The sequence below is a fragment of the Gastrolobium bilobum genome, unplaced genomic scaffold (assembly GCF_033153095.1).
Source record: "Gastrolobium bilobum isolate Gb01-03AN ecotype WA unplaced genomic scaffold, APGP_CSIRO_Gbil_v1 utg54545, whole genome shotgun sequence".
NCBI lineage: Eukaryota > Viridiplantae > Streptophyta > Magnoliopsida > Fabales > Fabaceae > Gastrolobium > Gastrolobium bilobum.
The window spans coordinates 24,972-95,214 of record NW_026899767.1 but is presented as its reverse complement, the minus strand read 5'-3'; the positions used below and the strand labels follow the sequence as shown (position 1 = coordinate 95,214).

General features: G+C 35.0%; 5 protein-coding genes across 7 annotated transcripts in view; 3 read left to right on the top strand and 2 right to left on the bottom strand.

Annotated features, from left to right (window-relative positions):
* Nucleotides 1-11,233: 11,233 nt before the first annotated feature.
* LOC133293280 (uncharacterized) lies at nt 11,234-12,300 on the top strand. Its single transcript, XM_061491818.1, has 2 exons — nt 11,234-11,333; nt 11,495-12,300. The coding sequence occupies exons 1-2, from the start codon at nt 11,234-11,236 to the stop codon at nt 12,298-12,300; spliced, it is 906 nt and encodes a 301-aa protein (XP_061347802.1).
* A 21,773-nt stretch (nt 12,301-34,073) lies between these two features.
* LOC133293281 (protein PIN-LIKES 3-like) lies at nt 34,074-38,170 on the top strand. The gene is made up of 10 exons (XM_061491819.1): nt 34,074-34,208; nt 34,385-34,464; nt 34,557-34,681; nt 35,420-35,541; nt 35,649-35,891; nt 36,710-36,802; nt 37,176-37,276; nt 37,377-37,426; nt 37,730-37,915; nt 38,046-38,170. The coding sequence occupies exons 1-10, from the start codon at nt 34,074-34,076 to the stop codon at nt 38,168-38,170; spliced, it is 1,260 nt and encodes a 419-aa protein (XP_061347803.1).
* A 2,809-nt stretch (nt 38,171-40,979) lies between these two features.
* Nucleotides 40,980-42,472, top strand: LOC133293282 (uncharacterized). Its single transcript, XM_061491820.1, has 4 exons — nt 40,980-41,013; nt 41,145-41,262; nt 42,050-42,110; nt 42,185-42,472. Exons 1-4 carry the CDS (start codon nt 40,980-40,982, stop codon nt 42,470-42,472), a joined length of 501 nt encoding a protein of 166 aa, XP_061347804.1.
* A 189-nt stretch (nt 42,473-42,661) lies between these two features.
* Nucleotides 42,662-53,033, bottom strand: LOC133293277 (uncharacterized). 2 transcript variants are annotated; one of them, XM_061491812.1, is made up of 6 exons: nt 52,846-53,033; nt 51,845-52,253; nt 50,663-50,970; nt 50,519-50,575; nt 44,886-45,220; nt 42,662-43,166 (listed from the first exon to the last, which is right to left on the bottom strand). In XM_061491812.1, the coding sequence occupies exons 2-6, from the start codon at nt 52,234-52,236 to the stop codon at nt 42,906-42,908; spliced, it is 1,353 nt and encodes a 450-aa protein (XP_061347796.1). In that variant the 5' UTR covers nt 52,237-52,253; nt 52,846-53,033; the 3' UTR covers nt 42,662-42,905. The 2 variants fall into 2 exon arrangements, with proteins under 2 accessions (XP_061347796.1, XP_061347797.1); XM_061491813.1 differs by having other exon boundaries at nt 51,845-52,169.
* A 13,859-nt stretch (nt 53,034-66,892) lies between these two features.
* The window catches only part of LOC133293279 (peptidyl-prolyl cis-trans isomerase FKBP20-2, chloroplastic), a 5,512-nt gene continuing 2,161 nt past the window's right edge, over nt 66,893-70,243 (bottom strand). Inside the window, exons 5-7 of one of the 2 annotated variants that reach the window (XM_061491816.1) lie at nt 69,285-69,393; nt 69,052-69,128; nt 66,893-67,358 (exon numbers count right to left, since the gene is read on the bottom strand). In XM_061491816.1, coding sequence (XP_061347800.1) covers nt 67,239-67,358; nt 69,052-69,128; nt 69,285-69,393 — 306 coding nt within the window. In that variant the 3' untranslated portion in view covers nt 66,893-67,238. Of the gene's footprint in view, nt 67,359-68,082; nt 68,226-69,051; nt 69,129-69,284; nt 69,394-70,243 lie in introns of those variants that run through there. The other variant, XM_061491817.1, reaches the window with a different exon arrangement.

The window sequence follows — 70,243 nt, the reverse complement described above, 5'->3', positions numbered from 1 at the left end:
TCCTGAAGTTTCTGACTCGGTGGTGCATAAGCAGCCGGAAAAAGATTCTGTTCTGGCAAAGGAGGAACCGTTTGGGAATTGGATGCTAGTGCAGCGTAACCGTCGATCAAGGAGCATAGCACAACCAAAGGAGGAATCAAGGAGCATAGCACAATCAAAGGAGGAATCAAGGAGCATAGCACAATCAAAGGAGGAATCATTACCATCGGGTAGGAGACAAGTTGGCGTTGTTAATAATGCAGCGTTACGTAATAAGGCAGTTTCCAATTCTCATCCTAATCACAGACAGGTCATTCAATCAGGTTCAAGATTTCAAGCTATTGCTGAGTTGGCTCAAAAGGATAATAATATCTTAATTATTTCTGATTCTCCAGTGATTGATTCAATCAGCATTGAACTGGTCTGACACGAATTAATCATGGGGAATTAATTGCTCATAATGAAGAACCGTTGGTGAAAAAGAATATTCAAATGGAAACAGTTTCTCCATCTGCTAACCTATCCGCGGGCAAGTCGAGAAAAGAGGTCCAAAGTCAAGGAGTAAAATTCAAAGAGAACCAAAAGAAGAAAGCAACTGCATCATCTGCTAAAGTTCATCAGCTGGTCCAGAATGCTAATATTAGCAAAGGCAGATTAAATGCTTCAAAAGGTGCAGAATCTCAAAAGAATAATTTTAAACTTGATTCTCAGAAGAATATGTCGGAGGATTTCCAAGATAGACAAATTGTCTTGCACCCTTCTTTATCTAAATTCCAGAGGAAGACGTCTCATGTGGTTAATGATCAGCAAGTGACTCTTCCTTCTTCTAGTGGCTTGGATAATGGAGGTAAACATGGAAGACCACCAGATGCTCTTACGTTAATGAGGAATTTTTATCAAACTCACAAGGATTCTATCCCTTTGGATAATTGGGACGTTTTGGGTGCGACTTCGGTCTATACCAATGCTCTTTCTTAGGGCCGGTTTCTGTTCGGATAAATTTAAGATTGTTTTTATGAATATTTTGACCTGGAATTGTAGAGGGGCTGGGAAAAGGAGTTTTCCGCCTCTAATTCGGGATCTTTCTCATAGATACAGTATTAAAGTTATGGCTTTGTTAGAAACTAGATTGAGTGGTGTTATGGCGGATAGAGCTATTCGGCGTCTTGGTTTTTCTGGTCACTTTCATCGTGATGCTGTTGGTTTTTCTGGCGGTATTTGGGTGCTTTGGAATACTGATGAAGTTTCAGTGGATGTTCTTTTTTCTCATCACCAACTTGTCCATACTAAAATTTGTTGGGTAAAAGAAAATAGAGAGGAGTTCATGACTTTTATTTATGCAAGTCCGCGAAGACAGGAACGTATTCAGCTGTGGGAAATTCTGTCTTCTCTGTTTGATCAGTCCATGAGGAATGCAGCTTGGGGGATAGCAGGTGATTTTAACACTTATTTGTATGAGTATGAGAAGCTAGGTGGTAATGGGCATAACTGGAATAGCATGAGGGAATTTCGTGATTGTTTAGATGAATGTAGCTTGTCTGACATTGGCAATCAAGGTCCTATTTTCACTTGGCAAAGAAGAAATCTTCAGGAACGTCTTGATAGGGTTTGCGCTAATGATAATTGGAACTTGGTTTTCCCTAACCGTGTGGCTTTCAACTTGCCTTTCTTTGGCTCAGATCATCGACCAGTGTTATTATGGGAAGTTCAACCTGCTATTTATCCGAGAGGGGAGCGTCCTTTCCGTTTTCTAGCGTCCTGGTTAACAGAGAGCACTTTTCATGAGGTGGTTAATGGATGTTGGTCAAACAATGTAAACTGGATGCATGCTATGGAGACATTTCGGATTAATGCTTCGGAATGGCATAGAAATGTTTATAGGATTGCTCTGAAAAGAAAGAATGATTTGCATGCAAGGATTGGAGGTATTGATAGATGTCTTAGTTATCAGTACAGTCATAGCCTTGAGATGTTGCAAAAGGATCTATGGAGGGAACTAGACAAGATTTATCTTCAAGAGGAAATTACTTGGTTTCAAAGATCGAAATTGAATTGGTTTGCTCTTGGAGATAGGAACTCGCGTTTCTTTCATTCTGTGACGGTTGCCAGACGTAGGAGGAATCGCATAGATACGTTGAAAAACTCTGAGGGAGTTTGGGTTGGTGATCAACAGGTTTTAATGGAAATGGCTGTTTCTTTCTTTGAAAATTTGTACACAAAAGATCCATTACCTAAACCAGCTTTTCCAGTTCGTGGCTTTTTTCCAGTTATTGAAGCGCATGCTTTAGACACGATGAGTATTATGCCAAACAGTAAGGAGATCAGAGATGTAGTCTTCTCTTTTGGTCCATACAAGTCGCCTGGGAAGGATGGGCTTAATGCTCTTTTCTTTCAATCTCAGTGGGATAAGGTGGGTGAGTCAGTTATCTCTTTTGTGAAAGGTGTGTTCCTTCATCCGGATAATATCAAAGAGGTTAACCAAACTTTGATTTGTCTGATTCCTAAGATTGATGTGCCTGAATTACTTAAAGATTTCAGACCTATTAGCCTTTGTAATGTTATTTACAAGACTATAACTAAGATTGTGGCTAATAGGCTGAAATTTCATATGGCTCACTTGTTATGCCTAATCAATGTGGTTTTATTAAGGGTAGACAAGGAGCGGATAATATCATTGTGGCTCAGGAAATCATCCATTCCATGAATAAAAAGAGAGGAGATAAGGGTTGGATGACTGTCAAAGTTGATTTAGAAAAGGCTTATGACAAGATTTCTTGGGAGTTTCTGAAAGACACGCTTGTGGATGTTGGTTTGCCTGAGAATATTATTTCTCTGATCATGTGTTGTGTCTCGTCATGTACAATGAATTTGTTATGGAATGGATCAACTACGACAGAATTTTCTCCTAATCAAGGTCTTCGTCAAGGAGATCCTTTGTCTCCTTATCTTTTCATCCTTTGCATGGAAAGACTTGCTCATTTGATTAATGTAGCAGTTCAAGAGGACGTTTGGAAGCCTATCAGATTGAATAGAAGGGGACCACTGCTTTCCCATCTATTTTTTGCAGATGATCTTCTGCTCTTTACAGAAGCCACAGAAGGGCAAGCTGTTATTATTAATAAGATTCTTGATTGTTTTTGCAGGTGCTCTGGTGAGAAGGTTAGCAAGGAAAAAACAAAAGTCTTCTTCTCCAGAAACGTTAATCATACCCGAGTGTAGAATCTAAGCCAGTTGATAGGCTACTCTCCTACAAATGACTTGGGTAAATACTTGGGTATTCCTCTTCGTCATAGCCGTGTTACAAAGAGTACGTTTGGCTATATCTTAAATCGGATGCAAGCTCGTTTAAATGCCTGGAATCAACGTACTCTTTCATTGGCAGGAAGATCAACTTTGGCTAGGTCAGTTCTTACTGCAATTCCTCAATATCCTATGCAAAATTGTATTATTCCTAGTGGTACGTGTGATCGTATTGAGAGTGTAACTAGGAATTTCATTTGGGGATCAACTTCTGAACGAAGGAAAGCTCACATGGTTTCTTGGGAGACGGTCTGTTTGCCGAAGAATGTAGGGGGCTTAGTTTTCGTAAAATTAAAGAGAATAATATGGCTTTTATCATGAAGCTAGGTCACCGAATCATGACTGATCGTAATTCGTTATGGGTTCGGGTCCTTCGTAGCAAGTATAAGGTGGAGGAAAGGCTCATTCCAAGTATCTCGGCTTCCGCAAATGATTCTGGTTTATGGAAGGCTATTGTTAAGTATTGGCCTCAAACTCTAGAGAATTCTCGTATCATTTTAGGGGATGGGGTTCATACGTCTTTTTGGATGGATTCGTGGGTGCCAGGATGTCCTCAACTTGTTTCTCTGGCCGTTCAACCTATTCCTCCTATTATGATTAATTGGTCTACGTCTCAATTTGTAACTTGTTATGGTAATTGGGACTGGCCTTTATTTCAGCACCTTCTTCCTACTTCAGTATTAGACAAGATTCGTAGTGTGCTTCCTCCTACAGTGGATCCTTCTCCGGACCGTGTTATTTGGGCAGGTAGCCAAGATGGGGTTTTTTCAGTGAAATCAGCTTATAACTATCTCATGGGTACCTCGCATTATCATCAGGATAGGATTTGGAAGGTAATTTGGGCTTGGCCTGGTCCTGAATGTATTAGACAATTCTTATGGCTTCTCTACAGAGGTTCTCTTTTAACTAATGTTCATAGAGTGCATCGTCACATGGCTACAGATGCAGGGTGTCTGAGATGTCATTATAATCTTGAGGATAGTTTACATGCCATTAGAGATTGTCCTGGTGCCAGGGAATTATGGGAGCATTGGGTTCCTTCTGATAACCGTAGTGACTTTTTCTCCATGGATCTTCACCTATGGATTCAGACAAATCTAGGATTAAAAGGTCCGTTTCAAACTGATCGAACTTGGCCTTTGTATTTTGGGGTGATAGCTTGGTGTTTGTGGGGGGAAAGAAATAAGGCGATCTTTGATCAAACTATCACCTCGAAGTATGGTCTCATTAGGCACATTACCTATACTTGTGGTAATATTCAATTGGCTAATGAAACCCTTATTAAGATTGGTCATCAGGAGCTTAGAAGAGAGGAACGTCTTATTCACTGGAATTTTCCCTCTGAGGGTTATGTTAAACTTAATGTGGATGGTTCCAGTATAGACAGTGGGCAAAGGACTGCATGTGGTGGAGTCATAAGGGATGCTGCTGGGAACTGGTTAACTGGTTTTACAAAATTCCTTGGGAGTGGTACTTCTACTTCAGCGGAAATTTGGGGGTTCTTGACAGGTATGGATCTGGCTTGGCATAAGGGATTTATGAGAGTCTTTGTGGAGGGTGACTCCAAGGTGGCTTTGGAATTTATAAGAAAACGGTGTGACGTAAGTCATCCTCTTTCTGCTTTAATCATCCGAGCTCGTAGCATGCTTCAAAGAGACTGGATTATTCAGCTTAGTCATACTTATAGAGAAGGCAATTTTGTTGCTGATTGGCTTGCTACTCATGCACCTCATCAGGATGGACAGCTGATTGTGCTGGATGTCCCTCCAACGGCTTGTTTGGAATTGCTTCGTAATGACTTGAGGGGAGTTAGTCTCCCAAGATTGTGCCCAGTATAGGGCTTTTTTTGATGTTGCTTTAGTTTTCATTGTATTTCCAAAAAAAAGAAGAAAAAAGAAGACACTATGGATTTTTGGAACCTTTTTGTTGTTGCATTAATGCCAATTCAATGTTATTAAACTCGGACCGGTGATCGATCCAGTCGGGGTATCGGATTAGTGGGTCACTGGTTCAATTAATGGGTCACTGGTTCAACCGCATGAATCATGTATTTATATAAATTTATATTTTATATTTAATTATATAATAAATATCTTAAATGGTGCAAGTGATCCAATCCTAACCAATCGAATGTATTATGTATTTATTATTTTTGAAAGATCGTGATTTTGAATCTTATTGTTTTGTAGACTTGGAATCTTGGATATTAATTATAACAAACAGTTTTGTTTTAGTTTTTTAACTCTTCAAGAGTTTTAAGACTAGTTTTAATGTGAAGACTTAAAGTGCAGACTTAAATTTTTCAGTGTTTTATAACTTTGAATGACTTTATTTTGATATAGGTAGCGGTTTATATAGTTAAAATTTTAAATTTTTGAAAAATCAAAAAATGATCCAATCCAAACCGAATAAAAATGGATTGGATTGGATCAGATTTTAAAAACATCTAAACTGAATGTATGATTAAATTATTAAACCGAAAGGATTGGATCAAATGATTTTTTACTTTAAAACCGATCCAATCCAGACTGCGAATACTAGGAGAGGTATAAAACCCTTTTATTATTGATCGCTGTACTACTTAGTAATAATGTTATTTTCTGGCTTTTTCACCCTTTTGCCCCTCATTAAATAATTAATAACCAATTTGCCCCTCCCCCAGAACTATCCACCATCCTGCCCCCATTTAGTCGAGTAAGTTGCACTTTTAATCGACTAAATGGGCAAAACTCAGAAATCATGAAACGCGAATTTTAGTCGACTAAATATTTAATTATTTAATGAGGGACAAAAGGGTCAAAAAGCCGTTATTTTCTTATGGTATTATTGTTTTTGGATGGTCCTAAACCATTTATATTGTTATCTGTCCTTTTCTAAATGAACAATTGGATCATATAATCATCACTAATTTCAATGGAACACACATGACACTATGGGTGTTCATCAACCGATCCAAATCAATTCAAACCGGTAACCGAACCGAAAAACCGATAACCGAATAAACCGAAAATCAAAAAACCGAAAACCAAAAAAAAATTGCAAATTTTAATTGGATGGGATCAGTTTTTGGATGGGTTGATGAAAACCAATCCAATCCAAACACATCCAATATATTAATTTCCCTATACCTACTTGGGTTTTTCCCCAATCATAACCCAAAAATTTCTAAACCCAAGACCCAATGGTATCAACTAAACCAAGAAAAAATCTAGTCACATCTTATCAAATTTTATCTTTGTAGAGCTTCATATCTCATTGCCCGAAAAAAACTATATTATAATTTACTAATGCTTTTGTATTTAAAAAAATATATACATAGCCAATATATACAAAAGATGTTATTTGCATAATAATCATGAAATATATTTTAGTATTTTCAAAAAACCGAAAACCGATTCAATCCAAACCGAAAAAATTGGATCGGATCGGATCGGATTTGAAAAAAAAAATCAAAACCGAATGGATGATTATATGATCAAATCGAAGGGATTGGATCGGATAATTTTTTGTTTCCAAAACCGATCCAATCCAGACCGTGAACGCCCCTACATGACACATCCTATATGACCCAATTCTATAGTATTTCTTCCAAATTTAAAAGCTTGTTTGTAAGCAATAGATTAAATTGAGAAGGGTGGAGAAGAAAGAAATTAGGGAGAAGATTAAGTGAAAATACTTGATAATTTCTTATTCCATACTCACCTCTTTAAATAACTCGTGCAACTGATAAAAATTCCAACTAAAGATATGATAAAATCTAAATAATTTAAATTCTAATTCTAAATAACCTGATGATGAAAATAAAGCTAAGATTCTAATTTAAATGGGTCTTCTAGAAGTTATCTATGATGTAACCCATTATTGATGTTGTAGTCCTTGAAATGGGCTGATATGGGTTTTAAATGGTAAAATCTAAATCTAAATAACCTGATAATGAAAATAAAGCTAAGATTCTAATTTAAATGGGTCTGGTAGAAGTTATCCAAGATGTAACCCATTATTCATGCTGTAGCCCTTGAAATGGGCTGATATGGGTTTTACTCGCTTGGGCCTTGTTATTCTTTGTAAGTAATTGGGCTTAATGTATCGGCTTGCAGCTGCAGATTTCTCAGCATGGTTTCAGGACATGTTTTATATTTTTCAAGTTTATTCAAAATGAAAACAAATTCTTACAAATGATTTACTTGTCAACTCGTCATACCTTTGAACCATTCTCATTTAAATTTTATAATTGTTGAATCGCTTGGCCGATTTTTGTGTATTATGAATCATATTGAATCGTAAAATAATTTAAAGGGTAAAGAATTTCTCCAGTTAATGGAGATAAGTCATCTCCGATGAGCCTAAAACAACGTCGTTTTGGGACAAAAATTATTCTAATATATTGCAGTGTCATATTAGTCTTTATCATTATAATTTCTTAATTTAATAACCTAAAGCACGTCGTTTTGAGTTCACTTGAGATAATTTTATCTCCAGTGACTGGAGAAATTCTTTTCCCTAATTTAAAATATATAATATAATTATGAATAGTATCGAATCTTAAGATACAAAAATATAATAAAACATAATTTAAAAATATATAATATAATTAATATCATATAAATTTAAATTTCAAAAAGGATCCAACAAATAAAATACATAAGTAACTAAAATGCAAATCAGTTATTCTCGTATTCATCAATCACTTTTTTGCTTTTTATTTACATAACGTTCTATTGCTGTAATGTGAATCAATTTTTTTATTGAATTATTTTTTTTATTCTTAAGATTGAAGAGATTTGAAATACTTATTTAAATATTCTCTTTGTTAATATAAATTTTTCATATTGATTTTTGAGTTTAAATCACAGATTAAATCTTTATTTTTTTCAGAGTTGTTCTGTCCTGGAGACAGAGATGTCCAGCCCAATAGACTGGTATGTTGATCTTGGATCTAGTGCCCTCTCCAAGGTATCTATGAAGGAGATACTCTTAGTCAGGCAGATCACTGTGCACAACGAACTAATAACGATTTTTGCCAATAGGGTGTGTGCGCGCACAGTGACAACATAACAGTAAAAGAGATAGCGTAACATGCCTTTAGGGTTTACCTTTTATTTATAGAGGTTACATGTGGGTAATATGATGTGGACCTTCAGTACCTCTGATGAGGGCTCAGGCCTGTCTGCTATGCTGTCGTATTAGGATTAGTATCCTAGTGGGTACTATCCATAATTATACTTGATTTAAATTTTGGATTGCTCCTTATTGGACCTGTCATTCAATGAGCCCCTTATATGGGTCCATAACAATAGTAAAAATTATAAATTTTAATTTAATTTATCTATTGTAAGATACACGATAGTGCGATACTATCCTTCGATACAATATCTTGTCGTTTGATATAATCTCCTTTTCGAAACTAAATTTTAATCATTTTTATTTCGAAGATATTAACACAAGTTGAAAGCTTGTTTTTGATGTTTCCAAGTTCACTTCAACATGTCTTCAAACAAAAAATTATGGGAAATTATACTCTTATGCTACATAAGAGTCTTATCTCATTTTACACTCACATTAAAAGACGTGCCTCTTTTTTCTTTCTTTTTTGTTTTTTTAAAAATTGATGGGTCATACTTAATTTATCTCACAACATGAGATAGCTTCTCTCATACAACATGAGAGAAGTAAAACCCAAAAATTATTACTGTGTATTACGATTCCCTCAAGTAAATGGTATATTGCATAATTCAAGCATTTGAACATGCTGACTTCAAATAATTGATCACTTATTCCCTCATCACATTTCAAACAATGATATTAATTCAAGTAGTAAGCACATTTGAAACTTCACTAATGTTTAAGACGAGGTTAACAAGATCTCAATGTTGGCAAAAAAATTAAAATAATGTATTTAAATTAAATAATTACGCATTTAATGCTGTTTCGTAAAAAATTACACATCTACTACACAATGTGACGCCAATTTTGGGCGTCACGTGTGACGCCCCACCCCAATGGGGCGTCACATGTGACGCCCAAAACTGGCGTCACATGTGTGCTCTATATATTTCCTCACCCCCTCCATTCAATTCACACCTCTTCTCTCACTCTTCATATCTCTCTTCTCCACCAACATTCCTTTATCTTTAATTTAGTATTTGAATTTTAGTTCTAATTCTATTTAAAAATGAGCTCAAATCCTGATTTCGTTCGTGTTGTGTTATATTACAATGGTACGAAGGTAAAAGGTCGACGATGTGTCATATTCGAAGGTGAAAAAAGGCCGACACGTATCTAACGCAACACAACCATTGGCGAACGGCATCAGAGAATTCGGCAGAAGTTAAGTCTTCAAGACAACCAATGTATCACTGAGATCACGACAAGGGTGTGGCAAGGTGATAAATACATTAGTTTGAAAGTGCTTGACGATGAAGACTTGGAGATGACAATGGAAGAATTTTGCAACCAGTCAAGGACAGATTTTCTAGAGTTGTATGTCGACATCGTCGCAACGGAGAATGCTCCCATACCGGTGAGGTCAGTTTATTTAAATTCTCCCTGTCTTCCAGCTTCTCTTGCCGCTCATGCGTCTCCAGTTGGTAACTTTTCTGAGGGAGATGAAAATGATCCGACTTGGGAAATGCACGACGAAGATGACGATGACGACGATGAAAATATGGCAATGGAAGAACATCTTCTGGCACAGGATGCTACTGCTTCAGAAGGAGATGAATCACGTGAGATGGGTGCGTCTGAAATCCTAATATTCCATCAACCAGTCGTCGCGCAAATGCCGCAGTTGAATGACGTTGCGTCTGCTCCGTTTGGTATTCCAAGTGAAGGTAATTATTCTCATTTGTATACTGCGTGAATAAATAACTGATTTAATACCTGAATTAGTAAGTTCGTATTAAAAAATTATAATCCGCAATTGCAGGTGACACAGATGTTATTCCTTTTTGGGAAGGAATTCCGCATTATTCTTACATTGATTGGAGTTATCAGAGCGAACAAGAATCATGTATTGATGGTTCGGTGTCTGGATCGGCTTCAATACAAGGTCTGTGGCAACTGGGTGACATGTTATTTGTCAATCAAGAATTTGCGACAAAAAAAGATGTCCAAAATGGCACTTAAGCACAACCTTATTAGGGAGCATCAAGAAGCCATTGTAATTGAGAGCACGCCTGCAAAGTTGTCCATGAAATGTTGTGCGTACGATCAAGGTTGTCCGTGGCGCGTAAGGGCGATCAAACCGGTGTTTCGTGAAAATTGGAAAATAATGAGATGGGGTGGAAAACACGAATGTGTGAATGAGCACATTTCCCAGGGTCATAGACAGCTCGATGCGGACGTTATTGCAGATCTCGTGATAGGTACCTTTTTGTATTTTAGATGTGTGAATGAACACGAATGTGTAATTAAATTCGTTCGATGTTATCGAGGCACTGATATCCTCTTCAATGCAGGGATGATAAAGTCTGAACCATCTGTGTCAATCTCTTTGGTGCAAGAAAGGATAACTGCTAAATATGGCTTTCAAGTTTCCTACAGAAAGGCGTGGTATGCGAAGCAGAAAGCGATGGCAATTCTGTACGGTGATTGGGAGGAATCGTATGCTTTTTTACCAAGGTGGTGCGAATACATGCTTCGCTTTTCTCCATGTTCATTTTATCATATACAAACTAATGATCTTTATGCCGAGCAGAGCTTAGTTTCTGGAAAAAAGGTTTTTCATCGCATTTTTTGGACGTTTAGACAGTGTTGTGAGGCGTTCAAATTTGCCAAACCCGTCATACAAATTGATGGAACACATTTATATGGAAAGTACAAAGGGAAATTGTTGGTGGCCATAGCCCAAGATGGTAATAATGAATGTTTACCGATCGCATTTGCCATCGTAGAAGGCGAAACTTTGGAAGCATGGGATTATTTTCTCGTTAATATTCGTGCTCATGTGACTACGATGTCAAACATATGTTTGATATCTGATCGGCATCGAAGCATAATATCTGCTGTGGAAAATAACCCTACTTGGCAGCCGCCAAATGCGTATCACGTATTCTGTATTCGTCATATTGCAAGCAACTTCAATCAAAAGTTTCGAAATGAAGATTTGAAGCGGATGTTAAAGAATTTAGGTATACTCATTGACTGAATGCGTAATTATTTCTTTCCATTATGACTGTCAATTTATGTTTAATTCATTCATGTCCAATTTGTGCAGGTTATACTCCAGCAATGGTTGATTTTGAAAGGAATCTTGCGAGTTTTCGTGAAAGTAGTCCTCAAATTGCTGAGTGGATTGATGCGATTCCTAAGGAAAAGTGGTCGCGTGCCTACGATATTGAAGGACAGAGGTACGGTCATATGACAACAAATTTGGCTGAATCTGTCAATAGGGTTTTGAAGGGGGCCAGAAATATGCCTATAACAGCATTGGTTAAGCATACATATAGCATATTGGTTGCATATTTTGTTGAGAGAGGAACAAATGCTCTTGCACAACTTCAATCAGCTCATCGTCACTCCAAAAATGTTGTTGAATTGGTCAAAAAGAACCAGGTAGATGCAACAGGCCACCACGTTCGTGCATACAATGTTGAACATACTGTATTCAAGATTGGCGCAGGTTGGGAGCGTTTATATTCTGTCAACCTCCCACAGAGATACTGCCAGTGTGGAAAGTTTAAGGCCTTTAAGTATTCGTGTAGTCACGCCGTTGCTGCTGCGTTAAGTGTTAGGCAGAGTGCGTTCACTTACGTTGACGACGTCTTCTTGATAACTAACTTGGTCGAGGCTTATTCTTTTCCGTGGGAGCCAATCGGAAACGAGGAAGCAATACCTGAAATTAGTGGTGCAAAGATTATTCCTGATTCTACTATGTTGCGTGCAAAAGGTCGTCCAAAGTCAAGTCGCATCCGCAATGTGATGGATGAAGTTGAGACAAGCCAGAGCCGTATCAGGTGTGGACTTTGCAAGGAACGCGTCCATAATCGTCGGCGATGTCCAAGTCGTGGGAGAAACGACTGATTTGCATATTATGTAATTATTTTGCTGTTGGTTATGTTATTGCATGAATTGTAATGTCCGTTATGTTGGACTTTTTACTTTCCGTTTATGTATGTTTTTTATCTTGTATTATTAATTAGCTGATGCTGTTAGTTACCGTAATATAAATGCGCAAAGAACAATAACCAAAACATAAATAATAACGCATAGTGAATAGTCCAAATAATATAATAATGTAGCGTCCACAAAATAACAACATGCTACACTCATATGACATATACAAAAGAACAAAATAATAACAATATGAAACAGTCCACAACATAGTGAATACTCAAAATGGCAATGAAACTACGACCACGGTGGCCATGGCCTATGTCGTGCATCCCTATCTGGCAGTATACGTCTGTCCCAGACTGGGTCACCCTGATGCTCCTGTGGAGGTGGAGTGTGGAAGTCATCCATCGCCGCACGGATGAAATCATCTGATGGTCCTGCACTGCTGCCCGGCACATCAAAAGGGGTATGTCCCTGACTGTGAGAATCTGTGGCTAGAGTCTCCCCACTGTCATGGCTCTCTGCAACAAGGCCTACAGAGCGATACAACTCCATCGTGTCCTCTGCAGACCAAAAGGGGTAATCGGCATCAAGCCCTATGAATAGGGCTGGAAATCAGGCTGTGAGGATGCCAGATCCACTCCTGCCATAGCCATCGGACTAGCCTGGAAAACTGGCTCCTGCCCGCTCATGTAAGGGTGCTCAGACGCCGCCTGACTAGGACCTGCCGCATACTGCGATCCGTGATGATAAATCGGTTGTGACCCGTAAGTAGGACCAAATGCTGGAGGTCTAAACCATCCCTGAGTCTCGATCACTGGTCTAGGTGCCATAATCAGGACAGGCTCAGCAACAACTCTCTCACGTCTACGTCCTAATCCGCATCCCTCCCGTCTATTACGAGGAACATCCACGATCAACTGAGGATCACGATGTGTCTGCACGGGGGGTGCCTCAGGTCCAGGCTCATCAACTCGTGAACTCTCACGAAACATCCCAATAATCCGGCTATCTCCTCGTGGATATACTGTAGTCCAAATCGAGGAAACTCCTCCGCCGTTGTTGCATGATAAAGCATTTCAAGACCGTCAATCTGCATATTACGAAAAAATGTTAGAAATGTGAAACAAATGTAAAATAAGTACAAAACTCACCATTCGCCCTATCTTTGCTGCCCTCCAAGATAAGTAGCGCTTTCCCCTCTCTCTGTACCACTCCATGTACGCATGATTAGGTGACATCAAACCATATAATGGAGGTGGCAGTACAATTTGCTGAATCCTGGTATTCCATCGATCAATGTGAGCCCTGAGCTTACGTCTCTAGTTCTCTTCAACCTTCCCCCGTAGAGTATGATCATGTATTCCTCTCAATTTTCTAGATTTTTCCGGGATGGGTTGATTAAGACCGAACTGTCGCATGCACCTATCCGGTTGACATGCCTCAACTGTGTGGAAGTAGATAATAGGTGTGGCAGCAAGCCACAGATACTGCTGCTCTGGAGTCACGTCAAGCCACTCATATTCTATATATGGATGCCACACCACCTACAAACAAAATGTGAAACAATATATAGAGTTACAAAAAAAAATAAACCCATAGACAAATAACAACATCGTAAGTATCCAACACCAAACCTCATCTCTACAGAGTGTGTCCAATGTTGCCCGATAATGGGTGACCTCATGAGGTTTAAACTTTTGTACAGCATTAAACCTGTCAATCAGAAACATTATCAACCATACATAATCGTCCAAAGTCAAGAAGTATACAGTTAGTATATACATTATTAACCATACATTATCGAAATCAAATGAAGAAAATAAATCATACCGGCATCCATAATGTGTGCCCGGCTCTGGATGAGGAGGAATGGGTGGAGCAATGGGTGGGAATCGTATCCATGCCCAAATTTGAAGGAGAATATGGCAACCACCCATGTCGCTTCGACGAGCATCTGTCACTTCACACAAATTTCTGAACAAGTGTGTCAAAACTGCAGATCCCCAGCTGAATCGGCCAATGTCCTCAAATCCTCCACCTAGCAACGGGACAAGCCGGCAACCAAAATTGCTACCTCCAGACTTGTCCGCCAGCAACCAAGTCCCCAACATCCGGGCAATGTGGGCTTTTGTGAAGTAGATCTCGGCAGCATGATTCCCCTCATGATCAGTCCACCGGGTATAATGTCAATCCAAGAATGAGATGCGGAGGTCGCCGGAATGATGGAACTCACCAGCCTCTGGAACATGTCCAAAAACAGCAGAACAAGCAGCGTGCCAATCCTCAGAGGTCGATCCGATGACGACAGTACCGTCGGTCGGCAAGCCCAAGATGCCTGCCACATCTTGTAAGGTGATCGTCATCTCACCTTGGGTCATGTGAAAGGTATGTGTCTCTGGTCTCCACCTCTCGACCAGAGCACTAATTAAAAATGTATCTATCTGTGATAAATTACGCAGTTATCACGTGTTAACGAATTTTATTAAATAATTACATAAATACAAAACGACATAAGGATATGTTGCATCCTGGAAACATGTATGAAACCCACCTGTCTGAGGTACTCTTCCACAACCTGTGGAATAGCACCGGTAGGTGGGCCCCCTTGTGGCTTCCTACGCCTAGTCTTAATCTTTCTTACATGCTCAGTATTCCACACTCGCTGTGAAATATGACCTTTCTGCGTCCTCTGACGAAGGACCTCCCACCAGTAGGGTCCAGGTATGATCCACATGTTGGGATCGGTGGGCTCTACATCTGAATCAGATCCCGAAGAAGATGATGACTCAGCCATTATCCTCAACTAACTACAAAGTTATGCACTCCCGCATTAATAACATCATACATACGAAATTTACAAAGTCTCTAACACTATTTATAAATCACTAATTAATATGCTAAACCCTAATACATAATTAAAAATCGGTAATAATAATAACTACGTAATAATAATATTACTATATCATTTCAACATTCATAGCATGACACAAAATTTCAAAGTGACTATCCTAATGTTCCAAGTCTCTAATATACAATCAATCCTAACATGTATTACTAACTAGCACTGTAATTTAAATGTATACATATGAGGTATTATGACCTTACCTACGTTGGCAGAGCTTCACTACGAACCGCGGTTAGAGAGAAGTTAGAGAGAGGTTGGAGAGAGGTTAGAGAGGTAAATGAGTAAGGAGTGAAAAAAGGAAAGTGGGGTATACATAGGTTGCACATGAGACGCCCTCTTTGGGCGTCGCATGTGACGCCCCAGTGGGGCGTTTTCTCTAGGGGAGAGACGCCTCACTGGGGGGGCGTCTCATTGTGCAACAGATATGTAATTTTTAACAAAACAGCATTAAATGCGTAATTATTTTAATTAAGAGTGAATACCCTTTTTAGTCCCTGGAAATATTTGCGAAGCACAATTTACTCCCTCGGTTTAAAAAAGTCACATTTCAGTGTTTCGTTTTTAAAAAAAAGGGACACGTTTATCCTTCTGTTGACGTCGTATTGATAGCTGCCTTGTGTCTAGTTGGATGTTTGGACATGTGACCGTTGTATGAAAGAGTGAGTGACCCAATATAGTCCCTGTCAAATTTAGAACCCTAAATCAGCCTAAGAATAAGAAAAAAACCCCAAAACACATTTTGTTGAAGATTGAATAGAGTGTCAAGTAGAAGGTGTTTACTGGCTATTTTCTGGTGCGTAGAAGAAGATGACTATGTTATCTGGCTTGGGGGATCAAGTTTTCTGGTGCATTTGGGAGTAGAACAACCTGACGGAATTTTGGACGAAGGTGCAAGATGTTGTTTAGCAAGATCTGAGTATGAAGGTGCAGGAAAGAAAGCTATGATGATTGCAATGGTTGTAACAATGAAATGCATTGTACGAAATGTAGTTTTTCTTGAATAAAATTGAATGACTTGTTAACCACTGTGATGAATAATGTTAAGAAGATGCACTTTTGGTCCCTGTATATTGGAACCTAATGATATAAACTAGAACCCAATTTAGTCCCTGGATATTGGACCCTAATGATATAAACTAGAACCTAATTTAGTCCCTGGATTTTTTATCGAGGGCCAATTAGGTCCTTGAAAAAATATATCGGGGCACTTTTTGGTCCCTGACAGTTAAAATTTGGACATGACCTGTTTAGACTAAATTGGACACAAGCTGCAATTCAAAAGCTGTTCATCACAAAGACATAATGCAGCAATTCAAAAATCAGCAAGCTGCAGCAATTCAAAAGCTGCAATTCATACAAGCTGCAATCCAAAAATTGGACATGAACACATTGCATTCAAATTTGTCCAAACAGCAACGACCAAACAGTACCCAGAATTGGACCACCTGCATTGTAGCCAGAATAAAAAAGATTCATACACAAATTAACAAATCAACATACAGATACAGCTTGCAGCAATGGGAAACAACTGATATAAAAAAGGAAGTTGTAGCCAGTTACAATTGCATACCCTTCCATCATAATTAAAGGCTTGTCAAAAAACAGAACCTATGATGGGCACCAGAACCTATGGGGGCACCAAAAAATACAGTCATGAACTTTGTTGCCAATACAATAAAAAAGTGAACCCTTATACAAAAAAACTGTATCCAAGCATGATTCAAGCTGGTCTTGGTGGCCTAAACCCAGGTGTGGCCATGAAAGCCATAAGCCTGCTCCTTGTGCCACTGCTTGTTGCATTGATGGGCTGTATTACTCCAAAACTCAAAAACAATTGCTATTGACATATTCTTAGTATATCATGAAAGGGTCGAGTATACACAATTTCACATTTTATAGCACATAAAACAGAAATACAAAGCCATATAATCATGGCATCTTGTGAATTTTAATCATCACCAAACAGAACTACATTGTCATTACATTTCATTGAAGAAAAAAAACATTTCGATCACTACATTTAATTGTTACAACAACTGCAATCAAAAAATAAATCATCAAAAACCCTACACAAGTAGCAACTAAGACCCTAGCTGCCCTACCAACATGCCTAATTTCCTTGTCCATCCTATCTAACTCCTCCACCATCTTCAGGTATAGCTCATTCAGCTTTCTTTTCTGCACCTTGATATTCAGTTCTTGCTCACTAATCTTCACACCATGGTCATTCAACTTAGCTTGCAGTTGGTCACTGATTATCATGTCCACATGCTTCAGCTTGAAATCCATTTCAGCAACATCCAACTCCACCTTGTTGATTCTTCCATCTTCAAGCTCCAAGCTTTCATTACATACATCATCTACCCATCTAAAAAAATTACAAAAGGGCTTCTTATCCTGCCAAAATTTCAGTCCACCGTAAGCAAATATTCCAAGTTATCAAAACTCAATTTACAAATGTATACCTTGAAATTAGGGCACCCAAAGAATGCCCTATTTGGGTTTCTCTCTGTTTTGGAGGTATGGACGATTGTTTGCCTCCCACATTTGCACCTTCGACCACCAGGTAGTCCCTTTGTTCTACAACCAAAAGACGTACTCCCACTTGATCCCCCAAGCCAGATGACATACTCATCTTCTTCTACGCACCGGAAAATAGCCAGTAAACACCTTCTACTTGACACTCTATTCAATCTTCATCGTGGGGAGCTTTTGGGGTTTTTTTTGTTCATGGCTTAGGCTGATTTAGGGTTCCTAATTTGACAGGGACGAATTTGGGTCACTGACCCTTTCATGCAAGGGTCACCTGTCCAAACATTGGGATAGACACAAGACATCTACCTAAACGACGTCGCTTTCTATCCACGTGGCCAGGACGTTAGTGACTCAGCCACTTAACGTTCCACCTGGCCTCTGTCAACAGGGTCGTCACAATCCATGTAACAGAAGGACAAACGTGTCCATTTTTTTCAAAAATTAGACACTAAAATGTGACTTTTTTAAACCGAGGGACTAAATTGTGCTTCGCAAATATTTTCAGGGACGGAAAAGGGTATTTACTCTTTAATTAATTACATTATTTTAATTTTTTTGCCTCTCAATGTTCACAAAATCAAGCTACAACTCACAAAACATTTGACCAATAAAGAACAAGACAAAATTGGGAACAAAAGGGAAACTATGGCAGCACTTAAGCATTCAAAGCGAATAAAGGTGGTAATTGGCACCCCTGGAATTCGAAAGTGAACCAAGAAGCAGAGGAGAGAAAATAAAAAGGCAATTTAACTTGTTAATTGAGAATTGAGATAGCTTGTAATGATAATAATTAGAGCTGCAACAATTTAATTCAATAATAATAAGAATAATGAATGAAAATTAATTTGATTGTAATAAAGATGAAAACTTGTTTTTCTCTTTTTAAAAATAAATGTTTGAAATACCAATACCACCTTGACTTTGATAGTTTGATGCCATAATACACCCTTCAATTTTTCTTTTTCTTTTTGTAAAATTTATATTCTTTAAACTATTGGGCTGGACTAACAGATTTTGGGTCATGTTAAAATTGGATTCTATCCACTCTTTTTCTTTCTTTTATTTTCAAAATTTTCTTTGTATTTATTTTATTTTATTTTTTTAACAATAGGGACGAAATTGAGTTATCACATGTATGAACGAGCACATATGTGGTTTTGCTTAACTTTTGTATTAAAAAAAATCTTCTCAGCTTCAAGTTTTCCGCTGTAGCCTTTTGATTATAAATTTTTCTCTGTATAAGATTAATATCATTGAAAAAAATTCAAAAATTCGGATATGGTTTCTCTTAGAATCACTTACTCTCTTATTATATTTTTTTTCATCTAGCCTATCTTCTAACACTGTTAAACTATCAATTTTGTCTCTACAAAAAAAATTACTACTAGACTATCTATTATTGTGTTTCTACTAACCTTTTTCAATTTCTTGAGATTCGAGGATGAATATTTTTCTACAATGATGATGCACCAAGATTTGAGTTAGAATGTGCATTTGTGCATTATTTTTTAGTTTTTAGGCTTATTTTTTTTACATTGATAATATTATAATTTTTTATTTTAATTATATTTTAGGATTATTTGACATTATATAAAAGGATGTTTAAAACTTCATTTATTGGTTGTTGAATTTCATAATATTATTATATTTTTTAGAACAAGCATTCTCCTTATTAAGTCCAATTGGTCTGCTTAGTCTATTTTTTGGGTTTTGGCATCACAATTAACAAATTTTTCATGTTAAATTCGGTAGTCATCGTTGCGTAAGTAACCTCAATCCTTTGCAACCAAATTTAGCAATTAGATTAACAAAAAAGAAAAAGTAAAGGTACTTTGTTTGTACTTTTTTTTTTTATTTTCTCTGATATTCAGGGATGCAGGCATTTCAGCAATGACCTTGTTGGTGTTTGGGGCAAATCTTATTAAGGGTAAGTCAATAAAATGAATTTCACAAATTTGACATTAATCTCTTTGGATGAGTTCAACTTAGTAATTACATTTGAATATGAATGTGATGCTTTTTTCATGTTTAAAAGGAATAAGAAAGCAACTTCCACTTATTGTTGGCATTACTTTGGTTAGATTCATTGCCTTGCCAGCAATAGGAATAGGCATTATTAAAGGTGTCATTCATTTTGGCTTGATCCACCCTGATCCACTATATCTGTTTTTTTTTACTGCTTCAATTTGCCCTTCCACCAGGAGTATCCATGACTCCATGAGTAAGTTCATGAAATTTAAAAATGAGTATTTATGGGAAAACCAATATAACTATTGTGACATCCCAAAATAATTTTTTATTATTATTTTTAAGGTTTGAAGATTTTATGATAAGAATTTCACAATGAACAAAAGAATCAAAATTCAGTTGTGCTTGACTCCAATTATTCTCATAAGAGCTCAGGCTCAATTAATGTTGTTTTAAAACATTTCTCTGTATTACTGTGTGGCATCATATATGGAGGGAATTTATTGTCCTTGTTGCTATAAAACTTATTCCTTTTTTGGCTATTAGTTCTTTTACATTCTCCCAAAGTGACATTTTATTTATCTGGAAGTTGGAATTATCAAGTTGATTACAATTGATAATGACAGAATAAATTATTTTCGCATAAACGAAAGGTTAAATAATATATTCACTTTGAAAATTTATCATATGTTCCACCTAACACTTCTTAATTTGTCTACAAATATCTATCCATCGATAGTATACATAAATTTAACTTCATAATTTACAGGTTACAAAAACTTTATTCTTTACCAAACTTGTTTGCATTTCGAATATGGGTTCATATCCATATAACTGTTTTCACTTTCTATTGCCAAAAAAATCTTAATCATTTCTCCCTTAGACTTTAGATGGTAATATACTTATTTTATGACTGTAACAGCTACGATTACTCAATTATTTGGAGCTGGTGAGGGTGAATGCTCAGTTATCATGTTAGCAACTTATTCGTGTGCTACAATTTTGCTTACACTCTCATGCACATTCTTTATTATGTGGCTTGTTCTATAGTTATTTTATATTGCAAGATCTTTTTTTGACATTTCACAGATGCCAAAGTGTCAAATAAAATGATTTTAACATCTAAATTTGTATAGAATTTAGCTAAGTTAGGACTGGTTTAAGTGTGTTATGGGTTCATATTAGAAGCCTATGTTCTAAAAGGCCTAAGAAAGGGTTATCGAAATAGGAAACTAAAGGAGATTAAGGAAAGGATCCTTAATGACTATCAATACTAATATGACAGGTATGAACCTGGACATGAGCCTTCAGAAAAGCCACCTAAGGTTCCAAAATTCTACTATTCACAGGTAAACTTCATAAATAAGAGGTAAAGTCTATAGGTATGGACACATTCTCTCTTATTGTTATGTTGTCACTATGCACACACATCTTCCCTTCAGCAAAGTCATCTCTCTTAGTGCACAATGATCTGTTAAACTCAAAGATATTTCTTTCATAGATGTCCGAAAGAGCTCTTAGATCCAATATAGACATACTAGTCTCTGACTAGACATCTTTGTCCCAAGGATAGAATATTGGCGTCGTATGTGGGAAAGGTAAATTTTCACTCCCACGATCAACTATGGTGAACACAAGATGTAACAGCCACCTCCCACGAATCCTGTTCTAACAGAACAGCCTCCCAATGAACCTAATCATGATGTTGTACGCGTCAACGACACTATCTCGAACACGACCTCTACCTCGACACCAAATCCTCCAGCTCAGCCAGCATCGCGCCAGCCTCCTCCACCACTGCACCAACCACCTCCAACGATAGACGTACACAACCGCATTGCGCAAACCGCACTCAACATGATCCTGCAGCGAATGAAGGAGATGGAAAATCGGAACCAACTCCAAAGCAGTTAGATGCTCGGAGAATTCAAGAACTTGAAGAACGGCTGTTGCAATGGAGAAACCCGGAACAAGAAGTAGGCCAAGTCTAGGGTGAAGGATAGAGAAGAGTAGAAAGAAACCGAGAAGTAGACCACGATAGAAACGCCGGCAATGACACTGAGAACGAAGTCAGGAATGGAAGCGAGATAGATAACATAGGTTGAGATGTGGATAATGAGCGAGGCCGATATGTGAATGACGACCGAGGTAGAGATGATGGCAGAGCCAGAAATATGGATCAAAATCGAGATGAAGGCTGAGATGAAGCTGAACGCAACAGAGATGTAGTGGAGCGCAACCAGAATGCACAAGATCTTGGTTGTGGTGAAGGAGGTGTGTGTAGAAGGAAATAACGCAGAGGGTAATACAACAAGAGCCATTTCTTAGACGAGATCGTGAATGCGTCTTACCTAGAAGAGTTCCACTCGACACGCTTATCGAAATATGACGGGAGTTAGGATCCTTAGGTTCACATTGATGCCTTTGACAAGATATGTATATCAGAGGAATTGATGAGCCAATCATTTCCCAGATATTTGTAACAACTCTGACAAGAGCCATGCAGTCATGTTCTCGACATTACTAGAAAATTCAGTTAGATCATTTGAAGAATTTGGAAACAAGTTCTTGTTGAACTTTACTACTAGTAAAAAGCATCCGAAGTCAGAATTCTCACTAGGCAAGATCAAGCAGCAGTCGGGTGAAATACTTCAAAAGTATTTGGATCATTTCAAAAATAAAGCATTACAGGTCTCGGATTTGCAAGAAAATATGCATGTACATCTGGTAGTAGCCGGGCTAGATGGCTCATCCAGATTAGCAAAATTTATCTACAAGGACAAAGTCAAAATGCTGGAGGAATTTAGAGCCTGGTCAAAGAAGTACCTGGAGTTGGAGCAGGTGGAGTTAGCAAATGCCGCAATTAAAGACACTAAAGGTCGAAGTCCACGAAGAAGGAGCTCGGCCAAAAGAGAAAGAGATCAACCCGAAATCAAGAGGTAATCTGATTTCTGAGGCAAAAGCTCAGACGATCGACCCATGAGGGAAAGATACAAAAAGTATGCCCCCCTGAATGTACCATGATCCCAGATATGTAAGGAAGTGACTTTAACCGATATGAAGAAAGTAGAGTCGTCCAGACCAATATTCAATAGAGGCGGATTAGATAGCTCTAGGTTGTGCATTTCATGATGGACCTAGTCACACTACTGATGAGTTCTGCGATCTCTAGGATGCAATCGATAAATGTATTAGGGAAGAAAAGCTATGTCAGTACCTAATTAAAACCCAAAGTTAGAAGAACAAAAAAAGAAAGTAAAAGGGTAGCAGTAAGAGCCGAAGCCCGTAAAAGACAAAGGAAGAAAGAAAGTAAAGGTAAGAAGGCGGAATCCAATAGTGATGAGTTTTCTGAAGCTGAGTTTGACTGCAACATGATCAGTGGAGCTTTGGAGGAGACACCATAAGTTCCAGGAGAAGATACACGTTGTGACTTCGGCAAGTGTACCGATAGTACAAGTAATAAAGTGTAAGAGTACGAGATCGTTCTCACGAGGATTAGAATTTCAATCACTATTTTCGCTTAAGTTGAACAATCAATTAAAAGATTTGATGAAATTTGAATTCAAAATTAAAACTAGATAACTAAACAAGAAGATAAATTTTGAGTTACTTTCCAATCAAGAAACGTAGTTAGGATTTTTGATTTCCCTCAATCTCCCCTTTATGTTATGAATTAAAACTTTTAATTAAACGTCCTTAACATATCTCCAATCAATTCTCTTAGATTAATTAGGACTAAATCCCTTGATATCCCAATTTATTCCTAAAGAAAATAAGTATTAAGTTCAAGAATCACAAAGATCACATAACCCTTATAACTATCCCTAGAATCATAAGAATTACGATGAATTTACCAAGCACGATTTATGTACCAACATTCCTATCATCATACATTCACCCTAGATCAACCCACAAGATCAAACTTATAGAAGGCATAAAGAAAAGATAAATTCATTCAATATAAAAACGAAATTTGACATTAAAGATTATTTATAACATAAAGATTTGATTGAGTTCCATATAGCCCTAACTACAAAGAAAATTTAGCCTAACATGGTAGAACCAAGAAAACAAGAAAGCTTCCACAAACTACATTGGTGTGATGGCGTGGTGAATCTTCAAGGTTTCCAACGGAATCGTGACTCCGACCTATTACCAGCTTTTAAAAGAATGAAAGACTCGCTTCTTCAATGAAAACTACTTCTTAGCCGTCAAGTGTTATGAGTTTTCTCTAAAAATTAAATTAAATATATGTAGAAACCCTAACTTTGGGTGAAAATACCATACTGGGCCTTAGTTGGGTCATAATCGGGTGTTAAAATGCTCCGGAGAACGTTAAAATGCTCATTGTCAGAGTTGAAAACATAACAAGGGCCTTAGCTAAGTCTCTCTTTTCATATTCTAAGCGTTAAAACACTCATTTTTCACCTACAAAACAACCAAGGATCATGCACATTAGTCAATAATTCAAATTTCATGCTTTTTAGCCAAATAACCCTAAGTTTCCATGCTTTTGACTATACAATATAGATGATTTTAGTCCATAAAAACATCATAAACTATGAGTTTATCAAACAATTCTCAGATTTAGAATATTATTGTCCTTAGAAATCAATTAAAACATGACTATGGGAAAGGAGATAGGCGTGTGCTCAATGAAATCTCAACAAGTTAATCGATCAGTATCATAATCATCGGAGCATTCAGACTCAATGTGTAGAAATAATGATACACCAAGTCAAGCAAGTGTTCATAATCCACAAGTCATAAAATCATAATAAGAATTCTCAAGACAAAGAGTAGGAAGATTACATCAAAATACCCCCTCACTAGGATTTTCAATTCACTCACACTCAAGTGTTTGAGGGTATGTATTTCACTCATGTTCCACTAAATCAACACTACATACGCTTGGTTATATTCTAACTCTCCACAATCTTAATGGTATACACAGTAAATCAAGAGGTCTTTTATAAAGCTGTAACGTAGCCTGGCTAAAAGGAAAGGAAATAAATGGGATTGTAGAGAAATAAGAGACGAAAGAATTTTAAAATAAATCTGTGTGTGTAATAGCGCAGCGAAGGTTATATTATATATAGAACTACTGATTATATACAACCTGAAATACATGATGTGGGACTAAGCCTATACTACTTCTAATATATATACAACACTCCACATCAAGCTGGAGTGTAAATCATAAGCACCAAGCTCGTTACATATATACTCTATTCGATGACCCCTCAAAGACTTCATAAATACATCTGCTAATTGATTATTAAAGGGTACAAAACTAGTATTAATTTCACCAGCAAGGATCTTCTCTCGATTAAACTGACAATTTATCTTGATATGCTTGGTTCTTTCAAGAAACACTGGATTGGAAGAAATATGTAGTGCTGCTTGATGAGGGTTGTCGGTCCTGTGTCTCCAAAATCTAAGCTTTCTAAGAAGTTGCTTAAACCAGATGAGCTCGCAAGTAGTAGTAGCCATGGAGCGATACTCTGCTTCAGCACTTGATCTGGCAACTACATTATACTTCTTACTTTTCTAGGAAATCAAGTTGCCTCCAACGAAGGCACAATATCCAGCAGTAGATCTTCTATCAGTAGGACAACCGGCTTACCCTCCCTTCGTCAAGCCTTTCCTTTCATGGTTGGGGGAAGCATTCACTGATCTGAACTTGGCGGGCATCCTTTCCAGCCTTATTCAAATAGGGGGCGGGTTTTGTTGGTTGACTGCTGAACTCTGAGCTTAGGCTATTCATACTGGTCTCCGGATTGCCTTGGCTCTAAGCTTCAAAACGGAATATTCGAAAAAAAAAAAGATGGAGCAGACTAAGACTAAGGTTGCTTTGCCTTCTAATAGTATTCGACAACTTTAACATGACCTTTATCTTCATATTCAAGGCCTTTTTCTGAAAACACCTTGATATACTTGAGAATATGAAAGACGACATTCCAGTATTCTTGACATGTAGAATTAAGAAACTGACTTACCACACTAACTACAAATGAAATGTCAGGTCGAGTGACTGTGAGGTAGTTTAGTTTTTCAACCAATCTTCTTTACCTTTCAGGATCTCAAAAGGGCTCCCCTAATTTGGTAAAAGCTTGACACTTGGATCCAAATATGTATCAACAGACTTAGAATTTAACAAAGCAGTCTCTTCAAGAATATCCAGAGCATATTTTCTCTGAGATATCACAATTCCATCTTTAGATTAGGCCACATTGATTCCCATGAAATATCAAAGTTTTCCAAGATACTTGATTTGAAAATGATGGCATAAATGTTGCTTCAACTGAGTAATCCCACAATTATCACTACTTGTGATGACAATATCATCAACATACACCACTAAGTAGATAAACCTAGAAGCTGAATGACAATAAAAGAAAGAATGATTAGCCTCACTCTGAGTCATACCAAGTTGTTGAACAACACTGCTAAATCTGCCAAACCAAGCTCGTGGAGATTGCTTGAGACCATATACAAACTTGCGGAGACAACAAACAAGACTCCATTCCCCCAGAGCAACAAACCTAAGAGGTTGCTCCATATAAACTTCCACCACAAGATTACCATGAAGAAAAGCATTCTTAATATCAAGTTGATAGAGAGGCCTGTGGCGGACAGCAGCCATGGCAATAAAGAGGCGAACAAAAGATATATTCACCACAGGGGAAAAAAATATCACCATAATCTAGTCCAAACACTTGAGTGAAATCCTTCGCCACCTAGCAAGTTTTAAGACGATCCACTTTACCATCGGGATCAACCTTAACGGTATAAATCCAACGACAACCAACAACAGATTTTCCTAACGGAAGAAGGACCGGATCCTATCTGCCATTGTGCTGAAGAGCACTCATTTCATCAATCATAGCATGTCTTCATTCGGAATGTGAAAGTGCTTCACCTGTAGTCTTAGGAATAGACACAAAAGACAAAGATAGAAGACATGCAAAACATGATGGAGAAAGACAATGGTAACTAATATTAACTGAATACCTGACCGGAGGGCGGATATCACAGGAACCTTTACCGAGAGCAATGGAAAGGTCACTAGCTGAAGGTGGGACCAAAGTTGTAAGAACCTGCACCGTTAATTAAGGAAATTAATTAATTATGTGAAATTACGAAATAATTTCATAATTGACCCTAATAATTATTATGAGGCTTAAATAATATTGGTAAGTGATTAATAATGCTGAAAGTCGGTTTTCTGATGAAAAGTGCAGATACCGGCTCTGCTACTCGGTATAAATGCGTACCGGTGAAGTATCTCGAAAAATTATGAAAAGTGTGTATATGTCACTAGAATAATATATAGGACTTGTAAAATGAGTTTCAAGTCAAAATGACGAGAACTGATGCCAGAACTAATATTGTTAGCGTGAAAACGCGTACCGAAAAAGTATTGCGAAAAATTAAAATTAAAATATAAAAAAATTTAGAAAAATGGTTAGGTTCAGAATATGAAGTTTGAGATTAAAATAATAAGCGTAGCTATTAACGCTAATACTGCGCGATTAACTTAAGCGTGCCTATAAATACCCATGGGCACATGATCCTAGGTCAGAAAATTATAAACTTGCGTGGGTTTTCTGAGGTTCTTGAGGCAGCCACCCTTCTCTCATCTTCTCTCCTCCATAGAAGCTCCAAGAGAGAACCTTTCCATTTCATTTCTTCACCAAAGTTGCTTGTATGAGTGTGCTCTAGCCATGTGTGGGTAAAAGTCCAGCCATTTCTGAGTTGTGGGATTGTGGTGGGGGGGAAAGCTTCTGACTTTGAGGTTGTGAGGTGTGGGAGCCATCCCCATGCCATTTTGAGCTTCATGGTATTTTCGTAGCTTTGTTGAACCTGAGTTTTGGGTCAGTTTGGAGAGCTCCAAGAGCCTACTTTTCTGTTGAGTTTGAACCTCCATAGGTATACCTTGAACATTCCCTTTTAAATTTCATGAAAATAGCTTGTTTGTGTCATGAAAAGAGATAACTTTGATTAATCAAGTTAAAGGTTGTTAATACATGTATAATAAGTAGTGTTGAACTGCTGTTTTGAGAAAAATTGAACCTTGGACCATTGGAATCCATTGGGTTCTCGAATTATGCAGAAAATTCTGCATTTTCACGTTTTCTGCACAGGTAGCAATCGATTACCTTTGAGTGGTAATCGATTACCATGAAGGGTAATGGATTACCCCTGTATGGTAATCGATTACCTAGTGCAAATGTGACAACAACAACCTAGTTTAGTAAAATTGCGATATCTTGAGCAACAGAGCTCCAAATTGAGTGAGGTTTCGACCTATGTGAAGCTAACACATAGAGCTAAAATTCTGTAAAATTTTATAGTCATTGGATAAGTGTATTGGTCGCAGTGTTAGTTTGAAGTCTCGACTTGGTTGCTGGAAATTCAGTTTGCAACAGTCACTTTGCGAAAAACATAATCGGAGTTATACAACTCCGAGTGAGACATAAAGCATATCGTTGGAAACCTTAAGATGTCTAGTTTAACATAGTAAAATAGTGGAATATTTAGTAAAGAGATGAAATTTCAGTCTTGAAAATGGTAAAGACAGTTTAGTGCTTGTTGCTTCGGAAAAGAGCCCGCAGTAAGCGAAACGAACAAGAAATAATGTTCATTTTAAATCTGAAAAGCTATGATATGTTTATTGATAGTATGAATGTTATGAAAATAGATATGTGACCTTGCTGGACACTATTATTACTTGTGACCCTTTGGACATCGAGTCGTAAGGGAGGGTTTAGCTTGACAAGTAAGCTTTCGTGTCCTCGGTTTAGCCATTGTTTGTTCCACCATGTCCCATGGGGGGATGGTTATATGCATGATGTGTTTTCATGTACTGCTTATTTGAAATGCTATGGAGCTATTAAGTGCAATTGCTTATGATATGTATGTGGTGTTTCGCCTAGACAGGAGGCCATGGGGTGGTGTTGTGGCCGGGTACAACATAGGCTGGTATCGGTGTGGGTAATAGAGGTATTCATGCACTTCTCTGATCAGTAGAATAGTTATAACACACATGACATGATTATCTGCTGCATTGCACTAGTTTTGGAACTCATATTGTCAAACTGCTTTTGAACTTATATTGCACATGTAAGTGAGCTTGGGGAGGAAGATCCTTGAGGACCCCTTATCTTACTGAGATTTCTGTTTAGAGATCTCACCCCACGTTTGGGGCACCATTTTCAAGTTCAGGTAATGCGGGGGTTGAGACCTCTAGCGGTAGGAGGCCAGAGCTTAGCTGATTTATTTGCTGTTATGATTATCTGCTAGATGCTGACATGATATCTTTATGATTATGTTGTTATTGTTGAGACTCTGTAGGGATTGTTGTTATTTGGTGAGCATGGGTATTATCCATGCCACAACGTTTGACTATGTCTTGTTTTAGATTCGAGTTTTAATAATGTATCAGGATATTGTCCGGACTACGTGTTGTAGTTCCGTGACATAGATACTCACTTGTTTATATATGAGGTATTTCAGTTAGCTGTCCTTTGCAATTTACATACAAGCATTGTTTTGGAAAATGAATTAAGTAACCCAACTTGGTAATGATAATGACGTCATAATTGGAAAAGAAAAATATATTCCGCATTTTTATATTAAGCATGGCTTAATACGATGACATGTCAACAAACCGGGCATACACGGGGTGTTACAAAAGCCGAAGGAGGAGATACAGTCAGATGTGAACCCATATAAACATCTGGAGAAACCGAAAGTGGGGAAATAGGTTGCAACTCATTAGGAGAAGAGGTGACTAAAGGAGAGTCAGACACCGGGACCGAGAAAGATGGAAGGTATTCAAAGGAGGCGGCATGGATAGATGAATGAACAGAACCAGAATCCATAGGAGCAATAGTTGAGTTAAAAATGGAACTGATTCGATGAAGGAAACATCTATTGAGATAAAGTATATAAAAGATGGAGAGGATGCAGAAAGATACCTGATGAAGAAAATGAGAAATGAGAAGGCGATAAAGAGCAGAGTTGCAACTCTTAAAATAAATGAATCTTCAGGAATGCAAAAACCCAGAAGCCGAAGAAGAAAACAAGAGAGAGAAGGGATGAAATGCTAGGTAATGTGAAGATGCTGAAGAGAAAAGAGGAAATCAAAAGTTGAACGCGTGAAATGAAAAGGCAGGGACAAATATGTCAAATCAACACTGACAAGACAGTTGAAGCGATATTCAGACATCAGCATTAAATGTGCACAACACACGAAGGCGACACTCTAGGCACATCTTTCCAATTAGATAGCAACACATGTAAATATGAAATCGCCAAAATAAAGTCAAGAAGACGCAACGATTAGACCACATATCCCGGATAATGGGCAACGATACAACTTCAAAGGAAAGAACAAGTATACAAAGTATTGATTTTGGATCATACTCCCAATACCAAACAATGAATCCAAAGCTCGACTACCAACGAGCAAGGATGAATTGCAATAAGGACTTGCCCGTCTTAAATAGCGAAATAGAGAATATGATACATTATTTGAAATACGAAGATCATATCCTTTTATATTTATCTCGGCAACACAGACTCCTATACCATCGAGCTGGGGGACAAATAAATTATTTCTCAAAATCTACACTCAACAATAAAGTCAACAGAGTTGAGATATTAACACTAATAACCAACTACAAATGAAAAAGATGATGTCAAATTATAACTAGTATCAAGCAATAACTACACGGATCCCCAGCGAATTCCGGCTATAGCTTGGATACCAAACTGGGATCATAAAGTTGCAAATATAATGCACCTAGGTAGCCCAAATATCCAGACTACCGGGACAGGGGACACCTGTTATGAACCTGTATAAGAGGCTCATGCTATATAAACTATGAAGTCAAATAATAGGCAATAGAAAGAGAAAATTAATGTGACTAAAGGAAAGTATCAATCTAAGATACTAATCATAATACACAGCAACGAACCTGACCATGGGCTTATTAAAGAGGCACCAAAGGTCAGGAATTCCACTACCTAAAGGTAAATCCTATAAATAAGAGGTAAAACCTACATGTATGAACACTTACTCTATCTTTACTATTATGTTATTATTGTGCATACACACTCCCCCTTTGACTAATGCCATTATTACCAGTGAACAATAATCTGCTACACTCAAAGATATCTAATTTATAGATATCTGATTAAGCATCTAGATCCAAGATTAATTTGCTAATTTTTTGACTAGATATCTTTTTCATTAGTACAGAACAATTTATAAAATGTTTTATTTAATACTTCAGATTTGTTTTTTACAGTTGTATTGTTTAATTTTTAAAAATGAAAAATATTTTATTTGATTACACCTAGAGTCGTTATTTATTATTTTCCTCCATATGTATTGACTCTTTTGCTTCCAACGCATTATTCCAGCTATTAGCTTTTTTACTTTTTGCCTCTGCCAAAAGTTGTTTAATCTGTTCATATTTAATTTTAAATATCTTGAATAAATATTTAATGATGTACTTTTTCATTTTGAGTTAAATTAAATAAATTTATGTACCAAAAAAAAAAAAAATTAAATACATTTTTCAAAAAGCTAATGAAATTTTTTTAAATTAGCTATGAATAGATTCAGGACTTTTCGTGATAGGCAAAAAAGGTCAAAAAGTTTAATACGTGAAATAAAGCATTAGGAGAAAAAGAGTTGTCAATGCTTATCCCGAAAAAATGAAAAATGATGAATAACAGCGTGCAGATGTAACAAAAAAAATTCATTATTACTTTTGAAAATAATACAATACAGTGAAGCTCTGAACTAAATTCATTATTACTTTTGAAAATAATACAATAAAGTGAAGCTCTGAACTAAATTCATTATTACTTTTGAAAATAATACAATACCGTGAAGCTCTGAACTAAATGTTTAAATAAAAGTATATATATATATATATATATATATATATATATATATATATATATGTCCCAGATGAGAAAATTATATGAAAACTTATAAATATAATTAACTTCTTATTTATAATATTAGAAAATAAATTATGAAAAAAAATTGATAGTTTGCTATTTTAAAAAAATGGTTGCTTATAGTTAAAATAATTTCTCTATTTAATATAAAAATTATGTATTGATCATAACATTTAAATATTTTGATACAATATTAAGAATTTTATATCAAAATATAAAAAGATTAATTTATACACATTTTTATAATAATATTAATTAAATAAATAATTTTATGTCATACGATAGTCTTGGAGGTAAAAGTTGGATAAATACTTCTACCAAAAAAAAAAGTTGGATAAATACATTGTGGAAGGATCGATCACACGTTTAACAGTAGTAATTTTAATCTTTATTATATATATTATTAAACGATAACTAACAGATAATAAGAATGATAAACCTAAAATAGTAGTATGTATAATTATCTTGAAAAATATTTCTGCAGTTAATGCAGATAAGTTATCTACATTTACTTCCAAAACGACGTCGTTTTGGCATTGAAATATTAAAAAATTATAATTATAAAGACTATAATAACCTTGAAATAAATTAAAATTATAAAAACATCATGATTTTCGCCACGAAACGACGTCGTATTAGGCTTACTACAGATAACTTATCTGCATTAACTGCAGAAAAAAGCAAACCCATAATTATCCCTATTATTAAATATAATTTGTAGTTTTATTAAAAAAATTGGAAAACTTTTATTTTCAAATATGTATTTATTGGACGAGACAATAGACATTGTGAAGAGGAGAACATTGATTGATATACAATTTAAAATTTTATTGAATAATACCCTTTTTGCTCGTTTCTATAGGAGAATAAACTAAGGAAGTTCATTATCAGATGTTTGACATGCGGTGATATATCAGATGATTGGGTTTCATTTTCCAATATTTGTGTATATGGATGTTCACATATATGCTGATGACATATGGAATAAATATGCTTGAAGAGTTTTGATACAGTTTCATTCTTTTTGCACCATATAGAATACGCTTGAATGTATGTTACATTTTGGCAAATATCAAAATACCCAAATTCACGGTAACTAGGAAACTGTATACTATAACATTAATTTAGGATGATTAACTCGAAATTAGTTTTATATTTGTACAGGCCATTTTCTCCGCCCAGATTGTAGGTACGCCGCAAAGGAATAATTAGAATCTTAACATAAATAAAAAAATTTATATAATATTTTCGAAAGCCCCGTAATGGAATTGAATGTAGCAGCACCAAAAACGGCTTGTTGACACTTGAGCTAAGGCATTAGCTTTTGATTTTTATATTCTTCATTCCCCCCACCCCCCTAACAATGTATTGAATTCAGATCTTTCCACTTTAATCTTTTAGAATGGGGAATTCTTTTTTGTTTGGTTAAGTGTGGCTAATTACTCAACAACATTGATTTTCATAAATAGTTTACATATATATAGTTGTCTGTTTGGGCATGACAAAGTATGCTTCCATTTATTATTTAGTAGTATTGTAGGTTTCATGCAATTGAACAGCCAGCACAAAATCTTCTTATTTTTATGAAATTGGCTTTAAATAATTCAATAAATAACACTCCATACTCTTCTCTAGGATTGGCTTTAAATTATTTAATGATTAAATTTAATTATTATAATAGCTGAGTTTAGACTAGTTTAAAAAAAAAAAAAGAATATTATGCTATAATTTTTTGTCATATGTTATTTTTTCTTTTGGATTCCACGACTCTTATTACTTTTTTGGAGCGAGCCAGGTCCTTCAGCTATTCCATAACCCAAGTGGGAAAAGGAACTACACAAATATGAGATTAATCCTAAGTCAAGTGGGTATCAATTATTCAGCAGCTCTGACTTCAAAGATTCTCTCCCAAATTCGAATCGATACTCTTTTGGAAGTTCATCCTTATTTGAGTATATTACCACTTGAGCCAACCCTTGCGTTGGTTATTTTTTTTTAATTTGTAAGAAAAAAATAAAATTACTTTTATTAGGTTTTTTAATTAAAAATACTTATTTAGTTCTCTTTAAAAATTGTGTGGAAATTTTTAATTAAGAAAGATTTAAAAAAATCAACAAATGGCCCAATAGAACTTTGTAGCCATTGTGTTGAGAATCCAATTGGCTCCATTGACAAAATAAATTACAATGAACAGCTTCTTGTTTAACTTTAAAAGGGAAAGATCAAAACCCTTTTCATTAAGTCCATTTGATGTTCATCTAAAACTTGTTTCACATTTCATGATTACAACTTGATTTGGAGTGGCACAAGAGAGGTTTTTTTAATCTTATAAAAGAAAAGACAGAATATGGATTTCTTGCAACTTTTCTTTGTTGCATTAATGCCAATTCTGAAAGTTCTGTTGATTACTGCTATTGGGACATTCCTTGCAATTGAACGCTTTGGCATACTTAGGGAAAATGCCAGGAAGCACATGAATACTGTAAGTTTCATTTATTCCAAAATACTGTAACATGCTCCAAAGTTTCAAATTTTTTGTTCATAATTGATTGATCTATTACAGTATTTTATGTCCCCCCCCTAAAGAACAAAATAAGGACATTACATGGTAACTAACAAATAATATGAGCATTTTTATTTTATTTTATTTTTTCACAGATGGTATATTATCTCTTCACTCCAGCTCTTATCTGTAGCAGCCTGGCTAAAACCTTAACTTTTAAGAGCATGGTTATGCTGTAAGCTTGTACTTTCTCACTATTCTCTGACATGTTTTGTTTCTATTCATTTGATTGGTTAGAAGAGATGCTTGCTTTCATGAATAATGTAGGTGGTTCATGCCATTAAATGTTCTTCTCATATATATTATTGGGACAGCTCTTGGATGGTTACTTGTTAAAATAACTAGAGTCCCTCATCATTTGCAAGGCCTAGTCATGGGATGCTGTGCTTCAGGCAGGTTTATTTACAGATTTAATTTTTTTTTTCTTTATATACAGGGGTTTGCATTCATCATGCGACATGACCGCAAAAAGTTTCCTACACACACAATATTTTGCGGGGCCCGCATCTTTTGAAGCAAAAAAAAAAATCACGGCACACTAAACAAATCTCTATACATAACGCGATCACTTTTCCTACAACATAATTTTTATAAAACCCTTATATATATAGCGAGAGAGAGAGAGAGAGAGAAATAGAGAGGAGAGTACCAATTTATAAGCTTGTAAAAATAACAAGTTTGACACTCAATCTTAACCGTTGATTTCACTTGGATCTAATGATTAAAATTGAGCGTAGCATTTATAACGGTGTAAGATTGGGTTATTCTCATTAATTAATTATTAATTCTTAATAAATTATAACCACTAGATGCACAGAAATTAACGGTTAAGATTTAATATAAGATCTATTATTCTTATACCGATGTAAGTTGATCATGTTGTAACTTGATCTTGTCCCTACATAAATATATATATAGGCAATATCATTTAATACCGATGTAAATTACATTTTCAATCTTAGTTGTTGATTTTATTTGTATCTAATGGAATCATGTGACTGACAAATTAGAATCCTTGGATGCAAATAAATCAATAGATAAGATTGAGTGTAAGACTTCTTGTTATTTGGTGTTGGTTGATCATACTCCATATGTGTGTATTATGAAAATTTTCCATTTGATGTCTACAGGAAATCTTGGCAGTTTGGTTTTTATTATAGTTCCAGCTCTCTGTAAAGAAAGAAGCAATCCTTTTGGAGATGTAGATGTTTGCTACAGAAATGGACTAGCTTATGCTTCTCTGTCAATGGCAGTATGACACTAATTTTAAACATTTGGAATTTAAGTATGTCCATCACACAGTAAAGTTGAGATTTCAGAATTATTTTAAACATTTTCACTGTATTTCTGGTTTTTCAGCTAGGATCCACTTACTCTTGGTCAATTGTGTACAACATTGTCCGCATATATTCATCCAAGATTTCCAATGTTGCCAAAGTTGAAGAATCCATAGTAAATCCATTGCCAGGAACAGAAACTGATCCAGAAGACCATTCAAAGTGTTCCATAAGAGCTTTGTTTACTGCTGAGGACAAATCACAGCCTAATGATCGCATGGATCAACTTGAAGTTGAATGTAAAGTTCCTGATGAACAAGCACAGGTTGTTGTATTTTTCTAAGGGTTCCCTTTTTGTCATTTGACATGACAAGAACACTTTCCTACACACACAAATCAAGTGTGGGTCCCACGCTTAAAAAAAAAAGTCAGACCAAAGTCAGGATACAACGCCGTATCCTTAGGATACGACGCCGTATCCTTGTTGCAGGAATGAACAGTGCCATTCCTGCAACATGATTCTTATATTTCCCTTTTTCTAATGTAGTTACTTTATGTAAACATTTCTACATTGCATGAATTTCTTTCTCATTTTACTCTTTGACCACTGAAGTCTCAAATTCATTAATTGGAATGCATCAAAACCTTTATAGTGTTACCCCGTTAACATCCACTCCAACTTCTTTTTTGGATTCCACGACCCTATTTATTTTTTTGAGGCGAGTCATGCTCTGAGTATCCCCACGTGCTAGGTATGAGACTAATTTCGAGTCAAGCTGTTTGGTATTATCCAACTCTGAACTCAAAGGTCCTCTACAGGATTCGAGTCCATGCTCTTTTGGCAGTTTGTTCATCCATCATGGGGCTCATGTTATCACTTGAGCCTTGGGTTACCTCCAACTTCTTATACCAGACAAAGATGCCAGTTTCTGATTTTAATGAAATCTTATATTGTTTAGCTCAGAGTTAAATTGAATGGTATAAACAAGAATGGTTGGTGACTTAGGTATTACTATCTGCAAAGTGCTCTATCTAGTGGGAAAAAAGTAAAAGAGATAAATGGAATTAAAATGGAATATGACATGTCTTCATATACTAAAGACTTTGTACAAACGATGCCTTACATTTTCAAGAGTTTCACAGGTACCAGAAAAGCTAAAGATTATGAAACACCTCAAAATATTAGCTGATAAGATCAACTTAAGGACACTATTTGCACCTTCAACGATGGGAGCGGTATGTTCATAATTTTCCCATTTATCTCAGTAATCTTCCAATTATTTTCAATGAAGTAATTCATTTGAAGGAGATGGTATACTATGAAGTATAGAATGAGGTATTATACTAGTCACAATACAAATAATAACACTGACTCAGTCATATCAAATTCACAGCAATTACTATGTTGAAATTTGTTCTTAGCTTCAACATAGTAATTGATATGACCGAGTCAGTGTGTTAGACCAATGCCTACTTTGAACAAGCTTCATCAATTAAATTGTTTAACACTGAAGCTTAAGAAGGCATTGTTATCTTGATTTAATTTTGTATTGAAGCCTTATTAACTCTTCCAAACAATGATAATTTTGTTTTCCTTGTGTGTATGCAGATTATTGGTTTAACAATTGGTGTAGTCCCTCAATTTCGAAAACTACTAGTAGGTGATAGTGCTCCTCTCCATGTGTTTCAAGACTCTGCAAACATGATAGGGTGAGCATCCTCTACCACCTATTTGGGCATTAGATTAAAATATATTTAGCTACTTCCTTTTACTGTACTCTTTTTCTTTTCCCTTTTGCTTGGTTTTCAGGGATGCAAGCATTCCATCAATGATCTTATTGCTTGGGGCAAATCTTCAGGGTAATCAATCAATTATCAATAACATCAATTTTTCAATTTTGTCATTCATCTCTTGGGTTGAGTTAAGAGGGCGAGCCTGGAGCAATGGTACAGTTGTTCCTTTGTGACGGAATGGTCATAGGTTCGAATCTAGAAAACAGTCTCTTTGTAAATATGCAAGGATGAGGTTGTGTACAAGTATTACCCTCACACGAACCCTGAATTAGTTGGGTTAAAGGGGAGTGATTTTATCTCTTGGGCTGAGTTCAATATAGTAGTTACATTTGAAAATGAGTATGAGGACAAAAATTGGTTGCTTTTCAGGTATAAAAGGATTAGGAATGCAATTTCCACTTATTATTGGCATTATTGTGGTTAAATATATTGCCTTGCCAGCAATAGGAATAGGCATTGTTAAAGGTGCAGTTCACTTCAGCTTGATCCACCCTGATCCTTTATATCAGTTTGTTTTACTGCTCCAATTTGCCCTTCCACCTGCACTAGTCGTGAGTAAGTTGCTTATGAATTATGATACTTCAGTTCCATTTTAAGATGTTACTATACACTATAAGTTTTTTTTTTTTTTTTTTTTTTAAAAAAGAATTTAGTTGGAAAAATATTCATTTTATGACTGTATCAGGTACAATTACTCAATTGTTTGGAGTTGGTGAGAGTGAATGCTCAGTTATCATGTTAGCAACTTATTCCTGTGCTGCAGTTTCACTTACTTTCTGGTGTACATTCTTTATGTGGCTTGTACTATGACTCTTTTCTGTTGCAAGATGTTTTTTTTTTTTTTTTATGATTCACACATGCCTCACTGACAAAGTTTCACACAGTGTAGAAGTGTGGAAACCATATAATCATATATGATGTAACTTTATGCTATAATTTGTAGCCAAAGGTAATGTGAGAAAGGGGAAAAAAGATCTCAGACTAAATAAAATATTCACCATTGTTATCTTTAATTTAATACAACCGACCAATTAATTTTAGATAAAGGTGATGATTTTGTTCTTATAATATGAAGTAATTTTGAACTGCCACAATGCATAAACAATAAGGCAAAAGGACTAACATCTAGACACGTTTTCAGTGAACTAGTATCATTCTCAAAATACATTAGATAACTACTGAAAAATCATATTTTCTAAACCAATACCCCACCATCATATGTGCAAGCTCTGATAAAGAATGTACACCAGTGGGAGATTCTAATTGACCACACCTAAAAAGTTAAAAAGTTAGCCAGTGGGAGATTCTAAGGCCATGATAAAACAGAAAGTGAATATAAATATAAAAAAAAAATATTTTCTAATATTGTTGGAGATGTCTTGTCTCATGTTATACAGATAAATGTGTGGGGTTCACCATTTATAAAAAAATAAAATTAAATTAAAATTAAAAGAATTCACATATTTATCTCTATTCTCTATAACATGAGATAAGATATCTCCGATAATATGAGATTAATAAATCCATAAATATATAAGGAAAACAATCCATTTGTTGGGGTCAATAACATATTTTTCATTTCATTTTGTATATTGATTAAGTCCAAATTAATTTAATCAACATTCTACCTATAGTTGACCAATTAATATGATGTAGGTTAACTATTATTTAATGGTAAATAGATTATTGTTTAGTTATGTTTGTATTTTGAATTGAATTATATTATTATTTAATTAAAAAATTAGAAATTTGGTAAACAAACTTTTGAGTCATTTTTCTAAATATAAATGTGTTAAAAAATATATATAAATAAAATTGTACTTCAAGCCAACGTAAAAAATAATGATTTATGGAAATAAAAATGTACAGTACTGGAATAGTGGAATGGTAGACACGCCGTTGCTTTTGCAAGGAAAAAGGAATCTTTATTTCCGCTGATAAAGGCTATCATCTCATATCAGATGAAAATATTTTTAATGTTAAAAGCAATTTAGGTATTAAAATACTCAATGAATTAGTTTGTTGTAAATGGCAAATTTCAGTGCACATGGCTTTTTTGACTTACGAGAGAATAGAAGTAAGGATAAATTGAATGCCGCTTACCCTTCCATTTATGCCAAAAAATTGTCACCAGATTCGACTTCATGACGTTCCCGTCAAAAAGAATAACTTTACCGTTGTTCAATCGTCAAATAGTGGTAATTCAATTCATAATAAGTGAGTTGATTAAGTTAAAAGGAAAAGATCGCGTTTTGATCTTTAAAAATCATTTTTAAAAGGGATTTAAATATTTTTATCACTGATTTTCCCTGCATTCTGAATTAGGGGTGTGCATGAGTCGAATTGAACTGAATTTTTTTAAGAACTTAACCAAATTAATTTAAATGATTCGTTTGGAAATTGATTCGGTTAAACTTGAAAATAATTTTGTTTGGTTCAAAATCAGTTCGCGTCGAACCTATTCTAAAAAGAAAATTAAATAAAAAAGTAAAGAAATAAAATAATAAAACGATTCGGTTCATTTTGGTTCTTGAACTAATTTCTAAAAATCAATTCAGTTCATGATCTGATTTTCCAAATCGGTTATTTTAAGAGTAGTTCGGTTCAGTTCATAGTTCAGTTCAACTTTTTGGTTCTTTTGCACACCCCTACTCTAGGGATAAATCTTTGGTACTACTACTGTTGTACTTTTACCCAATTGGGTATAACATTTTTTCAATTTTGGAGAAAAGTACAATGTGACGAAAAAAAGAAATTGGAAAAATATTGAAATTTTTCCAAAATTGAAAAAATATTGCACCCACTTGGATACAATAGTAGTACCAAAGATTTATCCCTACTCCGAATTAATTCCATAGGTTGTTCAAAGAGTCAAAGCATACTAGAATGAGTCAACTCGCCTCAAAGAGTTAATTATGATTGAGTTAACTCAAAAAAAAAAAAAAAAACAATATATATTATAAGATGAAAATGGAAATTACAGACAACTATCGTGTTTGAATTAACTTATTTTATATTCAAAAAAAATTTAATTGAAAACTTCTTCAGAGGATTTTAAATAATAATAATAATTATTATTACAATTATTTTATAAAATAATATTATTCAATCATTATAAGTAAATGTTACTTTTAAGGTTAACAACAGTTATTCTAGTTCCAGAAGTGAAAGGGTAAGAGAGGGCCACTTTATAATGATGAAGTATTACAAAGAAGATGCAGGGTATCCAATTCTCCTAAAACCCTTAGAAACTTATACTGTAAATTTAATAAAGGAAAAGACAATAATCCTACACAGGAGACCCTTATCTAAATTCAAAAGTGCAGGTAGATTGACACACATTGCAAACATATCTCATTGCAATTACACTAAACAGCATATTTTCTTGTGTCACAATCATGCATGTGCCTACTTTAAGCCACAGGCTAGTTCCAAGCCAAGAATCAGACATAAGAATAGGAAAAGAAAAATATTACTTATGTCCTTAAAAAGAATACCTTGCTTTCACCAAACAAATAGATATACTCACTCCCTAGGCCCTCATTCTATCTTGCAATATATATTGGCCAAATATAGTTTCTTTTATTGTCAATCATTAATTCACAAAATACAAAACATCATGGGGATGCTTATGAGTTTCATGGGAGGAACAGGTCACACATTATCTTTTATTTTCTGCCTTTTATTGCATAATTAGTACTCTATTGCTAAGTTCTGTTTTGTTTTTTTAATCTTTGTTAGTCTTAAATTAATGGCTTTGCATTATATAATTTTTGCATTTTAGCAGATGGGTTAGCATCCAAGACTACGACTCTTGTAACAGGAGCACTCTATGATCAATTTATCAAGAAAGAGATCAAAGACTTTGATGACTTCCACATTGCCATTCTTGATATCTTCAAGTAAGCATATGGTTTCAATGGAAATTTCTGTCATTACTTGTTTAAAGAAAAGGAAAAATATGCAAGTAAGAAAACAAATTATTTCATCTATTTCAAACCTCTTACTAATAATAGTATAAAAGTTAAAATTATCTTAATGGAAAATGATTTTTAAAAAAAAAAACAATTATTTAAAATACTTTCATGGAAAATTATTCTTTTAATTAACTGTAAAACCGATTCAATTTGGAAAATACAATTACTTTTCCATTCTTACAGTTGTGTTTTTTAAATGGGTGAGAACATATCCATTGATAGCTGAAATAAAAAACACAAGGCATTTTTTAATATAAACATTAGGAATTACGACACTATTGCTCGATAAATTAAGGGAGAGGTTATATTTATAACTTATTTTTCCTTACAACCTCTTATAACCATTTTCTTTATCATTGGATGAAAATCAAATCAATGATTATAAAATAACATTAAGTAAGAGCTGTTGATTTAATTTTAATCTAACATTAAAGAAAGTGGTTGTAAGGGGAAATAGGTAATTATAACCTCCTCATAAATTAATTTGCAGGTTCAAAAACTAAAAAAACTGAGCCTTATTCATCCATGATGTTTCTTTACCAATCTTTCAACAAAATAATAATCATGGAACCAAATTTAATGACCCCCAAATTTCCCTATGATAAGTTTGAATGAGGCTTAAATTTATGCAACTTTGATAAATAGATTTCCAAATTAATCAGCATATAACATCAGTTCTAATTAGAGTTACTAACAATTTTTTTCCCCATAGCAATTTCAACACGGCCTTACCCGGCAAGCATTATGATGCACCATCACACGGTGAAATCTGGGTCAGTTAACTCTTCCCCAACTTTTGTTTAATCTACATGCATCCCTCCTTAACTGACATGTTTCTAACAAGCAGGATTTGTTTAATAAATGGAATGGTGCACCAAAGGAACATAAAAAGAAGATTTTCACTGAATTCATGATTAAGAATGTGAGTATCAGCAAAGTGGATGACTCTATGATGATCACTGGGATAGTGGCACCCCCAGCAGCTATGGTAGCTAAGAGAACAGGACAATCTGTGCCCCAACTAAGTGTTATGAAAGCCATCCCTGATGTTGCCTTTGTGCCCACAATAACAGTTTTGGCTCTCATTGGTGTTAAGCTCACCAAAAGAATGTCATTCAAGAAAATTGCATCCTAACTTTCACTTTCGATGCATGAAAAGCAGTGTAATATGCACATTATGAAGTGTAATGTTTCATATCGTTCATGGTATTTCCAATGCAAATGATCGTGAACTTGACATTATTTAATAGTACAACCTTTGCACATAAAGAGACTAGAATGAGACCCTCATCACATGGAATGCTGCAAAAGTAAAAAGCTCCATTCGATTGCTGATTTAACAATTCCAACCTAAATCAAGAAATAGTATTCCAAAAATTTACAAAAAAAAGCTTCCCTTAAAGAATAGAGCACGCTATAATATTCACACCATGTGCAATTGAACTAATTCCTTGTTGTGTAGAAGAGTGTAAAACACAAACAGCATTTACAAATTACGATAGAAGCAGATTGCAGCATGTTTGAGAAATTCTCAATACCTTCAGCTGTGTTAATCATTCTAATTGGATTCATCTTAACCATATGCTCCCACCCTTAGAGCCAGATTTCTTCCTTCCATTCCTTTTGTTCCTAGGGACATATGACTTCAATGTAGGACATGATTTCAGAGTAGAAAGAAAATTAGGCACATTATTCTCAGTGGCCAAGTCAGGTTCTGAAACTTGAACCTGGGAAATGGATTTATTCCCTTCAACTGCCTGATTTCCAATATTCTCAAAACCATGCACCTCTTTCATAGCTGCTTGATATCGTATAACACCATCCTTGGTCTGCACATAAGAAAAGGCCAATACTATAAATTTACAATGAATGTAATGATTGTAAAATATATACAACCTCAGCAGTTGTATGCTAGAGAGCTCATGACTATCAGTGTGCCATTAATTCAAAATTTTAAACAATAATTGCAGGCTTGCAGCATGGAAATAAAATACACATCAAAGCAAATAGCATTCACATCACAAGTGTAAATCCTTCCATAGGAAATGAGGACTGCAATTTCATAATATTAGAGTAAATGTAATATGGTTGAAAATATGTCGAGTGTGGGTTAGAGTCTGTTCGTGAGTTAGAATCTGTCAGGTTCAGTTAGTGTGTGTTTTCAGTATAACAGACTTCCGTTTAGATAGTTCCAGAAGTTAAGCTTCATTCTGTAATCTCTATATATGTTTAGTTTCCTTTTGGAACAGTAATCAATACAATCAGATTCTTCTTTCACTCAGAAATTGCAAATTCTCTCTTCTTTTTCTATGCTTCATCTCTATTTGACATACCAAAATGTGCTTCCATGAAATACGTATGATTAAGGGGCAGGTATTACATGGCATAAGTAGTATATGCACACAGTTATTTATGAAATAGTTTCAAATTTTAAAATAAAATATAAAAAATTATAACATGTACAAATATGCACAAGAAAAATATAACACCACCAACAAAGATATTCACTTGAAAAAAACAATGGGTTGTGCATCTCAATTTTTCAACCCTGCTATAAATTGGATAACAAGAAATAATACAGAGCTATAAATAACAAAATGAATTACACTTTTGTAATTGGTTAAGAACAAAAAGCTTATGTAAATTCAATCCAGAGAGTTTAGTCACAATTTGACCAACATTTCACTCTACACAAGCTCACTTAAACATGTTCCACCCTTCCCCACCTCCTCTTAATAACCTTATGCTTCATTCATTTATGCAAAACATCACAAACTGCGCACTAAGTTCGATCTTACCCTCTTCCATTAGAACCCAGTGTGTCTTACTACACATGGAACCCAAGATGCGGATGCCCAGATCATTGACTTCTTTTCCAATTATCCGACTGTCCTTTGAGTTTTAGATCTTAAAAGAGTCTGAATTCTCCTTGCTATAACTAATTCTTAAAACTATGTTTGTGCTGTATCACTAAGTGTTCAAATAAAAGGAAATGCAAGGATATGTGACAGGTAAGTAGCCATATCCGTTGGGCACATTGTCCAATGACATGACATGTCTTGCCATATGCATGCTTCATGGAAGAGTTACAATGGAAAATAAACCTTGAAGCGCAACAAGTTTTAGTGTAGAAAGAATGAAATTTGACATGATCAATCAACAATTCCAAGCAACAATAGAGTTTATAACGCACAACTTCCATCCACCAACTATTATTGAAATATTGACAAAGAAATCAGAATAATCAAAAGCTGAATAAAAATTATGTGGCATCTCATTTCTCAACCGTTGTGAAGAACTTCCTTCACAAAAATAACTTCACAGAAACCCACAAGAATGGTACTAGCAATTGCAAAAACCAAAAGCATGGTGCAAGCAGTCGAAAACTCAATTGTTACAAATATATATATATATACATATATATATATATATCTATGTATACATATATGTATACATAGATATATATATATATATATATGTATATCTGTATATATATATATATATATAGATATATAGAACTCTAAATAAGTTTTGTATAGAAACCTTACATCTTCCCATGGATCATCAAACTCAGGCCTGTCAGTGGTTTCTCTGGTAACTATTATCCCTTGATGACTTGATGATGCATTTACTGACATAAGTTGATCTCTCATGTGAAACTCAGATTGATGTTGATCTCCCATGTTCAATTGAGTTACAGAACAAAAATTTCCAGGATTTTCACTAACAACATTGTCAAGTCGAGTTTTCAATTTGTTAAGTTGTGACTTTGCTGCTTCAATCTTTTTCAAGATGTAATCAAAGGATTTATTATCATTTTCATAGTCTACAGAAGACGACGTAAAATTCCACTTGAACTCCTCATTAATATCCTTGTTATCTCCTGATATCAATCAAACAGAATGTTAAAATATAAATTTATAATCCTCATGGAAACAAATGATCAAAACTAAACCTGTAAGTTAATACACAAAAATCAATAAAAAAACCAGTGTATGTAATTCTTTGTACTTGTTTGATTCACAATATCAGGGTGAGATAAACTAGAAAAGAAGATTTGTATATTATTGAATCGTATAATATCTGGACAAGAGCTCTCTATTTAACGAGTACTAAAAGACCTAATGGGCTAAGCCCAAAATACACTTTTACAGTATTCTAGCTAATACAAATAAATAGATAAAATTCTAATATTTACAATACTCTCCCTCAAGCTAAGGAATGGATATTTATCATTCTCAACTTGTTAGTGAGCTCTTGAAACCTATCATTAGGTAGACCCTTAATCAAGACATCAGTCAATTGACGACCATAATGGATGTATGGAGTAGTAATCAGGCCACTATCGAGTTTCTCTTTGATGAAGTGGCAATCAATCTCAATATGCTTGGTTCGATCGTGTTAGACTGGATTGTGGGCTATATAAATGGCTGACTTGTTATCACAAAATAACTTCATATATCCTTCATATCTCAACTTGAGTTCAATCAAGAATGATTTTCAACCATAATAACTAACAGATCCCTTGAGCCGTGGCCTGAAATTCTGCTTCTGCACTTGATCTAACAACCACATTTTGCTTTTTACTTCTCCATGTTATTAAATTTCCACAGAGAAACATACAATAGCCCGAAGTAGATCGTCTGTCAGTCACAGATCAAGCATAATCGGCATCTGTATAAACCTCTAAGGAGAGATTTCCTACTCTCTGGAACAATAGTCCTCTTCCTGGTGTGCCTTTCAGGTATTGGAGAATCCTGTCCACAGCTCGCAAGTGTTTCTCCCTTGGATTATGCATGAATTGACTAACAATACTAACTGCATAAGTTAGATCAGATCTAGTATGAGCTAGATATATCAATCTTCCCACTATTCGTTGATACTGTCCTTTGTCAACTGGAGGGCTCTCATTTTCACTTCCTAGTCTGTGGTTTTGCTCAATCGGAGTACTGGAAGGTTTGCATCCGAGTTTTCCTACTTCTTTAAGGAGGTCAAGAACATTCTCCCGTTGACAAATAAAAATGCCTTGTTTTGAATGAGCAACTTCTATCCCAAGAAAATACCTCAGATTTTCAAGATCTTTAACTTCAAATTCAACAGTCAGTCTTTTTCTCAAAGCACATTTCTCATCTATATCATCTCCTGTTATAATCACATCGTTAACATAAACTAGAATGATAATGGTCTTACCTTCCTGAGAATGTTTAAAGAAAATGGTATGATCTCCTTGTTTTTACTTGTATCTCATTGAAAGCATAACTTTGGTAAATCTTCCAAACCAAGCACGCGGGGATTCTTTTAAGCCATACAACACCTTCAATCTGCAAACTTTATTATCTCCATTTGTAGAGTTAAATCCTGGTAAGATCTCCATGTAAACTTCTTCTGATTCGCCGTTGAGGAAGGCATTTTCACATCAAATTGTTTCAAATCCCAATTAAAATGAGCAGGAAGAGATAATAAAATTCTTACAGTATTCATTTTGGCCACTAGAGCAAATGTTTCTTCATAGTCAATACCATAGGTCTATGTGAACCCCTTGGCTACCAGTCGAGCTTTATATTTCTCAAGAGTCCCATCAGAATTATACTTTGGAGTATACACCCATCTGCACCCTACTGCCCTTTTTCCATTTGGCCTGTCAACAACTTCCCATGTATTATTCTTCTCCAACGCATTCATCTCATCATGCATGGCTTGAACCCAATTATCATCCTTTAATGCTTCATGTACTAATTTCGGGATTGAAACAGAGTCAAGTGCTTTAATAAAACTTTTATGCTGCATAGAGAGATTCTTAGAGGAAACAAAATGAGAAATAAGATGTTGGGTACAGGATCTTTTCCCTTTCCTTATAGCAATGGGTAAGTCATCAGAATTAATATCAGGCTCAGGAATAAAAGAAGTAGTGTATTCAATACTTACCAGCGATTCAGGCGATTGCAGTTGCTGATGGAGCAGTGTGGGTTGTTTCTTCCTTTGATACACTAGTTCAAGTGTCCCAGCTTTGCGTACTCTTTGTCGATCAATAGGAGGCATGACACATGAGGATTCAAATCCATTTTCAGTCTTAGCAACTAAATCTTCCTTCTCAACTTGGGTAATTGGTGTAGGCAACAGAAAGGGAGACTCAGACTCAGAGAAAATGGATGAAGCTTCTATATTATTCTCCCCCTGAAGCTGAGAGTGTTGAAAGTAGGACTCAGATTCATGAAAGCTAACATCCATAGAGACAAAGAATTTACGATTTGGAGGGTGGTAACATTTGTATTCTTTCTTGTTGGAAGCATAGCCAAGGAAGACACACTTAAGGGCTCTAGGTTCTAATTTACTCCGATGTTGTTTATGGACATGGATAAAGGCAACACATCCAAAGACACAAGTCTGGAAACTCTACATAATAGGAACAGAAGAAAAAAAAGAAGTCATAAGATCAACAGGACTTACATGGCCAAGGATTCGGGAGGATAAACAGTTGATCAAATAAGCTGCAGTTAATACAGCTTCTCCCCAGTAAGAGTTGGGTACAGATGTCTGAAACAGCAATGCTCTGGTGACTTCAAGCAAATGTCGATTTTTTCTTTCAGCAACCCCATTCTATTGAGGGGTATCCACACATGTGAGCTCATTAGTCATTCCTTTGTCTTTAATAAATTGAGAAAGACGCTGATTAACATATTATGTACCATTATCTGATCTCAAACATTTGATACTTTTACCAAATTGGGTTTCAATCATATAATAAAACTGAATAAACAACTGTGCCACTTTTGCCTTATCTTTCATAAAAAATATCCATGTTATCCGAGTATAATCATCAATAAAAGAGACAAACCATTTAGCACCAGAAACATGAAGGACTTTGGAAGGTCCCCAAACATCAAAATGAATAATAATAAAAGGTTCAATACTTTTTATTTCACTAGAAGGAAAGGATACACGATGATGTTTTGCAAACTGACAGACATCACAATTAAAAGACTCAACAGACTGAGACACAAACAAAGACGGAAACATAGACTTAAGTAAACTAAAAGGAGGATGACCCAAGCGTTTGTGATGCAGCCAAATAAGAGAATCTGAAGTAGACTGACAAGTCATCAAAGTCTAATCCCTGGTACCATCTGCAGCAAAGTCTGGAACTAGATAATACAACTCACCCTGCACCTTAGCAACACCAATCGTCTTCCTCGTTGTGAGATCCTGAAAAACACAATGAGTAGGGAAAAAGATTACAGTGCAATTCAAATCTGTAGTAAGCTTATGAGTAGAAAGAGATTGGTAGAAAGTTGGGGAACATGGAAAGCATTCTTGAGACACAAGGAGGGTTGGAATTTAATGTTACCAGAACCTGCAACTAATGTGTGTGATCCATCAGCTACGGCTATAGTACGGATACCAACAGTAGGATTATAAAAAAGAAAACGGTCAGCGCAGCAAGTCATATGATCAGTAACACCAGAATCTACAATCCATGAAGTTTTGAAATCAGTACAAGAAGCAACAAAAGAATGAGTGCATGAGTTCTTACCAGTCATAGCCAAAGTACCAGTACCAGAAGGGTTATTGAGAGATTCAAATACAGACCTAAGCCGTTCCAATTCCTCACAACGAATAATAGTAAACTCACCAGATATATGTGAGGTCTCATTCACAGGAGAAATGTCTAAAAGGGCAAAGAAAGACTAACCAAATGAGGTTAACTTACCAAGCTTCTCCTAAACTTGTTGCTTTCCATGAAGGCGGTAACAAATCTCTTTTGTGTGACCTGGTCTTTTACAATAGTACACCAATGCCCCTCTTTACTAGGCTTAGGAGGAAAAGACCTTGGAGGTGGCTTAGCGGAGACCATAGCAGACCCGTCAGTGGGCTCAAAATCAGGAGTTGGAGTAGTAACTTTAGATGAGAGTATAATAGATCCTTCGGACACTTTGGTATCCATCATGACAGCTCTGCAACTTTCTTCACCCCTGACAGTATGAAAAAATTCAGAAAGAGAAGGTAATTTTTCCTTACCAAGAATTTGAACTCGAATAGGGTCATATTCTGAGTTAAGACCACAAAGAAAATCAAAGATGTTATTGCGTTCAAGGAGGTGGTCAAAGTGGCTGCATCTTTGCTACACTCCATCTTCAAACTCTGGTACTGATCAAGCTCAGTCCATAACTCATTCATAATACCATAATACTCTGTTATAGAGAGAGAGCCTTGCTTGGTAGAAAAAATCCTATTCCTCAGATCATAGCAGGTGGCAGCATCTTGCTTCATTGAGTAAGTCTGTCTAAGAACATCCCAAATCTCAAGAGCGATAAGTAAGAACATGCAATGTTGACTAACCTCGGGAGTCATAGAGTTCCATAGCCACGTCACAATAAGAGTGTCTTCATCATCCCAGTCAGCAAATTTTGGATCTATTTTGGCAGGAACGAACAAGTACTTCAAGATGTGTAATTTTACGACGCCCTTTAAGGATGGTACGAACAAGTTGAAACCATTGCAAATAATTCTTCCCATAAGACGATAATTCTGATGAAGAGGAGGGAGATCATTTGGAGAAAGAATAGCCATCTAGCGTGTACTAGATGATTGACTGGTTGGAGTATCTTCAACGTCCAACATAATAAGGGCTGGAAAAATTTTCCAGTGGCCGGTGGCGATGAATAGTAAAATAAAATAAATTTCTCTTCTGTTTTTTTTTTATGAACAGTACCGATGAACAGTGCACGTGAACACTACCGTTTTTTTTTTGAGTTGTTCCGGTCGTCTAATGAAAAAGAAACCTCTGTAGAATGATAGATTTGAGAAAACGGAGTGAAGCAGGGGTCCTCACAGTCCAAAAGGTCCCCGGAAAAAAAAAAATTGACGGCAGCTTTGTGGCGGGGAGAGGCAAATAGGGTTTGGTTTTTAAAGGCCGTGATTTGAGGAAGCAGAGCCCTCAGAATCGAGAGCTCTGATACCAACTAGAAAAGAAGATTTATATATTATTGAATCGTGTAATATCTATACAAGAGCTCTCTATTTAAAGAGTACTGAAAGACCTAATGGGCCAAGCCCAAAATACACTTCTAGAGTATTCTAGCTAATACAAATAAATAGATAAAATTCTAATATTTACAACAGATAATTTTTGCAAGTTAGTAAATAACAACACCAGCAACATGTATATATTACCACTACTCACCTATAGCAACACCCGGGAAATATTTTGAACAAGCATCAACACTAGAATCTGTTTTCTCTGTAAATGACAGAAGTGAAAGAAAAAAATTAAAAAACAAAATGAAGGGCAGTAATAAATACTATAACAAATGAAGAAGTGGCATACCATGAGAGAATAAGCTATGCTTAGACATGTATGATGCTAAATCACACTTCTCTTCAACTCTTTTCCTTCTTGTCCTCCTCATAACTTTATTTCTGTGCATTCGACCAGATATAGGCATTGATTTGATACCAGAGTCGTCCAATGTTAGGTGTGAAAAATCAAGCTGCTTTCTATAATTATATGCCGCAAGCTCTTTCTCATATTTAAGTGCTTGAGATTGAAGTTGCCTCAGTTGCAATTCAATCCACTTACAGTGCCACATAATTGGGCGTATGAAACTCCTCCAATGAACTGTCACCTTTTTCTTTCTGAATGATTCAACATCAACATCAAAAACTTTAGTGAATGATTGATAGAGAAATTGTAAAATATATAAATGATTGACACTCAAATCAAACACATCACAAATTTTAATCATGGCAAAAATATAACTGACACATCCAAAATTTTATTTTAGAGCTGAACATATTACTTATCAAAATAGAAATTCTGTAATGTCAATCCTAAAAAATAACCCCTAATTATAAAAGTTTCCTCAGACTTTGAAAGATGTTTTCAACGAGGTCAAATGCAAGAAAACTTATATCGGATTATAGTTAGAAAGATTGGATGATAGCTGTAATGCACATTCCTTCTTAATCTGACAAGATTTACTTAATCTTCTAATCCGGGAAATCTAGCTAATTTAAGGTTAGATCAGTGTCATAGAATTACAAACTTTTGTATCTAAACTAACATACTTAAATCATTTTATAAAATTCAAGTCAAACAATTAGCAACATTGTTACATGAAGCGCAAGATTCATTATTTGAATCATGCAATTTGATCCAATGCATGCTCACACTGAACTGCAACTATTAATCAGTAATGGCTATGAATCATGGCAACAATAATGTTGTATTCAAGATAAAAAGAATAATAACACCTAGTAGCCTAGTTCAAACAGTTGGCTTTATTTCATAAAAAATAATAGTGGTGGAGAGATACACTTCTTCACAATGGGATTAACCAATAATCAGAAAAATAGTATGCCTCTGTGGTTCTTATGTATATATAGGAAAAGAAGTACATATAAAAGGATATGGTATCAGTTATTTACTTTTGTTTCATTTTTGCATTCTTGCTTCTTGTAGACAAGGAAAGAAGAATAGATTCATCAAATAATTCAAAGTGAAATATACCTTGGTCGAATTAATTCAGACCAATCGTCGTCACACATGGATGAGGATGCATTGTCAGCACGCATTCGTGATTCAACTTCAGCATCACTGAAATATGAGGCATTCTCTGAGCCAGATCCTGTATCACCAAAAGAGCTGGAACCCTCAGTGACATCCTCACAAGAATCTTCCACCACCAAAGCTTTGCCAGAATTTGTGCACCCAATGATATCAACCTCTTCATCCTCATTTCGACCAGACAAAGGAACTTGTTCCATTTTCAACGTTTTCATGCCACAAGCAGCATCACCCATGTAGTTTTTCCTAGGCTCCAGAACCCTTTGTCCTGAACATGAAGGGGCACGTATATTCTCTGACTTGTTCTTAACCTCTAAGTCCAGACACATTTTCATAAATCACCCAATCTTCACTGTTTAGAGATCATGCAATGACCAGAAAATCATCATTGAAAACATATGAATCACAAGTTTCCTTAAAAATTAAGATACACCACAAATCAAAAGCACGGAAAAATAAAATTGCATCAACTTCAATTTATGACATTTCTTATGACTTTCAATATATATATAAAACTACTACACTCTCCATAGAAGAAGGTAAGTGCAAGCACATCTTGATATACCAAACAATTTGTCAAAATTAATAACCATAGCCACAACTCTTGATATATACACAACGCATAACTAAAAAATTCACTCTTTTTTCATGCAGTGAAAACATGAATTCAGTAATCAGAACAATAGAACCAACAAGCATCCATGAATTCAAATATTCTAAAATGATTCATAAAGAGAAATCAGGTGTAAGGTCCAAAACTTCAGTGGCACAAAAGATTCCAAAATTCATACAAACAGAACAACAAGAAATTTAAAAAGACAAACACTCTCCACAACTTCATATTATTAAAGAAAAAGGGAAGGAATAATACCATCTTTAACATAATAATCATATATCTCACAAAATTGAAAACCCACAAAAATAATTTAAAAAAAAACTCTTACCCATAAACCAGAATCTGAAGCAAACATGTGGGGATTGGATAAAAGGCCAAGACGTTTGCAAGAATCGAAAAACAGAACCACCCTTTAGGATTCCAATTAAAAGAAAAAGAACAAAGTTTCAAAAAAAAATTAAATTTTTAAATTTTTTTTTGCTCTGAGTGCTTTTACTTATTCGAAGTGTTCGTTATCCCATCCATTTCGGAAAAGTATATTAACAAATATTCGGAGTCAGAGATATGAAATTATGAATAGAACATTCCTTTCTTTCCCGAACCGTGATGACCCGACCCGACTCATGACAGGTTGACCAGATTTATTTGTCTACCCAAACTTGATTTAATAGGATTCGATGATTTGAGAATTGATTCTCATATTTATGACTCTTTATAAATCGAGATTTTAAATGATTTACATATCAATTTTTAATGTTAAGTGAATAAATTATTTTATTTTCATTGAAAAAAGTGTATTGATAAATAAAAAAGGAGAATCATTTTATTTGGTAAACTTGATTTTAAAGTTAAGTGAATAAACTTGATTTTAAAGTTAAGTGATTTGATAAAGAAAAAAGTGTATGTCATTTTATACGAACTTTTCTTTCTTTCTTTTTTTTTCAGTGAAATCCATATCATTTTGTGTTTATAAAATAAAATAACTTGTTATATTTAAAATGATATTTTTTTTTTCTTTAATAAAAGGAGAAATGTTTCTCGTGAATATAATTTTATATCATTTTAAATGAAACTATCCGTGTGAAGAAAATAAAATAAAAAATCACCAAAACACAGGAATTTTACTTAAAATGACATAGTGTTATATATTTTAAAATGATATAAATAATTGTTTACCAAAAAAATGATATAAATATTTTTCTTATTAATAAATTTAACAAAAAAAAAATAATCCAAATATATGTTTGATTCTTAGCTTCTATGAAGAGGATTTGTGCAACTATTTTGGGTAGTGTTACCTGAACTGATTGAGACGTGTTGACAGGGTTGTTGACTTGTTGTTGAGTCTTCTTGATAATTGCTCTCAATTGTTGATGATGAATCCCTTTAATATTTCAATGAACAAACGGTGTTGTTGAAGGGACTCTTATTGAGACGAATATGTTGTATGGAAAATATGCGTGACGAAAAGTGTGTTCCTGTATTTATAGATGAATGTGGAATTATGTCATCAGGAAAAAAAAAACATGATTATGATCAAGAAATTAACATTTTTATAGATTACTAGCCGTTGACAGATTTTATGCTATTTGATTGGTTTTTTTTTCTACTGTAATCTTTATTTAATAATTAATTACCGAATTGACCTTAGAAACTATTTTGAAAAATTAACCCTACCAAATAAATATAATAACACTCTGTCCCTGTTTGACCATTGACCATGCAGCCTATTCAGGTATCCCCTTCTTACCCGGATATTTTTTGAAAATTCTATCCTGCCCGATAAGGAGGAAGATACCCGGATAAATTTCTTAAATCTGGATTAATGTTTGAATTATTTACCTGGGTAGGGAGCCCGCTATCCCGATAAATTTCGCGACAAGATGAGACATTTCGCGACAAGATGAGACAGAAACGAGACCGTCTTTAAACAACTTCAAGGCTCAAGGCATGAACACACACCGAGCAAAACGCAAGAAGGTCAAGCTTCAAGGCTTTCAAAGCCAGTGGATCAAACAAAGCTGGATAAAAGGTGGAGCAAGCTTCAATCATCGCAGGCTTAGTCTTCCAAACATTTTTACAGAAAATCAATTGATTAAAACCCAACAACCAATGAACAGAGAGCAAGCGAAACACCAAATAATGCTGCAATTCTCTTGAAATCAACAAGAGCCTGCGAGAAACCTTTCCCTCTTGACCATCAAAAGCATCAAAGAAATGCAAATACATGATCAAAAAATAATGGCACAAGATGGGGTCATAGGAACGAATAATTCCAAAAAACTGCACCTTGAGCATGGATGGCTGCAATGGAACGGAGGCATATTGAAAGGAACCATTAGAACGAAGGTGTTGAGAATGGAGACACTGAGTTTCCGATCCAAGATGTTGTGGATCACTGTGGTGAAGACAGTGGCGGATCCAGGAAATTAATGAAGGGCGGGCACTATTCAAGTACATATAGATCTGGGTCTGGTTTGGAACGCGACTTGCGAGCAGGAGCCGGCTGGCTGGGTCTGGTTTAGATCTAGATTTGGACAGATTGCGACTCAAATTGACCGATGAGGAAGAAAGAAACAAATGTTCCAACTTCTAATAAGGGAGATTGAGGTCTGAGAGGAGATGAATCAGTATGTAGATACAAATGAGCTCTCTGCTGTTAGGTCTGGATAATGAAGATAGAGGAGAAAAAAATACTTACGAGAAAATAAAATAGAAGGAGGAAAATTAAAGGGATAGGATATCGTAACAATCAACTAGGGTTACCACCAATGTTACTACCAATCAATTTCATCATTAGATCGATTATATTGATCCAACGGTTATATTTATTTTCATCTTTGTATGGTTATGATTTCTCATATTTAATACTTTATATTTATTTTCACCTTTGTATTATTATGATTTTACATATTTAATGTTATTACATTAAATATGGGATTAAATATGGGGATCATAACCATACAAGCAAAGATATATATATAATCGTTGGATCAACATAATCGATCTAACGGTGAAATTGATTGGTGGTAACCCTATTTGATTGTTACAATATCCTACCCCAAAATTAAATTGGAAAAATTTGAATTTTAAGAGAAAAATATTTTTATATTTTTGCATCATATTTTAAGGGTGGGCACTTGCCCCCCTTCTCTAACACTTGGGTCCGCCTCTGGGTGAAGAGCAAGATGTAGCATTGCGAAGCGTGTGTTCGTTCTGGCAAAGAAATCTACCCGCGAAATTTACCCGGGTAGCCCCCTCCCTGCCCGGGTAAATAATTCAAGCATTAATCCAGATTTAAGAAATCTACCCGGGTATCTTCCTCCTTACCCGGTTAAGGTAAAATTTTCAAAAAATACCTGGGTAAGGAGGGGATATCCGGGTAGGTTGCTTGGTCAACTGTTAAACAGGGGCAGATTGGTGTTATGTTTTTTGGAAGGGTTAATTTTTCGAAATAGTTTCTAATCAAGGGCAATTCGGTAATTAATTATTAAATAAGGGCTACAGTTAGGGTTGAAAGTGGGTTGGGCTGTGTAACACCCCGTTTATATCCGGTAATGTTATCATACTATCGTATTAAGCAGCGCTTAATTAAAAATGCGGAATATCTTTTTCTTTTCAATTATGATGTCATTATCATTACCAACTTGGTTATTAATCCATTAATAAAACATCGCCTGTATGCAATTGCAATAAAACAGCTAACTGAAATACCTCATAACATAGATAATAAAAGTGTGGCTCTAGTCACGGAACTACAACAACGTAGACCGGACCGTCTAACAGTTTATACAACTTCAATCTAAAAGTACTAACATAAAGTGTCATGGACAATCCTCATGCTCACTCAAATAAGGCAACACGCCCAACATCAATCTCAACAACAACAATAATCATAAATAGCGGAAAACATAAACAGCATCTATATCCAGTCATGGCAGCAATACAACATAATATCATCAACTAAACTCTGGCCTCCTTCCGCCAGAGGCATGAGTCACCATACTACCGGAACCTGAAATAAGCATTCCCCAAACGTGGGGTGAGATCTCTAAACAAGAAATCTCAGTAAGACAAGGGGTCCTCAAGGATCTTCCACCCCAAGCTCACTTACATGTGCAATATAAGTTCAAAAGCAATTATCATCATCAGTTCTAAAATAGTGCAATGCAGCAGATAATCATGTCATGTGTGTCAATTCTATTCTACTGGTCAGAGAAATGCAGGATTTACATACGCCAAATACCCACACCAGTGCAAGACGCTACTTGCATTCACCCCGGATCACCATCTCGTATGACGCCACATACTCAGGTTTACCGTCAAGATGAAACAACACATGCATATTAAAAGCCATTACACATAAAGCTCAACAGCATTTCAAATATTCAAAGCATGTAACACAGCATGCATACAACCATACCCCCATGGGACATGGTGGAACCACAACATGGCTAAACCGAGGACACGAAAGCTTACCTTGCAAGCTAACACCCAAGGCCAAGAGTCCACAGCTCAAAGTCCAAACACAACAGATTCACAATCTGTTATGGACCAATACTATATCAATAATAATGCACCACAAGCATATAACTTAAAGACAACGTCTTTCCTTACGTTTTACGTCTTAAGGCTCCATACCAATCCATAAGCCCTTAATCATACGATTCTGACTTAGTTCATTCATTACAGAAGTTCAACTTCATCAAACTAGGGTCCACAAACCCCCAATAGCCTACTGTTCACACAGCACAGCTACTGTTCTACGAAATCCCAGAATATCCGGATATTCCACGGGATCATATCTGGATATGCAATATCCGGATATTTCACTGTACATATCCGGATATCCAGATTCCCATATCCGGATGTCCAAATCCCATATCCGGATACTTCTCGGGCACATATCCGGATATTTCACGACAGAATGCAGAAACTGCATTTCGTGAAGATATCCTTCCAAGGTTGGGTTTTTACCGCTTTTAAACACCTAAACATGCATTTCTATGTGTGTTTGACCAACCCCAACATTAAGTTATCATCTTTTAACCTTTACATGCATCAAGGTTCCATTTTTAAGCTCAAAGACTCAAGATCAAAGGTGATGAAGCTTACCAAAGCTCAAACTCAGAAAAAGGGTGCTCTTGGAGCTCACATAACAGCTCCAAGATTCTGTCTCTCACTATACACGAAAATACCACCCAAGCAAGGATCTTTCTTCACAAAGATTTCTCCTTGGAGCTCCAACAACCCAAGGAAGAAGCTCACACACTCACACAAGGTAGTTCAGACCCCAAACAGCCTCCACACAGCCACCACACTCAGGAAAAGAGCTCCTTTCACACTCACAATGATCTCTCCCACTCACCCAAGGTACAAAGTGAAGAGAAAATGAAGAAGAGAGGTCACAAGACTCACAAAATGGTGGTGAAGCAATGGAACAGTGGAACCAGCAGCTGACCAGTCCCACACTCACGTAGAGAAACTGTTTTCTAGGGTTTTGTGCCCTTAATAAGGGTATATATAGTGGTTTAACAATTAAACACACAATATTAACTTTAATTGCTACGCTTAGCATTTTAATCCCAAACTTTGAAATCTTAACCTACTCAATTTTACAAGAATTATCATATTTTTCTTATAATTTTCTGAGCACCTTTCCGGTACGCGCTTTTCAAAGCCAGTACCAGTTTCTAGCACCAGATCTCATTATTTGGACTTGAAACTCGTTATAAAAGTCCTACATATTATTCTAGTAATTATCGTGCACTTAATATAATTTTATGAGATACTTTTCCGGTACGCACTTATACTGACTAGCAGAACCGGTATCTGCACTTTTCTTCCGAAAAACGACTTTCAGCATTATTACTCACTTACTATAATTATTAAAGCCTCATAATAATTATTAGGGTCAATTATGGAATCATTTCCTATTTTCTCATAATTTATTAATTAAATTCCTTAATTAACGGTGCGGGTTCTTACAGGCTGGGCCAGGCTTTGCCCCGAAAAGCCCAAGCCTACGTCAAAAAAATTTAATTTGGCCTGGCCCAAGCCTTGTATGAGTCTAACTGTTAGCCTGGTATGACCCGTTTATAAAAAAACAAATGGCCTGGCTTGACCCGTTAGCCTGTTAATTTTTAACTTCCAAGCAAAACCATGAATCAACTTTATAAAGTACTCAAACTATGTTGCTACACCAAAAATCATAATTTCAACGTCCAAACAGAATCATGAATCATAACAAAACTAATAGAATATGCATTTAAGTCATTTTTAAAAGCAAAATGCTCAAACTAAATAACATATATTTCATCAGATCCAACAAACAAATCCATAATATGTAAATTAAAATAACTACATGAATCCAACAAACAAACACATCATGATGTTTGTAGTAAGTATAATCTCTTCCAAAAATCTTTTAATATATTCATATATACAATCTAACATGTTGAGATGTTGGTTCCTCCTATATAAGAAATAAAGTAAGATTTCTATTAAAATATAATCGAATATAATTAAGTTATAAATAATTGCAATTGATTAAATTTATATCTTTTTTTTTCTTCAAGGCATACTTACTCTATTTTATTTTATTTAAAATAAATATTACAATATAGGCCGGCCTGTAGGCTTATAGGCCCGACCTTTTGAAAGTGGGCCTAAGACCTTTTTATTAAACATGTTTTTTTAAGGCCTGAGTCCGACCTATTATACAAAATATACTAGGTCAGATTTAGCCTGATGTAGGCCGAGCCGTAGGCCCCTGTAGGCTGGCCCGACCCAGTTTCACCCCTAACTACGGTGGTCAAAAAGCCTATTTGATTCGTATCATAAGTTCAATATCACTAAACTTCTTTTATGAAAAGTACATGTATCAAAAAAAAAATAAAAAATTAAAGCTAGTTTAAATAAAATTATGAAATATTATTTTCTTTTTATTTTTCTTTCCTTTTCTCCCCTCTTTGATTCATGCGTAAATATCTCTTAAATTTCGGCAAGATGCGATATTCCATAATTATGGACGATAAGAATGTTTTATTTTGAATTTCATTATACTTATCATCAATTTTTATTTTTTATTTTTTATTGCCGTCTTTACTACCGTAAAATTAATAAGCACTTATTCATTTCCTCTATTAATCTTATCATAATAATAAAATAATAAAATGTGATAAACACAAACAGATAATAAATCTATTCATCCTCTTAAAATTTTACATACCCTTATCAAATGTAAATTTTTTATATTAAAAAAGTCTTTAACCAAATGCAATCATAAGGCTATTATTATATTGTAATTAGAAACATTTTTATGTATTGGGCTAATTGATCAAATTGTTCTTTTAAAAAAAATTATAAATTTCTCCTTTATCAAAATATCAATTGGTCCTTATTCAATTGAAGTTGATAGAATAACTGAATAAATCCCACTTGAGAGTCCAATTTTACACATATTGTGACTGCATTCGCAGCTCGATATTTATTTAAGTAAAGAGCGATTTACGACTCTCTTTTTTGGGGTAAAAAATAGCAATTTACTTTAGTAAATGATTTACTGGTGTAAATACACCATTTTTTCAAGTAAATATCATGCAGGCAGCATTAAATTAACCAAATTAACTAAAAATGGAAAAAAAGAAAAATTAGTAAATAATTTTAAAAAAATTAAAAAATTCACCATATAAAATATATAGTATTAGATTTATTAAAAAGAAAATCGCCAATAGTTAAGGTCCTTTAAAAATTTTACACACAGGATGAATTTATACCAATATAAATACAAGAAGTCTAATATTTATTTTTATTCATTGAACTATGACTTATATAATTAATAAATCAAAGCAATTTAATATAAATAAAATCAATCATCAATATCAGAGTTATACTGATATAAAATAATCCCAATTCACTTTATGAAAAAAATAAAAATAATAACAATCCCAATTCTGATATTTGGTATATTTTAAATATGATTTTGGGTCAATTATAAATCTAAAAGATAAATTGTTCTAATTTTCATTGGTCAAATTTACAATGTACAATAATCTTACACATAAAATTATGGAAAATTATATTTTGATATTGCATGAGATGTGTCTTTTTGTTTGAAAAAAAATTGGTGGGCTCCACTTTATTTGTCTCTTAATATAAGATAATTTCTCTCTTATAACATGTGAAAAATGAAGCCCTAAAATTATTTATTGAGACCACTAAGCACATAGATTAGCTTAATAAGTGATTTCAAGTTTATATTCTGGGTAGGTAATCATGTTAAAAACCTGATAGAAGTGATAGAGGTTTTTGGTAGAGACACCCAGAAAACTTCCTTCGAGTTTTGTGGTTGATCACGTTTGATAACAGATTGAAAAAAAATTAAATAGCAAATTATTTGCCCAGCCTTTACGATTTCTTTGCAAAATGTGATGTTTATCGTTGTTTCAGAAAAACCACACTCGTGGTGGTATTTCAACAAAATAAAGAGCACGAAACTGTGGACGAAAATCACCCTCCCTTATTACTGGTGAACTATAAGTTATCAATAAGAGAAACAACACGTTTGAGCTGGTAGAATCACACATGCCATAAAACTCTCTTGGACGTTTGTACTTTCAACATCAACATCAACATCACCTTTATTCTAAATTAATTGGAGTCGGTGGTAGATGAACCCACATGAAAGATACAAAATAGTTGAAAAAATAAAATAAAAGTAAAAATAAAAATAAAAATAAAATAAAACAAAATAAAATAAAATAAAATATATATGTATATAGATATGTATATATAAATAAAATAAAAGTAAAAAAGAAAGGGACAAGAAGAAGTGGGGGAGATGAAGGAAAAAAAAGACTAAAAAAGGACCATCTGGAACATAGGAATAACAACGGGTCTAACCCTCCACCATATTTATAGCTTTTCTCCATGGACGTTTGTACGTTTGGTACAGGAAAAAAAAAATTTACCAGAAAAATATAATTATTAGGGATATGGTGAGAAACGAAGTTTGATAAAAAAAATTAAAAAAATAAGGTTGTTTGGTTAGCCAAAATTTTATCAGAAAAATTGAGTAGAATTTTATAAGTCTATATTTGATTGAAGGTAAAATATTGATAGGAAAATTGATCAAAATGAGAAACAACACCTGAAGCATTCTAGGAAGTTCAACGGAAAATCAAGAGTGATGTTGAATTCAAAATCCAAGTCTGGCAAGAACTCCTCTTGGAAACTCTACATAAAGCTTCCGCCGCTGAAGCTTCTTTTCTATTCCTCTACTATCCGCAAAGCACCTGATAAATATAACAATTGCAGCCCCTCTTTCAATGATAAGATGTAACATGACAAAAATGTAAGAAAAGATTCAACTAATCCAATTGAAACACTTTCTTTTATTGGGTCAGAAATTGAAAGAGACTATAATACTGAGGAGAGGACTCACCGTTAATATGACCGAACTCATCATAAGATAGAATGTTGAGTAGTTCTTTTTTCCAACACAGTTATTCAACCACCGGAAACAAAGGAAAGCGATTATATCTCAAAAATTAAAAAGGGTTAATTTGGTAATTTTGATCAATTTTCCCATCAATATTTTACCTTCAATCAAATATAGACTTATAAAATTCTACTCACTTTTTCCGATAAAATTTTGACCAACTAAACAATTTTTTTTTTATAATTTTCTATCAAACTTCGTTTCTCACCATATTCCTAATAATTATATTTTTCTTGTAATTTTTTTTTTCCTTTACCAAACTTACAAACGTCCAAGAGACTTTTATGACATGTGTGATTCTACCAGCTCAAACGGATTAGTCCAATAACCAATGAAACGGTGGAAAAATCTAAAAAAAAATTATTCATTGAGAGTATATAAATATCTTTTCAGCGCCTTGTACGAGTTAATTAATATTTTTCGTTATGAACATTTTTACACACGGACAAGGGAGAATCGTCTTTAATTGACACACAGTAACCCAAAACCTTTAAATAATTACAAAACTCCCCCATTTTGGTGAAAAGTTTCTAAACCCCAAAATTTGTTTTTTGAATTTACCTCAAATTCGTAAATTGTTTGCACCCAATTGATGAAAGGTGATTCATTTCGTTTGTGATTTCACTTCACAACACAAATTCACATCCTGACACTGCCAGGTATTGGAATCATTGTGCTTTAATCTTATTCTTCTGATCTCTGACTCTCTTTATTTTTGTTATTTCATGTAACAATAACAATTCTCTTTCATTCGTGCCTTTGTTTCATACAGAAATGTCAGTTTATGCATGTAATGCGTTCTAAACTCAGAATAGCACTTGGTTCATAAAAAAAATTGAATAAATAATTCATGGGTTTGAACTAAAATTGCGTTCATAACTCAAAGTTCGAATCTTTTCTTTCAGAGGTGTTCATTCTGGTCAAGGTTGGCTTCTAATCTCATTTAATGGTAGTAATGTGTTCTAAAGTTAGCACTTAGTTCATCAAAATAATAATAATAATAATAAAATGAAAAAAAAAATCTTGGGTTAAATTTTTGTGTAAACTTGCATTGGCTTGTGTTAATAAAGGTTGGAAATTGGAACTAAATTTTCGTTTGTAATTGAAAGCTCTAACTTTTTTTTTTTTAAAATTCCTTCAGCGGTGTTGATTGTGGTCAAGGTTGGCTTCTTCTACTTGACTGATTCTATGAGCTTGTGTTCTTGGAGGTCCTGTTGGTTGGCTTCATATGATGAGAGAAAATTCTGGGGATGGTTGTTTGTCTCATTTGGCTCTGTTTTCTTTGTTGGCTACTTCTTTATTGCAGTGATTTCCAAGCTTCTTCCGCCTTCAGATAATGCACTGATATCTGCCATGCAAAATGACTGGTAATCAATCCTGATATTGATGTACAACTGTTGAGTTTCTACTCTCTGATCAATGATTTTTTTAGCATATTTGTTGATTTTTTTCTACTCTCCTTTCTTTCATGACTGAAAAGTCATGGGTTCGAATCCAAAAAACAGTCTCTTTGCAATTATGCAAGGGTAAGTCTACGTACAAGGATTACCTCCAACCCACACTCGCTAGTCGGGTTTAACAGGGAGTGGTTTTTTTTTTATTTGTTGATTTTTGGAGAGGGAATAGTAAAGAGTACAAGGCATAAAGTATAAAACATGACACCTTCAAATTGCTATATGTTCTATGATAGATTTCTTTGTTGTATTTGGCTTACTGATACTGGTGTATGGTTTGAAAATGCCATTTATGTGCTACACACAAGAAGGTTGAGAAAAATCTGATTTACTTGGTTTGGATTTACTCAGTTAGACAAATTAGCCAGTTTATATTCATGTCATATTGTGTATCTGAAAACTTTGAGGATTGCTACGTGTCTGGTTCGGCTTGTTTTGTACGCCTCTTGAGGGTAGAAAATAAATGCTCTTTTTATGGTGCATATGAGAAGAGGAAAAAAGACCTTAACAGAAGGCTATACCAAAACTATCAGCAGATACATATAAAATTGAAAAAACTTCATGCCCAAAAATTATGCTCAATATTCATCACCCCCTGCTCTTCCAGGGTTGTTAAGAGGATTCTCTACATTCACTTTAATAAAATCATCATTTGGGGGCACCACATAATCCTCCTTCCAGTGTTAGGGGTGTTATTTGTGTCAGAGAACTGCACTAATCTACAAATCTTAACTAGATCAAAGATCTCAGAGAAGATCATGGACCTGTGCCACCTATCCCAAGCCATAACCTCTGAATTTCTCCAACTCCAAATGATCCTGATAGTGCATAGGAATTAGGAACTTAGAAGCGTTAATGCTATACTCATGAAAGATTCCATACTCCAAGCCTGCCTAGACCAAACAGCCTGATCCTCCTCCTCACATTGTGGAGGTAATGGATTTTCTGATGCTTGGGTAAAAATGTTGGGGAAATGACCTAGTCAGAACAGCCAACAAACATGTTGGGAAGTTAATCAAGTCATACCACTTCCCTCTGTCTAACATGATATTTGTCCTAGCTTCTTAGGTGATTCTTTCTTTCTTAAGGGTATAAGATCCTCCAAACATTGGATTAAATTAATGTAATTGCTATAGGTATAATACCGATTAATGCCTTAAGTTAGGTTTTCCAATTTTCCTCATGGTCTATCATCACCAAAACAGCAGCTTCTTTTGGACACGGGGGAAATATAGAAAAAATAAATTTGATGCGCGTGATGATGTGGCAATTAAAAACATTGAGGGAACAAATAGTATGTTATTGTTGTTACAATTTCTTTTGAAAACAATTGTTGTTATCATTTGTTAATATTGCTATTACTATTACCTCTCCCTGAGGGAAAAAGAAAAACTCATCATTTTCCTGATTTATGTTTGACTAATATAATAGGTACTACTGCTTCTTGGTGCCATTGACTCTCCCTATAATTGTGGTTGCTGTGTACTTTCATTGGCTCAGCATGAAAATGTTTAAGCATGCTTAACTTATCTTCATCAGATTTTGATGGCAGAAATACCCGTATGCGACAACCACCTTAGTCTATTGTTGCTTTAAAAAACTTAAGGATCTGGCTTTGTGCAAATACTCTTTCTATGGAAAGTTATGTATATCAATCCAGTACTTCCAGCATAACTGGTTTTATAGGCTCATTTTTTTCTTATCAATCTCTCTTCATATCAACGATAACTATGTAATTTGGGTTTATCGTTTTTCTTTTTTGACTATGGTTCCCCTTGATGGACATCCATGGTCAATTTCAATGTTTGTTCTAAGTTATAGCTTGTTCTCTAAATTCCCAAGAAGTTAAAGAGTTAGATTTTGAACGGCTGAACCTTGTTAAAATTTTCAAGCATTTGAAATATCAAAAACTACTTTTGAATGATAGTAAACAGAAGTTTCTGATACAATCAAGAAAATGGCTGTCATATATTGATCTTCATTATATATTATGAGCAAATAAAGGTGCAAGCATGATGTTAAATCTCTAGGAAGATTTACCAAGAACGCAAACATTGAAAGAAATGCACTATCGTTTTAACTGAACATATTAGTGCGTATAAAAGAAAATAAGCAACAGTAAACAATTATGTCACCGAAGTTTATTCTCATTCTGTATGACACGCATGATTTGTCATTGAACTAATTATGGTGGTACCTTAGTGGTATGAGTATGAGTAAGTTGATTTCACAATTTTACAAGGCAATATGGGTGTTGTTGACGCTACCATAATACCATTTGCTTAAATTAAAGTTCAATTAACTACATGTTGGCCTATTTTAATTAGTAAAAGCAACTGATTCATTTGATAAGTGATTGATACGAATAATTGCATGATAAACATATATTAAAAATAATAATCATTTTATTAACTAAAATAATTGCTTGTAATTCATGTTAATGACTTATTCTTGAGGAGTGACTCTTTGGTACAGCAGATGTACTATACATCTTGACCAAGAAAAGCTAAACTTTTGGACTTGTTGTGAAATAAGAGAAAAGATTTGGATTTAAATGGGAGTAAAATTTTCCAATTTGAGTAAATGATGTACCGTACTCGATACAGCAGTGGCACCTAATAAATTTTCACTCTTGAGAAGTTAAGAGACTAGTATTTGAAATTTTGAATCATTTTACCTTAAACTTACTTAAAAGTATAAGTAGTATGATACAACTTATTGTTAAATTTCTTATTCAATAATGTCTTGATTTATCATTAGGAGCTTACATTCACAAGTTATCTCAGGCAAACTCTTACTAATGTGTCATTACATAAGTGAATGATGCTATTAAAAAGTAGAGCAGTAGTAGATCAAAACTAAATCATTATAATACAGTACATATATTTTTCACATTTTCGTAAGTTGGGTTTGATTTTAATGTCTGTGCCGTTTGAAACTGAATTAACTAAAATTTTTTACTGGTTTGGTTCCATAGTCAGTTTGGTTTGTTAAACTATGAACACCGTTATATTAGTTTTCTCTGCCAGAAGTTGCAGAGCCTACCTGGAGATACTAAGTAAGTACATAAATATGCATTTCACAAAGTTCAAATCAGTTTTCTGTTGGGTCTAATGGACTAAATTTAGAAAACCATGAGACTGCATAAATCATGATCGCACATTGTAGGCCCTAAAAATCACTCTTCGTTAAATCTGGACTAACGAAGGTAGGATGAGGATAACCATATATATAGTCTTACTTACTTTCATATATTTGCAAAGCTGTTTTGCGGATCTAAACTGGTGACTTTTCAGTCACAAAAAAACAGCTTTACCACTATTCTAGTCCTGAATTCGTACATTGCAGGCCCTAACAATTAAAAATTGTATAGATATCCATTATTCTTAAGCTTCTTTGTATAAATAAATATAGTAGCTAAAAGTTGCTTACAGTCAAAGTTAAAATTAATTTCTTCAACTAGAGTGGGAAAAGTTCTGGCTTTGCATCCTTATCCATAAACAATTGGGTGTATGGTACCATTTTTTGTTGTTGAGTACAAGTATGGTACCGTTTCAAGTCCTTGCTACAAAGCTATTACTGATTGACAGGATTACAAACCAGAACAGTAAAGAATCCTGGAAAATATGCACCAATAAAAGAATACAGCAAAGGTTGTGAGGTTACTGTTTCTATGGAGCAAAATCATAATTGAGTTCCTAGCTATAATCTGTGCTTTAGACCTTCAGTGATCATGCTGCAGAAAACTCAAATGGAAGCCTTGTCTCAATTGCATATGACATCAGAGTAAAAGGCTATGGTCCTTCTTTCACAGTTTTGTATACTTAATAATTCAACATCAAAAACTTCAAACTGTTTTGCGCTGAAAAACGTTGAAGGTCCTACCTGCAGAACACCAAACATCAGGCATGATACTCAGGATAGATTATTAAATTCAGAATCATATTTCTTACAGTAAGTTCGGAGCAGTCACAAGAACTGTGATAGTAACTCAAAATATTAGTAAGAATGATGAACTATTAAGAGGTTCTCAGGATTGAAACCTATATGTAACTGCAAGTTGGACATAATATTGAAATGAAGTTTTCTTATGCCTAGAAGAAAAAAAAAAAAAAAGTTTCAATCTGCTTAGCAATAGTTTCAAACAGATTAGTTTTATTTTATTATATATTTTGGTGAGTTCAACAGGTTCTGATTAGTTATCAGAAAAGGGTAAGCTGGATCCAAGTAATAGACTTCAATATTCTGCCAAAATTTCTTTTGCAGGTGTGAGAGTAAAAAAAGATCTGAAAAGTTATTGGCCTGTGCATTTGGTGTTGTAGAAGATCAAAATTACACCCACATTAATGAAAGGATCACGATTGATCATAACAAGCTCCTTGAGGGGGATTGGGGGCAAGAACCAAGAAGTATGCAACTGTGCATCAGTTAAGCATTCTGATTCTAACAAATGAATTGGCCAATGTTGAAAGAGAAATCAAGAATCTATTAAGCAATTGCTATATACATTTATCTATCACTTGCTTATACAATAAAATCAAATAGACATTAAAGAAGCAATAATTATTGACAGAAATAGATAAGATAATGATTTTCAACATAACTCATGTATGCCTTGGGCGTGCTGTATGTTAGACCAGAGACACTGGGAGTTTGTATACAGCCAAATTCGAATTTCTCCTTTTTAAATAGTTCTATTTTGTCCAAACTAGTTCCAACCACGTGTCAGAGTTAAATCATCTGACTTTATTGCTGCAAATTGTAATACATGATAATTTTGTGAGTAAAGCACAAGGCAAATTTCTTTGACCTTAGCATACTGATAGGAATATATTCATGTAAGTATATGTAGGTATATGTAAGTTGGGTAGTAGGGGATTATGGGAGCATGATAAGTCTGTTAGTCAGGATATTCTAGAAGAATGAGTTTGTTAGAGGAAAGAAGGAGGGTGGTGCTGAGGTGGCATGGCTGTTAGAGGGAATAAAAGATGTGGAGTGGCATGAGCAGAGGCATGGAAATAGATGGGAATTTGGGACTTGGGCTGGGAAACCAGATTGGTAGAGAATCAACACCTCTCTAATGTGTTGAATTGTATCTTTCTTTCTTTCCATTTTCTGTCTTCGTAGCTAATAGGAAAACCTCCATTGTAGTAGTTTGAGTCTTTGTTATTTTCATTACTATTGCTTGTAATTTTAGCTTATCAATATACAGAAAATCCATAAGGTGTTCCTTCTGGGCCAAAATACTCTGTTCTTAGTAGTTATTTTGCTTCATCTCTGATCCAGTTCTAACACATATACTAAGCTAAGAGGGCGAGCCTAGAGCAGTTGTAAAACCGCTTCTTTGTGATTGAAAGATCATGAGTTTGAATCCGAGAAACAGCTTTTAGTAAATATGCAAGGATAAGACTATGTACAAGAATTGTCCCCACCCCAACCCTCATTAGTCGGGGTTTAACGAGGAGCGATTTTCTAGCATACACTAAGTTCTAAGCAGTCAATTTCAACAATATGGAAAGACTCCAAAACAAGTTAGAGAAAGGAGATAAACGAAATGAGAGATGTAGGAGGAACTCACCGGTGGTCCAAGTTCAGGGGGGATAATGATTCTTCTCTTCCCACCTGGTCTCATGTCTCTAATTCCTTCCTCAAATCCTACATCAGAAAATGTATTTTACTCACTTCCTTCTGCATTTATTTCTTCCCCTTTTTGGTTCATTTGGGGAAAGACAGAAAGCAGACAAAGGATGAATACTTTTTGTCATACAGTTTGCAAGGAAACTAATAGTACTAAATCTTAATAGTTTTAACCTGGAACCAATGCCTTAGTACCCATGCGGATTCTGGCAGGAGAACCCTGCAAATAAGTGCTGTCAATTCGGCGCCCAGATTCATTATAGCCAACATAGTGAAAAATCACCTGCAAGGTATAAAATGTAATTGGATAATAACCAAATTAGTGAATGTAGTTTGTGTATTAAAGTCAAGTTTTAAATAACAGTGCCTTGTGCCTTAAAGTTACAGTTTTGCAGGGCTGAAAATGACATTCTTGAGATAGCTTTAAAGCTATAATATCGGCCACTATCAACTAATCACCTCACCTGACTGATAAAGTCTCTGAGCCAAGTATGGGTAGATGATAAAATTAACGTTAAAAAAAAAAAAAAGGCAAAACTTGGAGCAGGTTGCTCCTTGTGATTGGAAGATTATGGGTTCGATTATGGGAAACGGACTTTTTGTAAAAATGCAAAAGTAAGACTGCATCTAATCAACCCTCATCCTTACTCTCACAAGTTGAAGAGTCTTGTGTATTGAGGTTTGCCATTTTTTTATAAATAAAAAATTACATTGACTGGGAGTTTCTTTGTAATACAATAAATAAATAAATAACAGAAAAATCATATTATCCTCTATTAATTTCACTGAGAAAATGGCAAGGATAGATGTACAAGAATTTCCTGCAAAAATCCTTGGACGAAGTAGAATGGAGAAGGGCTCTATCAACAACAGTTGACACAAAACCTAAGATAAAATTCCAGAGAATTACTTAGCAGTATCAATAAGTCATTCTCTTATATTTTATGCTCTCGCCACAGTAAAAATTTAGGCTGACTTGCTTAACAATTTCCTTGTAGCCAAGTGATACAGAATTTACTTTTTTCTCGAAGGAATTAAAATATAGCTGGAAGTCATTGATTTAAACAAAGACAATTTATTTAGTGGACATGCATCAACAAATGGAGAAGCTCTATTTCAATCTGATATTCTTT

Excerpts from the sequence above, each read along its gene's own strand:
- LOC133293280 (XM_061491818.1), top strand. The coding sequence starts at position 11,234 with ATGTCAAACATATGTTTGATATCTGATCGGCATCGAAGCATAATATCT. Across the intron at positions 11,334-11,494 it reads AAATGCGTATCACGTATTCT|GTTATACTCCAGCAATGGTT; the intron begins GTATTCGTCATA and ends CAATTTGTGCAG.
- LOC133293281 (XM_061491819.1), top strand. The coding sequence starts at position 34,074 with ATGGATTTCTTGCAACTTTTCTTTGTTGCATTAATGCCAATTCTGAAA. Across the intron at positions 34,209-34,384 it reads CCAGGAAGCACATGAATACT|ATGGTATATTATCTCTTCAC; the intron begins GTAAGTTTCATT and ends ATTTTTTCACAG. Across the intron at positions 37,916-38,045 it reads TCCACCTGCACTAGTCGTGA|GTACAATTACTCAATTGTTT; the intron begins GTAAGTTGCTTA and ends TGACTGTATCAG.
- LOC133293282 (XM_061491820.1), top strand. The coding sequence starts at position 40,980 with ATGGGGATGCTTATGAGTTTCATGGGAGGAACAG. Across the intron at positions 41,014-41,144 it reads GAGTTTCATGGGAGGAACAG|CAGATGGGTTAGCATCCAAG; the intron begins GTCACACATTAT and ends TTTGCATTTTAG. Across the intron at positions 41,263-42,049 it reads GCCATTCTTGATATCTTCAA|CAATTTCAACACGGCCTTAC; the intron begins GTAAGCATATGG and ends TTTTCCCCATAG.
- LOC133293277 (XM_061491812.1), bottom strand. The coding sequence starts at position 52,236 with ATGAAAATGTGTCTGGACTTAGAGGTTAAGAACAAGTCAGAGAATATA. Across the intron at positions 50,971-51,844 it reads TCTGAATTAATTCGACCAAG|AAAGAAAAAGGTGACAGTTC; the intron begins GTATATTTCACT and ends TGAATCATTCAG. Across the intron at positions 43,167-44,885 it reads TTGATGATCCATGGGAAGAT|ACCAAGGATGGTGTTATACG; the intron begins GTAAGGTTTCTA and ends TCTTATGTGCAG.